The following is a 58574-nucleotide window of genomic DNA, read 5'->3' as shown; positions in this document are numbered from 1 at the left end:
AGATGGACCTGAGTTAAAATCATACCACCAACACAATGCACAATTCAAGGCAAGTGATTTAAATTCTCTGATTGCCCTCAGCAATAATCTAAGACTAAAAATTGCAGAGGGGGTGCCCACCTGCATTGGTAGCAGAAATTGCCTCATTATAAATTCCTTCTATCCATTAAATCAATGGTCCACAAATACATATATATAATATGTATGTGTCTGTATACATATATATGTATATGTAAGTGTGTATATGTACATACACATATTATATATCAAATTGAAGATACAGATAGTGTGTATGTGTCTGTGTGTGTATTCTCCAATCTGATAGCCAGGAGTTAAAATCTCAGTTGATCTAATTTGAATTTCTCTTATTATTAGTTATTAAAAGAGTTTTTCATTCTTCAATTGATAAATGGTCAAAGGATATGAACAGGCAGTTTTCAGAGGAAGAAATTAAAGCTATCTATGTAGTCATATGAAAAAAATGCTCTAAATCACTATTGATTAGAGAGATGCAAATCAAAACAACTCTTGAGATACCACATCACACCTATCAGATTAGCTAACATGACAAAACAGGAAGATAATAAATGTTGGAGATGTGGGAGAGCTGGAACACTAATTCATTGCTGGTGGAGCTGTGAGCTGATCCAACCATTCTGGAGAGCAATTTGGAACTATACCCAAAGGGCTACAAAAATGTACATACCCTTTGACCCAGCAATATCACTTCTAGGACGGTATCCCAAGGAGACGATAAAAATGGGAAAGGGTCCCACATATACAAAAATATTTAAAGCAGCTCTTTTTGTGGTGGCCAAAAACTGGAAATTAAGGGGATGCCCATCAATTGGGGAATGACTGAAAAAATTGTGGTATATGAATATAATGGAATACTATTGTGCTATAAGAAATGATGAACAGGAAGACTTCAGAGAGACCTGAAAAGACTTATATGAACTGATGCTGAGTGAACGGAGCAGAACCAGGAGAACTTTGTACACAGCAACAACCACAGTGTACGAGGAATTTTTCTGGTAGACTTAGTACTTCATCGCAATGCAAGGACTTAAAAAATTCCCAATGGACTCTTGAGGCAAAATGCCTTCCACATCCAGAGAAAGAATTAATGGAATTGGATCTCAGAGTGAAGCAGACCATTTTCTTTTGTATTATGTTTTGTTTTGTTTTGTTTCATGACTTCTCTCATTCATTTTAATTCTATGCAACATGACTAAGGTGAAAATGTATTTAATAGGAATGTATGTGTAGAACCTATATAAAATTGTATGCTTTCTCAGGGGAGGGAAGGCGGAAAGAAGGGGAGGGAAGGGAAAAAAAATCTAAAATATATGGAAATGATTATAAAACACTGAAAACAAATAAAATAATAATAATGTTTTTCATATAGTTGTTGAGAATGGTAACTCTTTTGAAAACTGTTCACATCTTTGATCACTTGATCTATTATGGAATGATATTTGGTCTTAGGTACAACCTCCTCACCTTACAAAGGAAAAAACTGAGTTGAGAGAAAAGAATCAGTTCAGTCAAGGTTACCCAGCTAGTGTCACAGCTAAAATTTGAATCTAGGTCTTCTGCTTAAAAATCTGGCATTTCTATTCTCCGCACAGTCATGCTGACTCCAAATTAGAGCTCAGAGAGATTAAATGACATTCCCGTTGTCACTCATCTGACCTCAGATTCCAATTCTGTCAGACAAGGAGAAGAGGCACTATGCTTCCTTCCAACTCTGGATGGTATGGTTTGCAACCTTTTTGCTATGAATAAATGTTTGCCAAGCCTCAGCCTATTGCCTCTAAATATAATCTCGGAATATCGCTCGTTTCTCCTCAGGAACTGCCTGTACTCTCGAGCATTGTTATTTGTCATTTATGTGTCTATGTGTTGTTTCCAACTACATTCCTTAATGGCAAGGACTGTCTCTGGCATAGGAGCAGAGGAAATGCCTCATGCACAGGACATGCTCAGTGAGGGCCTGTGGAATGAGTAAAGTGTAATGAGTGTGTTGTTTCACATAAATGCTGCTGCTGATAAAGGAATACCTACAAACAAGAGTGGGGACATCTGTTATAATTCCTAAAGGTACTGCGTCTAATCCATCCCCTTCTTTTTTTTACATATGAGGAAACTGAGGCCCAGGTAGGCTAATATGACTTATAGGATCATTATGTAGAGAAGGAAGGTATCTCAGAGAACACCTAGGCCAACCCCCTTAATTTACAGAAAGGAAATGAGGCCCAGGAAGTTCTTATGGTTATAGATCTAGAGTTGGAAAGAAGCTCAAAGATCATCAAATCTAGTTTTACAGTTGAGGAAACTGAGGCAAAGAGAGATTAAGTGATTTACCCAAGATCACAAACACAAGATTGATTTTAGCTGGCCTTTCTCCTTCCACTGACAGTAAACTGAAGAACCTAGAATGAGCCTGGCAAGTTTAAATTACTGAAAATTCTAGGTTAATGGATCTTTCTTGTGTTATTTTTGTTTTTCACAGGAGTGTTCAGTACCTTCTGGGTACCATTTTCATTTCTTTTGCTAAGAAGATGAAGCCATTCCTTCAGAATCATGTATAAGCCAAACAGGTCTACTAGACCTCTCTCCACTGAGAGACAGACCAGGTTCAGTCTTGCAGCCTGCTCCATAATTATATCTGTTGCTCATTCTCCCACTCAGAGTTTCTTCTGGGCATCCAAAATTTGACTTGTTTCTCTAGTGGGAGTGTTTGCCTCCACCATGAGCAAAAGGCTAATTAATGCATTAATTAATGCCTCAAGGATCCATGAGTATGACAAATTCCAGTGTAGAAATTCAATTGTGATCTATATATTTTATAATCTTAGAGACCTAGAGAAATTAAGAATAAAGAGTTTCACCACTATTAAGTGTCAGAAGGAGAATTTCAACCCCATGTTCCCTGTCAAGAAAAATCCCCTCCTCATGGGCCCCAACTACCTTAGAGACCTCTACTTTCTCTAACCAAAAGCAAAGAGAGGAAGGTGACCAGGAAAGTAGGAGGAGTGGAATGAATGCCTTTGGGGAATCAGGTGAAAAAAACTGGGGATTTTTGTCCAAGAGCAGATAAAGCTTAAGGAGAACATGATAGATATCAAATTCATTCTACTTTCATATATTTCTAATTGTCACAAGTTTTCCTTCCATTGAGATAAAATGTGCTTCTCCGCAGACTCCACACACATTTCCTAGCTCTGTCACCTTCTGTGGCCAAGTAGAAAAAATGGAGTTCCTCTTCCAGTGATAGCTCTTCAAATATTTGAAGACAAAATCATGTCCCAGTTATCTTCTCTCCAGGCTAACTACCCAAAGTTCCCTCAACCAATTTTCCTATAACAATCAACCTATTACATGCTGGCTGTATACCAGGCACTGAGGTTACTGGAACCACCTCTAGTCCCCTCACCTATCTGGTCATTCTCTTTCTAGACATGCTTCACCTTGTCTATTCACAGTCACACAGAATCTCAAAATTGGAAGAGACTTCAGGAGCCATCTAGCCAAATCTATATCTAAAGATGGCTCCTCTCTAACACACTACTGACAAGTGGCCATCCAGTCTCTGCTTGAAGACCTCCAAGGATAGGGGATCCACTCCCTTCCAAGGCAGTCATTTCTACTTTTAGATAAACACTTAAGTGTTGGAAAGTGAGTCCTTCCATCAAGCCAAAATCTACTCCTCTCCATCTTCCATTCTTTGTTCCTAGCTCTGCTTTCTGGGGACAAAAATTGTGGTTCTGATCAATCCTTCTGTCCCATGATGCCTTGTGATTGCAATCACGCACCCCTGCTTTCCTCTGCTCTGAGCTAAAATCTCAAGTTCTTCAGCCAGTATTTTTATAGCCTGATCTCTAGTGCCCTGACATTATAGTTGCCCTCCTAAACCCAATACCCTCCAGCTCATCACCTTCTCCTCCACTGCTCACATATTTCTCACCCACAGATCAGATCAGTCCATCACCCAAGGACTCAGCTCCCAATGTGGCCAGAATGCTGTTCTTGGCCCTATGCATGTTATGAAAGGAAAAAAAGAAACTGTCCTTGCCCTGGGGAGGTTTCCTGGTCAACAGGACATGCATGATAGCTGGGGAGGCCAAATGTAGCTGCTGACTGAAGAAAATTTACCAAGTAATATGAAGACGTGCCAATTAACATCTTACAAACAGAGGACATCAATGATAAGAAGGTTCCAAGTGAAGGAAAGTCCACGTAGCATATCACGGCTTTGCCGTTTGCTATCTGAGTGACCTTGGGCAAATCATTTTACACCTTTACTTCTCAGGGCCTCAGTTTCCTAAGCTATAAAATAAGAGAGAAGAAGTAGAAAATATTACAGCTTTGGAGCTATGATCTTATAATCCTATTTGTGTAACCTTTGGCACATCACATGACCTCTCCAAGCCTCAGTTTCCTCACTTGTAAAAATGAGAGGACTGAATAAAATAAAGGTCCTTTCTGGCTCCAAGTTGATGAACCCATGAACCTATGTACATAAGAGGATGGCTGTCTCCCTGCTCTGTTCAGCCTACTAGCCTGCCCCCCAGGGGGACAGTGTGCCTAAACAGAAAGAATGTTTGATGTGGATTCCAGTCCTTCCTTTGGTGCTTAGGAACTGCATGGTCCCTCCAACTCTCTGAGCCTCAGCCTCCCCATCTGTCAAACAAGATCTATGGGCTGGAAGGGCCCTTCAAGGTTATCTAGTTCAAACCCAACCCTCGATTTACAGATAAGGAAACTGAGACCCAGGGAGGCTATGTAGTCACACAGGTAACAAGCTGGGCTTCCCACAGACCACCACCAAAGAGCTGTGAGCATCAGGTGAGATCAGGAAGGCAAGCCCTTTGGAGCTTGAGCAATGGAAGCAGAAATTGTTACTATTATTTCTGTTTTTCCCCCCGAAGCAGTGTTTCAAAGACACTGAACAAGAAGCTACATTTCACAGTGCTCTCCTCCATCCCCCATCCCAGGTGCAGAGGTTCTTTTAGCTCAGCCCCACCCCCTATCTTTTCCCTCCTCCCTCTTCTCTCCTCCTTCCTCCCTCTTCATACCAATGTGGGCACAGCCTGGTTCACACCCACTCACAAATCAACCTCAAAGTAGCCCCAAGTGCAGAAACTGCAATTTGTTTTTTTAAAAGCTCAGGGACTTAGCATAGTGGAGAGAAAATCAAGTCGACAAGCATGTGTTAAGTGCCTACTATGTGCCAGGCACTGTGCTAAGAACTGGGCAATCGAAAACAACAACAAAAAAGCTCTGTCCTCAAGGATCTCACAGTCTGATGGAAGATACAACGTACACACACACACACACCTATACACATACACATACACACACACATATACACACATGTGCACGCACGCACATACACAAACACACACATACATGCACACACATATACACATGCACACATACACGCACATGCACACACACATATACACATTGTTCAAATGACACACAGACAGAAAGAAGTGGAGATAATCAACAAGGAAAGTTATTAAGATTAAGTGGAACCAGAGCAGCTAGGTGGAGATGTGGATAGAGTGCCAGACCTAGAGCCAGGAAGACATCTTCTTAAGTTCAAATCCAGCCTCAGACACTTACTAACTATGTGACCTTCAGCAAGTCATTTAATCCTGTTTGCCTCAGTTTCCTCATTTGTCAAGTGAGCTAAGAAGGAATTGGCAAACCACTCCAGTGTTTCTGCTAAAAAAAAAGGAAGTCCTAAATGAGTGAACAACAATGACAAAAGGCCAGGAAAGACTTTTTGAAGAAGGTAGCACTTTAATGGAGACCTGAAGGAAGCCAAGAGGTGGAAATGAGAAGGAAAGTGTGAGCAAAACCAGTAAAGAAATACCCAGTCAGGAGACAGAGGAAGAGCCAGAAGGCCAGGGGAAGTACAAGACTAGACTAGAAAGGTAGGAAGGGGCCAGGCTTGAAGAGTTAGAGGATTTTGTGTTTTAGAGTTAGCCTCAATAGCCCAGTAAGACCTGAGTTCAAGTCTCTCTTCTCACATGTACTGGTTGTGTGATCCTGGGTTAGCCCTTTAACCTCACTATGCTCTGGACCAGTGGTATCATAGAAATGAGTGCCACTAATCCCAACATAAGGATCCTGAGGGCTGTGTATTCACTAGTTTTTAAATGTAATGTTATCACTGTTTTGTGGTATTTTATTTAGTTTGTTAAATATCCAATTGTATATTAATTTAATTCACCTGCAGATCATGTATTTGACCCTAGACAACTCTCTAAGAATATAAAGTGTAGATAAAGTGCTGAGTTGCATTGGTAGGGGTTTCCTCAGTCAAGAGTGCCCTATAGTTCAGTCCTTATGTTCCTAGAATGTATTCAAGAACATCTACTTTCAAAAGTCTTAATTATTTCTTCATCATCATTATCATTTCCTCCTCCTCCTCCTCCTTCCTTCTCTCTTTTTCTCTATATCTGTGTCCTTGTCTGCCTCTGTCCCAGTCTCTCTTTCTTTGTGTGTGTCTGTGTCTCTTTCTGTCTCTGTTTCTGTCTCTGTCTTTCTGTGTCTCTCTGTCTCACTCTGTCTCTGCGAGTATGTCTTTCTCTGTGTCTCTCTGTCTCTCTAAGTCTCTGTCTCTCTGCCTCTCTCTCCCATTCTACTCTCCTTTGCTCTCCAAATGCATTAGGGGTTGGAAGTTTGAAAAAGAAATAAGGTGTATTGTGCTGGAATGGGGAGAGAAGAAGAGAAAGGAAGCAAATTCCCTTTTCTGCCTCGAATAATGCATTAGAAATGCTATTATTTGTGCAATTTAACACCAAAAAAAAAAAAAAGAATTTTGCCAGAATATTTTTAAGAAAAAGTTGCTGGTTACAAATTAAAAAGGAGGGAGAAATGAATACATTAGCAGTACCAGGGAAGGGTGGGCACTTGCTGTCCACAGAGAAGCCATCTCCCGTAGCTAGAAGCAGTGCCTGGCTGCTGTGCCATTCTCCGAGCTCTCTGGGCTGCCAGGAGCCCAGACAAAGGATTAGCCTGCTATTGGAAAATTTCAATCAAAGCCCAAGATGCAAGCATTGAGTTTGAACACCCCAGAGCATTGAAGACAAATAAATACAAAGTGTAAGGGTAAATAATAATAACCATTTAAGGCCCATCACTCAGCAACCATATAGAGTGAGACTGGTTCAACCCAAGGATAATAGAAAGTTGCTATTGGAAGAGAAGTTGGAATACCATTTGGAAAGTCTTCAGTTGAAGAAGGCTCAGATATCACTTTCTCCTAGGGCTGAGTTTTCTCTAGCTGTATCCATCGTTCCCTGATAAACTCAATGAACTTATGGGGCGGTGAGACCTTATTTGGAATTTTGATCATCAACTGATCAATTGGAGATAGACTGATAGAATTAGATTGGCATTAATAGAAATGAACTGATATATAAAGAAGTATAGTGAAGGACATCAAGACAAATCCATACATGGAATGGCAAAAAGAACTGGAAAACAGAAGACAGCGAGGGTCATGACAACTTTCTTCTAGTATTTGAAAGGTTGGCTTGTGGGAAAGGAATTGGACTTTTCTTTCTTAGCTCTAGAGGGCAGAGCCAAGAGCAAAGGGCAGAGATCACAAGAAGCCACAAACCAGCTTTTTAAAAACTTCCTAACAATTGTAGCTATCAAAAAGTAGAATAGACTGTTGTCTCAACCTGGCCTTGGTTTGGCGACTTGAAGAAGTTTAGGCAGAAAGCAATAAATCTTTATTACACTATAGTTTAACGTACACAAGGGCAGACCCAGGGTCTGAAATGAAACACTCAGGAGCAGGGAAATGAGAGAAGATGGGAATGATAAGAGGGGTTCAGGTCAATGGATACAGCTGGATCTCAGATGCCAAAGGGGAAGACACCAGGGCCTCTGCAGCAGAAGACCTGAGTTCAAATCCATCCTAAGATGGTTGCTTACCTGTGTGGCCCCAGCCAAGTCATCTTACCTTCTTGGGCCCCAATTTCCTCATCTGTGAAATGGGAGAAGGGAGGAGGAGAAAATGATCTGTATGACACCAGGGTGTCATACTTTTCTCCTCCATACCAACCCAAGACTGTGACTCACAGAGATAAAGGTGGGCTCTTGTTGAGATGTGTCTGATTGGTTCCCCAATGTCACAGGGAGATACCTTCTAGGTACTGGCTGAGGAAGCTTGAACATCCTGTTCAAGCATAGGGCATGGAAGCTTCTAGAATGGGGTAAGCACATGATAGGGGCATCAGACCAACAAACTCTGGGGCAAATCCAGAACAAGGGCACCCTTCTGTAAATGAACCTTATGATTTCAAAGGCAAAAACCAAAACCCAAAGAGATCTTTTTGAACTGTCACAACTGCCTTAGTAAATATTTATTTTACCATCAAAGAAAAGTCTTCAAGCAAAGGAGGGATGCTTTGGAAGGTGACCTAAGGCTCTTTCCAACTCTCTATTTCCAGCTCAATAATTCTATGTCCTGTTGGTCAGGACAGTTTTCCTGTAGGAAGACGAAGGTCTGACACAGGGGTAAGAATTAGAGAGGTGCAAGAGGGAGGGGAAGAGAGGAAGCACTTATTAACCACCTACTATGTGCCTGGCAGAGCTAAGTACTTTACAAATATTATCTCATTTGATTCTCCCAAGGGCACTGGGAAGTAGATGCCATTCTTATCCCTCACCTTATAGTCGAGGAAACTGAGGCAGACAGAGGTGATGTGATCTGCCCAGGTTCACGCAGTAAGTATCTGAGGCTGGATTTGAACTCAGATTTTCCTGACTTCAAGTCTAATATTCTACCCTCTGCACCACCTAGCAGGGAGTGGGGAGGGCATTTCAGGTGGGGGATGGCATTAAAAAAGGCAAAGCGGAGAGACTGTATAGAGTCCATTCAAGGTTCCAATAAACAGAAATAACCATACTTAAAGATTTGGGAATAAAAATGGAGTCAGCAAAAGTAACAGAAAAATCAGGTAGAGAGGCAGAAGGAGAAACAGAAGGGAGCAGTCACAAGTAAAGGGGGGGAAGATCAAGCAGGATCAAGGCTGGAAAATGCCACAAGAAGTCAAAGAAAAAAAGGACTGGGGGGAAAAGATCCCTGGACTTGTCAAGTAAAATGTCATCAATGACGTCTGAGAGAGACAAACAGACAGAGAGAGAAACAGACAGAGACAGAGAAAGAAAAGGAAAGAAAAAGTCAGAGAGAGGACACAGAGAATGACAGAGACAGAGAGAGAGAGAGGCATGCTCCAGTCTATGACAGGGGACAGAAGTCATATTACAGAGCATTAATAAGCAGTGAGAAAATAGAGATGCAGGTGTCCATAATCAGATTTCTTCCCCAGTTCAATTTGAAAATTACACATCATGTGGGGAATATGAATGAGGATAAGGAGAAACTGGAGGAAATGTGAAAGGTGATGGGTCTTTAAAGAGAGATCTTTATGTTCATCTGGCATGGCCTCAGTGGATCTGGTGACCTCACTGAGGAAGGTCCTTCCTCCACCCCACACTGGAGGCTGCCCTCTGGATCTCTTGACATCATGTGGGCAGGCAGGCATCACCCAGGCTATGGATCAGTAATCCATCCCTCTTCCTATGTGGCCAGCTTTGATCATCCATCTCTTGGATGCTGCTTCTTGCATACAGTTCATTGTTGGTGACAAGCTGTAGCCTACTCACACCTACCCAGCGTCTCTCCATTATCCTTTAGATGACCTGAAATGCTGATTCCTCAGAGATGGTGGCATTCCATGATTCATTACCATCTAGTAGCATCACCAGGAGAATATTGGTGTCAAAGAGATGGAGAAATATGGGAATATAACACTGCACTAAATGTAGCCTTTAAGGGACCTTGTGTAATGGGGATAATTCAGGGAGAGGCAAATAGAGTATCTACTGATAAGTTGACATATGTGGCAAGTTCACTCTATAAACATCTCCTTAGGACCTTCAGAAGGAAAGGATGGGTGTATCTTTTTATATACACATACATATTACATATATGTGTGTAATATGTATGCATATGTGTGTATGTATTGTGTATATGTGTGTATATTGTATGTGTTGTGGTTGTGTGATTTTCATCCTTCATTCTCAAAGAGGACCATGACATCAGGAAGATGATGACATGGTTTGCAGTTGAATTGGATTTGAGTGAGGGAGGGCTGTGCAAAGTCACCAGCTTCACTTTCTCCTTCAGAGCCATCTGGGTCCAGTGACCAGATATAGATCAGGATGACTGGAGATGGCTCAGGATACAGTGGGAAACCTTGGCCTTTTTAAGCTAAGGTGTTTTCCATTTCTCATTTTGAGTGAGGCAACACCCATTCAGTGAGTAGGCCTCTCTTTAAGAAGTGAATCAAGTGATGGCCCCTTTAATTTAAAAAAATAATAATAATGAAACTGGTGAGGACGAGAAAGTACATTTTCAGAAAGGAAGTATACTTAATGGTCAGGCTCTCTCTGTCTCTGTCTCTGTCTCTCTCTGTGTCTCTGTCTCTCTCCGCCAGGACTCATGAAAACTATGCCATATGGAAGATGGAGATGGATTTGGAGATGCTTGTTTAGCTTGGAGGAGAGAAGGCATAGGTGGGAACATAATAGCTCTCTTTAAGTATATGAAGGGATGTCAAGTGATGGAGGGAGCAGAATGGTTTTGCTTAGCCTCAGAAGGCTGAACTAGAAGCCCAGGGGGAGGGGCCAGAGATCATTGGTTGATTGATTAAATGATTGACTGACTGATTCAAAGTTGTGAAGAAGCAGATTTTAGCTAGATATAAGGAAAACCATCCCAACAATATATTTCCCAAGAGGAAGGAACTGCTTCAGGGAGTATTGGGCTCATCATAACTGGTGATCTTCCCCCAGAAACTAGATGACCATTTATCAGGGAATGATGTAGAAGATTCCTAGAGGTTAGATTATATCATAAGTTCTTGACTTGGGGACTATGGAACTTGGTTCTTTGTTTATTTGTTTTGGATAATTATTTCAATACAGCTGATTTCCGTTGTGACTCTGTTTTATTTTATGCATTTAAAAACATGATTCTTAGGAGTCTGTCCTTTGGCTTCTCCACACTACTGATAGGGTCTGGACACAAAAAAGGGTTAAGAACTCCTGGACTGGGTGATCTTTGAGGTCCTATCCAAATCTGAGCCTCTGTAATTCTATAAATGTCAATAAGAGGCATTTGGGCTGGATGTAGCAGGCAATAGCTCCTTGATATCAGAAAGGTCACTAAGCAAGGCTGTAGAATCATCTTCTGTAGAGTTCTGGAAAAATATAGCCCCTGTCCATCTTGGCTGGCCCAAATGAAGGCGCTTGACAGACAGCAGTGGTACCCAATGGACAAAAGGTCTCTCTAGCCCCTATGCATACATGTGGCTAAGGTCAGTTATTTTCCAGCTTCTTTCACTGACTTTGTGACTGATAAGGATCAGCCCATGGGTGTGGTTAGAAATTGTTCACATCAGACTGGCATAGAGTCCATGTCAAAGGAAAATTTTCCTTTGGGGAAAATCAGAGTAACCCTCACTCCCAAAAGATGAATAATATGAAAATCTACTCCAGTCCTGGATGCCTCTTTCCCTTCTCTAGGGGCCAATGCTGACAAGCAGGAAGCACCCTAAAAGGTGAGAGCCAGGGGAGGAAAGTTCATCCTCCTTTTACTTCAAGCTGATCCGTACTATGCAACATGCTCCATATACATACATAAATATTTGGGCAATTGAGCCCTGGGCATCTGTGTTTTGCAAAATACCTTTGTAGCATGGCGGGGAGCCAACAGAGATTAAATGCTCTCCTTCTAGCGCTTACAATGAGTGGATTACATTGCCAATCGTTCAGGATACAAAACAGCACCCAAAAAGTGGAAAATTCCACCCCCTAGTCAGTTTGGCTTGTTTCATGCCCCACAGGTTATCTTGAGTTCTGCCATCAGATTTGCTTAGCATGAAAACAGCATTGGGCTGCTGCTGGGGAATTGTTTGTTAAAAAAAAAAAACAGTTTTCCAAAATAAAAGGAACTACTTCAGGGAATAGTGAGTTCACCATGGCTAGAGGGTCTCAGTCTTGAGGGAGGGTCCCAGGAGCAAGACTGAAAGCCAGGAAGAGGATCAAACACTCACCAAGTATGAAACTGAAGACCAGGTTTTGGGGAGTGCAGATGCATTGACACAAGTAGTCCAAAGGGATACATAACCTTGATTCGAACTGACAGAGTATCTGAGGAATCACCAAGGTGAGATCAGGAATGAAGGCAGTGGGGTTATACATCTAAGACTAGGGAAGGCAGCAGAAAAGCATCAGGGAAAAGAGCTGCTTCAACAAAGGACTCAGCTCCTCAGAATCATGTTTTTAAATGCACAGAATAAAATACAGAGTCAAAATGGAAATCAGCTATATTGAAATAATTATCCAAAACAAACAAAAAAATAAACGAAAAACCAAGTTCATAGTCCCTAGGTCAAGGCTTGTACACCTTTATTGACAGACAGTTCAGGACCCCCTACTCCACCCTCTACCCCACCTTGCAGACCCACCCTCCAAATCCAGTTTAAACAGACTTTGCTGAGTTCTGGCCAAGGAATCATGGTGGCTCACATTCAAATACTGCCTTAAAGTCTACAGCATGCTTACTTCTCCAACACAGTATAAATAGTACATGTATTTTCATGAAAAAAGACCAAAGTACAGAAATGAAGTAACTCACCCAAGGTCATTTAGCTAGTAAGCAAGGCAGAGCTGAGACATCAGCTTAGGCCTCCTGACTCCAAATCCTGAGTCCTTCTCCCATGTTAGGTTACCTCTCACTGCCTGGGTCAAAACATAGGTTTAAATACTCAGAATCAGGCAGTTTAGAACTCTACAGGGTGTAAGATATGAAATAAGCTGCTTGAGAGTAGGGACTATCTTTTGCCTCTTTTTGTATTCCCAGCCCTTAGTACCCTGGCCTGGCACATAGTAGGTGCTTAATAAGTTTTTATTGATTGAGTCAGTAGCCTAAACTCTGAAGCCAGGGCCTAGAGAGATCTTAATTTCATCAGGGCTATCCTTCTTTACAACCTCAGTAGAGACCCTGGCAGAGGATAGGGCTAAAAACCCTCCCCCCACAACCAGGGCTTTTTAAACTTTTTTCCATTCTCAACCCCTATTTGCACTTCAGCAGCATTCACTGGCACTATGTGGTGTGATGGCATGCCTAGTACAAAGTGTGCATGCTTTGTGTTCAAAACCGAGGCTGCAATGAAGTGGCAACCACTGCCAAAAACACCTTGGATTCATTATTTTTAATTAATTTTTGGTCATCGCACATTCAGAAACTTTTTACTCTTGCCAAATATTTTGTGGGATCACAACTCACAGTTTAAGAAGTGCTGATTCACCTAGAGTTTCTCTTCATTGATCTATATGGTCAAATTTGACAGAGGAAATAATCCCTGAGGAATATTATTAATTAAGCAACTCTTAGAAGACAAATTTGGCCTAGGCACCATTTCCCCTTCCCTCCCCTATACCACTTAGTCTGGCAATAGGGCATTCAGGGTTAACCCAGTTACCTACCTACCCTTGTCACTATCCCTTCAAACACATTGACTCAGATCAAAACCTGAGTATGAGGCCAATATTCCTCCTCCTATCTCTCAGTTCCATTCGTGGCACAGATAGCCATTCACTGGGAGTCCCCATTCTCACCCTGGTGATTTGTGTATGCCACACTGGAACAAAAGTGCTAAGTACTATCTTCTCCACTATTATCAAAATCAATGACTTTCTATCCTTCAGCTTGTCCTCTAAAGGGTAGCACAGATGTGTTGTGTCTTGGCTTCAGATGCCAGGTTTATTATAATAATGAATCAATCAGTAACAATTGTTAAGTAATTTCTATATTCTAGGCACTATACTAGGTGTTAGATATACAAAAATTTAAAACTCTCTGCCTTCAAGTACCTTACATCCTACAAGGGACACAATACGTACATACATAAGTATAGCATCCCACCCTGAGGTCACTTTTCCCCAACTCCTACATACATTCTCAGATTAGAGTTCCCCTATGGGTAGCTACTACTGTGAGTTCTAAGGATAACTCTGTGGGTGGCTAAATTCCTAACACTAGCTCCTTAGCCCCTACCAATGTGCTTCCAATTAATAATTATTCTTGTGTATGTGTATTAAAAATTAAAGTTAATAAACATATAATTTATTAACAAATGAGAGTAATAATACACATAAAGATATGTCACCAGAGTTGCTTAAAACCTTTAAAATATAATTAGTATGTCTTCACTTGTCTAGAAATTCAGAATTACTCTATTCAAAATCTCTCAGTATATTAACTCTCTTCTCTGAAATTGCCTTCAGAAGATAACGTTGAAAACTGCTTCCTTAGGGAAGCAAAAAAAGATCTCTTATCTCTTTCCTCTCTGTGTCTTATTTAGCCTTTCCACAGCAATGACAAGAAACATCTCTTCATCTTCTCTCAAGTTAACTCTTTTAATTGTCTCCACAATTGGTCAAGCAGATTCACATAGACCAAAAAGTCAAAAACATACTCTCTCTCCCTGACTCCTCAGAGAAAGGCAGACATGGTGCAAATTCTTCAAAGATACTCATGGATCACAGATTAACACATCTTCTGCTTAACTTCATAGGAAAAATACTGTATATCAATCTGTTTCCCAAATGATACTTCAAACCATCCTCACAAATTATATTTCTCCCAATATTCTAGCTCTTAAAAACTACAGTAATAATCTCTGAGCTCTTAAAGAAATAGTATCTCTTTGATCACCAAGAGATAGGTATCTGAAAGAAGGGTGTTATGAGTAAACATACACAAAACAAACACAAGGTAACTTGGGTCGGATGGGACAGGAAAGGTTTCTGGCATAAGATGATGCTTGAGCTGAGTTCCAGGTGGCAGACAGGAGGGGGTGTTGTTTTTGTTTAGTTGTGTCTGACTCTATGTGGCCCCATATGGAGTTTTCTTGGCAAAGACACTGCAGTAGTTTGCCATTTCTTTCTCCAGTGGATTAAGGAAACAAATTAAGTGACTTGCCCAGGGTCACACAGCTAGTGAGTGCTTGAGAACAGATTTGAATTTAGGTCTATCCTTACTCCAGGTCCAGAACTCAATTCACTGAGCCACCTAGCTGCCAGAGAGAAGAGGCACATGCATTCCAGTAATGCTGCCCCATTCTGTGCAAAAGCATAGAAGATGGCATATTATGTGTGAGAAACAGTAAGGTCAGCTTCTCCAACCCTCAGCCACCACCACACTGATCAGTCAACAGCCATCAACATGGAGGCAAAATCCTCCACCACAAAAAAGATGATGACTTGAAGGTTAGCATTTTTTTTAGCAAAAGTATTTTTAATTAAGGTATATACATCGTATTTTTAGACACAATACTATATCGCACACTTAATAGACTACAGTATAGTGTAAACATAACTTTTTTATGCACTAGGCAATCAAAAAAAAAAAATCCATGTGACCACTTTCTTGTGATACTGGAACCGAACCCATGATGTCTCTGAGGTATTCCTTCATATGATGTATAAATAAATAAATGTGCATCTATTGGGGGTATATCATCAAATTTTTTAAATTGTATTAGATGCATAGTTTTAAAAGTCCAGAAAACAAGAACTCTCACTATTGCAAGAGCCTCCTACTTGTCTCTCCTGCATTCAGCTGCCAGATTTATATTCCTAAAATACAGGTCTGACTAGGTCACTCCCTTGCTTAAGAAGTTCTAAGGGCTGCTCGTTGCCATTAATATAAAAAATAAAGTCCTCCATTTGTCATTTAAAATCCTTCAAAATCTTACCTTTCCATACTGATTAGACATCACTCCACTATAACCCAAATAAAACATGCCATCTCTGTCCCTTGGCAAAGGCTGTCTGACTCCAATGTTTGGAATTTGGTTCCTCCCTGCCTCCACCCCTAGCTGCCTGCTGGAAGAAACCTTTTATGATTCCCCCAATTGTTCATTCCCCAGCAAGTTATTTGGTATTTATTTTTGTACGTAGTAATGTGGGGGGAGAGGGGAGGAAGAATGATTAGATTAGGGTATTTCAAGCACTTCTGTCTCTTGCCTAACCCTCCTACAGACCCTTTGTTCAGATGGGTTTCCTCATATAAACACCCCTCTCTACTCTGAGAAATAAGGAAATGCAGAATTGTAACCTTGGGGTGGTGGGTGAGGGATAGTTCAGCAACAAGGAATTGGTCCTGACGCTCTCTGCACTCAGTCGGTCCCAAGTAGCCTCCCTCCCATAGTCCTGGTTCCTTTCTTTGTATTGATTATCCCTATGGAAGCCTCTATTCTCCTAGCATCACGTGACTTGTAATTTCCCTTCCTCCAGGTTCCTACCTCTTCTACTTCCTCCCACCAAGAGCTACATTCCTCTTCAAGGCTGTGTCCAGAACTCAAGGCATTTATTACATACTTAAACAAGTTGTGCTAATAGAGATTTGCGGTTTCATTTGCAATCCTCTTCCTCTCTTCGACTTTTTATTTGGAAATGCTCGTTTTATTTGGTATTAAGATCCCTCCTGAAAGATAATTTTTCAAAAAATAAAGATTACCTGGAAGGGCATCCTATCATTCTTAATCATATTTCCTTTGAATTAAAGAGATTCAAAGAAACCTCAAAAAGAGATCACCTGGCTAGATTTATGCCTCCTAATTTGGCCCCTTTGCTGTGATTAGGTTCGTAAAAGACCAGCTACCTTACATGTGCATAATTCATGTTTATTTTTGCATGTATACCCTCCTCCCCAGTAAAACGTCTGCTCTTTGAGGACAGGACAGTTCCATTTTTGGTCTTTGCATTGCCAGTGTCTGGCATGGAGTAGAATGTCTGAACTGAACTAAATGGAAGTAAATTGAAGAGGTCAGAGTGCTGCATCACTATCATGACCCCATTCCTTTCTGGATACTATTAAACCCTTCTTAATATCACATTAGCTTTCCAGCATACAATATCACACTGGAGAGCCATATTGACTTTTCAGTCGTCTAAATTCTGCTAGTATATACCAGGTCAGACCTGGGAGGGATCACAGACCACAGAACAGGAGAGTTGGCAGAGTTCTCAGAAAGCATCTAATCCCACCCAGGCCTGAGCAGGAGTTTCCAGGCACCTGGGTCATCTGGTGTCCACTTGAGCATGATAGCATGGCTAGAGGGCTAAACTTGGAGTCAGGGAGACTTGGTGTCCAGTCCCTACATGCTTGCCAGCTATGGGAGCCTAGCCAAAACACCTTCTCTGAGCCTCAATTTACTCATTTATGAAATGGTGACCATAATAGTACCTACCTCGAGGGTTTGCAACGAAGATGAAATGAACATGCATTAGAAACCTTAGAAGTGCTTCATCAATATCAGCTATTCCAAGATTAGAGGATTATAGGATCAAAGCTGAAAAGAAGTTTCGGGGTCATCTGATTCAACTCATTCATTTCACACATGAGGAAACCAAGGTACAATGAGGTCAAGTGACTTCCTCAATGAGGAAGTGCCCCGGGTGGAATCCAATCTCAGGCCCCCTCCCACCCCAAACCCAACACACCCAACTGTCCCACTCTACTTTACCACCTCTATTATTATGATGAGGCATGGCAAGGTAAATAGAGGTCTGGCCTTAAAATCAGGAAGGCTAAGATTCTAGTCCTGACATCTATTGGCTGTGTGATATGTGGCAAGTCACTTTTCAGTGCTTTAGGCAACTCTTTAAAACTGTAAGCTAAAGAGGTGTCCACCTGGCTTGCTGAATAGGAGAGGAGAGATGGAGAGAAAGAAAGAGAGAAAAAGGAGAGGGAGAGAGAGGAGAGAGACAGAGACAAAGATGGATAGATAGATCTTTATGTGTATATAAATATAATTACATATAGGCAGATATACATAAGTGTATAGATAAATAGACAGATATAGATATATTCAAAGAGATAGAGTCTTAATAGCATAAAACCACATTAAGACTTTAAGGACACCGTGTATTTGAAAATGAAGAGGATGTAAAAACAAAAGAAAGCAATTTTAATTATTTTTTACATTTTAAATTTAAATTTGTGGAATATATTTCCTCACCTGTGCCATTTATGCCAGAAGTTCAGTCCCTGTGCTATCATTATTAATATTAGTATTGTTTCAATGCCAAACTCATTGCAAATCAGGATCATTTTCCTCTGGACTTGTCTCCCTAGCAAGGTACTTGGCCCTGAAAACGACAACTAATGTTATTGAAGATGCTGTTTTATTATTATCTTGAGAGCAAAAAGGGATTTTTTTTTAATTAATAAAATGAATTGTTGCCTTGACAGTGTGTCCTCATTCTGTACTTGAGAAGCTGATGTAGAAAAAGCTCATATTCTGTACCTCTCCTAAGAAAATCCTCATTTTGGGAAATCAGCCGGCAGTTCAGCTGGGACTAGCAAGGGATTCACAGATTCCCACCAGCTGGGATCCCTGATGTGTGTGAATGTGAAGGACTCCCAAAGCCCAAGATGACTTTCCACCAAAGCCCATTCTGAGCTGGAGGCATAATCATGTGGTCTTTGCCGTCCCCTACTGGCAGGCAGGGGGAACTTCAAGCCAACAAGAAATTCTTGAAAATTCTTGAAAAAGGTGAAGCCTTGGGGGAACTCGAGCTGCCTTGGCAAGGTACTGGCTTTAACTAGTCTGTTACATAACAGACACCAACTAATGAGAAGTGGTTCTAGAACATCATTTTTTAAACCATAATAGCCTCCTTGGGGAAAAATAAAAATATTCTCCTTGCAAATGCAAGTGATTACAAAAAAACTCCTGCTCAGGCCTGGATGGGATTAAAAGATTTTTCTTTTCTAGTCTAGTAGAGGGGAAAGTATATTGAATTTGGAATCAGAGGATCTGCCTTCAGATCCAAGAGACGACCCTGAGCATAATTAATCTCGCTACTAGCCTCATTTTCTTCCCCTGTAAAATGAAAGAATCGAATGGGATAAACCTTGCAGGTCTCCCTGACTCTAAGCGGTCAAGTGACTTAAATGCTCTGGGACTCAGCTTCCCTACTTGTAAAAAATATAAATCCCTGTGTTCAGCTTTCAAAGCCCTGTAATACAACCTACCCCCAACCTACTTCATCTGGTTGGCTATCGCTCACCAGCCATTCAGATGTATTGCCCTTTCCTAAACTCATGGACCAACACTCCCATCTTTTATCTCTGTGCTTTTATACTGACTACTTCCTCGGCCAGGTTTGCATTATCTCCTTATATCCTCCAGATAAAAGCTCCCTTCCCTTAAGTGATAGCTAGGTGGTGCAGGGGATAGAGCACCAGTGCAGGAGTCAGGAGAACCCGAGTTCAAACCTCACCTCAGACACTTGACATTCACTAGCTGTGTGATCTTGGGCAAGTCACTTAACCCCAATTGCCTCATCCTAGGTCATCTCCAGTCATCCTGATGAATATCTAGTCACTGGATTCAGATGGAGAAGTGAGGCTGGTGAGCAGCACTGCCTTCCTCACTCAAAACAAAGTTAAGTGCAAGCCATGTCATCATTTCTCTGATGGCAGGGCCTTCTTCGGCAATGAAGGATGGACACAGAGAGACACAGACACACACGGACACACCCTTCCCTTAATATACAAGGCAAAAATCATCTGAATAAAGCCCTTCCCCATTCCAAACCACCTCCCATGGTACCTTGAATTTAACTACTGTGTGTATCTGTGTCTATTAACTTTCTATTTATGCTGTACACACAGCACTGGGCCTGGAGTCAAGAAGCCTTCCTGAGCTCATATTTGACCTCAGATACTCACAAGTTGTGCGGGCAACTCATTTCACCCTGATTATCTCAGTGTCCCCATTACAATGCAAGCTCATTGCAAATAGGGCTCATTTCACTGTGGACTTGTCTCCCTAACACCTAGCAGGACACTCGGCACTTTGGGCTCACATCGGGGAGGAGCAGAGAGAGTGTTACGGGACTAAGAGTTGGAAAAGACCTTAGAGGGGGAAGCCTAGAGAGGTGGAGTACATTGTTCAAGATACATCAACTGTGAAGGGGAACATAAGCACACTAGCCACCTCCTGACAGAGAGGTAATATACTAAAGTTGCAGAATAAGACATAAATTCTCAATTATGGCCAATGTTTGGATTCGTTTTGCTTAACTATCAGTATTTGTTGAAAGAGATAGCTTAAGAACTGAGGGGAAGGGGTTGTTTTTGTGTTTAATTTGGGGGAAGGGATTTGAAAGAGGGTTAGTGATTGTGATGCCAAAAAAAAAAAGTCACTGAAATATTCTTTTAAAATGACTCAGAGAAGAAAAGGAAGTTCAAAGGGAGACACTAGCCAGTAGGATAGCTTTGAAACTTGCCAGGCCTAGAGGACTGTGTGGGCTACCCGAGTCTTCTTACCTCACCTCCGAGGTCTTCGGTTGGCCAAAACCGGATGCTCATATGAGAGAAAGGACATTCCAGAGTCGAACAAGGGTTGAGCTTTATTTCAGGGTCTCGGTTACAAGTGCAGGGTGGTCTTCCTTAGGAGGAAGAGGGGGAGATTTCCTAAGGAGGCTAAGATCTTAAGGGATTGGAAGTAGAAGTACAAGCGGGGAGAGAGGGGGAGGGGAGAGAAGGAGAAGAAGAAAAGCGGAGCCTTGTGTCCTCTTTGGCTCCTCACGTGCTAAGAGAGCTTTCAGGCTTCCTCAATCCTACTCAACCTTCAGCCGCATAGTTTGCATCTGAATACCATGCTGTTAGATAACAATAGTGTGCCCAGATCCGGGACCATCTCGAGGGCGGGGAGATCTCTCTCCCATCACGTTTCTCACGGGAAGAGGCAGAATTACTCGAGATAGCTCGGTTCACCTCGATTCCCTGCCGTTTCCTGGGGGGGTCTCGTGAGAGCTCTAAGATTTAGAAGCTCCCACCTTTACCCGCCCGAGACTGTCCACACGGAATTGAGCTTCCAATCCCAACAGAAACTAATGTGTTCAGTTTCTCATATATTTTTTTAAAAAATTATCAGTTTCCAATACAAGAGAGAGTTCCTCAAATGAAGTCACAAAGCCTCCAATGTAATCACAAGATATTCTTGAACAAATCAATCATCTCATAAGGATTAAGGGGTGGGAAAACTTCAGTCTCAAGGCCACATCTGGCCCTCTAGGTGCTCAAGTGCAGTACTTTGAGAATAGGTCAAATTTGATCAAAGGAATCTGACACAGTTTATACATGTGCAGTCATACAAAACATATTTTCATATTAGTCATGTAAAAGAAAAAGCAAACCAAACAAAAAACAAACAAGAGAAATAAAGTTTTTTAAAAGTATGCTGTGATCTGCATCCAGACTCCATCAGTTTTTTCTCTGAAAGCAGACAGCATTTCTCATCATAAGTCCCTCAGAATTGTCTTGGATCATTGCATGTTGAAAAGGGTTAAGTCATCCATAGTCAATCATCATTCAATATTGCAGTTACTGTGTACAGTGTTCTCCTGGTTCTGCTCATTTCACTTTGCATCAGTTCATCTTAGTCTTTCAAGGTTTTTCTGAGGTTATCCTGCTCATCATTTCTTACAGCAAAATAGTATTCCCTCACAACCACATATCACAATTTGTTCAGTCATTTTCCAATTGATGGGCATCTCCTCAATTTCCAATTCTTTGCCACTACAAAAAGAGCTGCTATAAATATTTTTGTACATATAGGTACTTTTCCTTTTTGTTTTTTCTTTTCAGGATACAGACCTAGTAGTGGTATTACTGGGTCAAAGGTATCATGGTTTTATAGCTTTTTGGGCATAGTTCCAAACTGTCCTCCAGAATGGCTGAATCACTTCACAATTCCAACAATAATGCATGTGTCTAGGTTTTTCCCACATCTTCAACATTTGTCATTTTCCTTTTCTGTCATATTAGCCAATCTGGTAAGTGTCGTATGGTACCTCAGAACTGTTTTAATTTGTATTTCTCTAATCAATAGTAATTTAGAGCATGTTTCATATGATTACCAATAGCTCTGATTACTTCATTTGAAAATTTCCCATTCGTATCCTCTGATCACTTATCAACTGGGGAATGACTTGTATTCTTATAAATTTGACTCAGTTCTCTATATATTTGAGGTCAATAATGCTTTTATCAGAGAAACTTGTCAACATTTTTTTCAGTTACAATTAGTGTATTTTCCTCTACCCTATTTTTTCCCATTTACCTCTCCTTTCACCCTGTCCATCCTTTAAAAATGTTGTTTCTGACTACTGCCTCCTCCCAATCTGCCCTCCCTTCTATAAGCCCCCCTTTCCTTCTCATGCCCTTCCCCTCCTACTTTCCTCTAAGATAGATTTCTATACCCAACTATTATTCCTTCTCTGAGCTGATTTTGATGAAAGTTCAAGCACTGCCCCCCCACCTCCTCCATCTTCCCTTCCACCACAAAAGCTTTATCATGCTTTTTTTTATGAGAAATAATTTACCCAATTCACCTCTCCCTTTCCCCTTCTAATGCATTCCCTTTTTCACTCTTTAATTTTGTTTTTTTAGATATCATCCCATCAGTCAACCCACACCCATGCCCACTCATCTACATATACTCCTTTTAACTGCCTTAATAACGATAAAGTTCTTAGGAGTTACAAATATTTTCCCTTGTAGGAATGCAAACAGTTTAACTTTATTGAATCTCTTATGATTTCTCTTTCCTGTTTACCTTTTTAATGTGTTTCTTGAGTCTTGCATTTAAAAGTCAAATTTTCTTTTCAGCTTTGGTCTTTTCATCAGACATGCTTGAAAGTCCTTTATTTCACTGAATATCCATTTTCTCCCTTAAGGGTTATACTCAGTTTTGCTGAGTATGTGATTCTTGGTTGTAATCTTAGTTCCTTTGCCCTTCAGAATATCATATTCCAAGCCCTCCAATTCTTTAACATAAAAGGTGCTAAATTTTATGCTATCCTATGATGCCTCAATTTTTGAATAGTTTTTTTCTGGCTGCCGTATTTTCTTCTTGACCTGGGAGCTCTGGAATTTGAATATAATATTGCTGGGAGTTTTCATTTTGGGAAGTTTCAGGAGGTGGTGGGTAGATTCTTTCCATTTCTATTTTACCCTCTGGTCCTAGGATATCAGAGCAGTTTTCCTTGATAATTTCTTGAAAGATGATGTCTAGGCTCTTTTTCTTACATCAGGTTTTGATCAGGTTTTCAGGTAGTCCAATAGTTCTTAAATTATCTCTCCTAGACCTGTTTTTCCAGGTCAGTTGTTTTTCCAAGGAGATATTTCACATTTTCTTCTATTTTTTTCATTCTTTTGATTTTTTTATTGTTTCTAGATGTCTTACAAAATCATTAGCTTCCACTTGCCCAATTCTAATTTTTAAGGATTTTTTTTCCAGTGAGTTTTTATACCCCCTTTTTCTTTTGGTTGATTCTGTCTTTTACAGAGTTCTTCTCTTCAGTTCACAGGGGTCTGTAAGTTTTCAGTTCTTCCAAATTGGAATGATCTAAGGAGAGGTATGTTTACTATTCTTCTGGCCTGTACTCTGGTCTGTGGTCAAACACAAGCACTCTTTTCCATCCTGAAACTGACTTGGATATCAGCTCCAAAAGCTCTGGTGTGTCAGTGCTACTTCTTACCCTGGGTCTCTGACCCAGGAGTTCAACAAGGATCTAGTAGATCTCTGAAACCAAATTTGAATTCAGGAAGATGAGTCTTCCTGACTGCAGGCCCACCATCCTACCCACTTTACCACCTAGGTGCCCACATTCTAACATGTATCAATATTAAAAGATACATATGAAACAATAAAAGGTGTTGGGGGGTACAGTGGGGAGTACTTCAGAAGGGCCTCATGTAGAAGATGACTCATGAGTCAAGTTTGAGAAGAAGCTAAGAAGTCTAAGAGGCAGAGAGGAGGCTTTCTCATACTGATGGAATTCTAATAAAGATGCCTCTAGCCCCAATATTCTAAATTCCTTACGGCCCACACTGAACAGCACGTCCACTGCCCCTAGCTAGCCACTGCCCCCAGATCCATTTCACATTATTTGAACAGGTGTGTTCTTGTACTCAACCACAATAAATCTACCTGACTTGGAGTCAGCCTCAGTCTTTGAAATTCTTCGACACATCCCACCTCATCACAACCTGGCCCTCATCAAAACCATTCTGAAAAAAAAAAAAAAAAAACTTAACTAATTAACCTAAGCATCCCATTCGCCCTGGGAGCAGCAAAAACCTGCAATCAAATCACTGACTTCACAGAGACTATATATATAATCCCAGGCCTTTACTGATCAACAGCAACAAGACAGTGACACAAAGGCAGTGCTAGTAAACAGTTTTACTGAGCGACTTCTTTTAAAATATGTGTAAGAGAGACAGGCACCAGGAAGCCATGAACCTAAGCTGGCTCAGAAACAGCCAATTAAAGGGGGTGGGGAATGACAAAAGCAGCTTTCTGATTTTTCAACTTTTATTTAAGAAAAAAAAATCCCCCAGCAGGATCCTCCCCTTCCTCTAATGCCACACAGTGCCCACTCTAGTTTCAGGCAATATTGTGCCAACAAAACCCAAAAGAAAACTGGAGATAAAGGGTTTCTTTCCCTTTTTAAACACAACAGTCTATGAAAATGCAGCAGCTTCCAGGATCCATCCCAACACTGTTTCCCAATGTAAGGTTCCACCTCCCAAACAGGAATGCAGGAATTCAATGGATGGGAAGAAGGCCAAGGGGAGACCCTCCAACCCAGCCCACAAGGCAGGAAAGCATCCCAAAGTTTCAGTCTTCAGCATCATCAAACTGCCCCGTCTCAAACACCATTTTGGAATAGTGGGGAGTCAAGGGGGCAGGGTGGTGCCAGCTTGGGTCATAGATCATGTCTCCTTGCTGGGCCCGAGGTGCCCAGAGACAGAATTCTTGAATGCTGGCACGGTGGATGTCGTCAGCACCTAAAAGAAGTTTCAAAAAATAAAGGAAAAAAGCCCCTGTAATTAATTATAGGCAGCTGGGGGGTCACAGGCCTGCACCCATACATGGGAGGTGCTGGGAAATCAAACACTAGTTTCAGTTCTTCCAGGGCCCAAAGGGAACACCACACCTACCGTACGGATTCCCTTGGTCAGCAATCAGCTCATTGTCCCAATCCTCCTTAACAGGAGGCTCAGCCTTCTGCTCTGTTGGGATAATGCTCTCCATCCCATCTTCCAGCTCCCAGTTCAAGTCTTCCTCAGAGTCCTCATACTCCTGCATCTCATCATCTTCAGGATGGTCACTCTCCCCTTGCATGAGTACATTCTGGGCCCCACAGGCTGCAATGCAGGCAAAGAGAGAAGGAAAAGTTCTATAAATGTTTGATAAACACAAGAATGGCCATCAGGTTGTTCTGAGTTCTTCAAATAAAAGCAAATTCCTAACGGAAAGGATAGCAAATTCCCAATTAACAACAATGACAGAGGAAAGTGATGATTAGGATAACACAAATTTATTTCTATTCGGCTTTGGAAGACAGTCTTATTTTTTTTTCCCAAAAAATAAATCTTATGTGTACACATCTCTATATGTAAGTCACCAACAATGGTTTCCCAACTATAAAAAAAGGGGCTAGACAAAATCAGCAGTTTCTCATTTGCATTAGAGCCTTGAGGGGACAAGGTATCTTGTGAAAGCCCCTCAAAGTAAGATCTAAATCCCTAGCATTGCTCACTATTACATAAGTAAATATGCTTCTGTGTATTAAACAGTGTCTCAAACCTTTAAATATTACTAATTTTTCAAATCTACACAGACGCTGTTTTAGTATCAATTTGTTTAAAAGTATTACTCAATTAATAGGAGACTTTTTATCCTCTAGTTTTCCCAAAGGATCCAAAGAGCATCTAAAGTTCTACTACATTTTTTGATGTCACACTTGAATAAATTGGATACCACTAGATAATTTCTACGCTCCTTAGGGCTAAATCCAATGATTCTCAATGTACACATATGCATGCACAGATAAACATATATGAAAGGCAGCACTGTATCTTGAAGAAAGAACACTCAAGTCTGAGTAGTCTCATCTCATTACTTCTCTGCCCCTCATCTCCCCATTTAGCATGGGGAGAGAGAGCACATTAGGACACAGTTTGGGAACAGGGACCCTCGGAAGATCCTGGCCACAAGAGACATAGGATGGGCAGATGGGAGAAACCATCAGTATTACTTGAATTCAAAAAGGCTTTGTGGTAAAAGCCGGATTTTAGGAGCCATCTAAATGATGAAAGAAAATCTGGGGCAGATAAGAAAGTTCTAGATATCTGATGCAGCTTGGGCAGGCAACTCTGAGGGGAAATAATCCACAAAAGAGGTGGTGTACAGCTCAGAAAAGAAGACAGACTAGACAGGATGTGGAACAAAGAGAAGGCAGGAGATGCCAAGGCACCCACCTCAGGCTGCACAGGTTGAGGATCTCAACCCAGATCCCAAGGCAGGGTGTAGTATCTTTAATTTAGAACTTAACCTAGAATAAGGTGCTCTCAAGGAACCACAAAGTGTTGGAAGGAACCTCCATGGCACTTAGCAGCAACTTTTTAGTCCAACTCTTAATGAAAGGGAAATTTTCACCAAAGCACACCAGACAGGGGTCATCCAGCTACAGCTTGAAAGTTACCAGACAGCAGCCCACTACCCTTCTGGGAAGCTCATGGTTAGCCAGGGTTTCTTGGTAACAAATCTCCATCTGCCTCTTCGTAGCTTTCATCCACTACCCCTGGTTCTGGTCTCTAGGGCCAAGCTGAACCAGCACAGCATAGCACGGGGACTGAGGACACCTCTGTCTCTATCACTTACTCCCACCTTCTGACCCTGAACATCTGCCTAGTAATGGTTACTTGCCTAGTTTTGGTCTCCATCTCATGACCCCATCCTCATCTCCTTCCTTCTTTTGATAGATGTGGTCAGACATAGCCAAGCTGACCTGAACAAAGGAAAAACAATTAGGAACTTTGTTTCTTGGCTGAAAGAAAATAACCATCACTTAACAGTAATATTTTTGTAAAAGTAATTTGGGCAACCAGCATGCTTTCTTCCCACACCATTACCCAACAAGCCCATCTAAATGTTCTCTCCTTCCATTCGAACAGCCCCTCAAAGTCTCAATGCTCCTCAAGATACTGTCTCAAACTGAGAAGTGATAAGCACCCACGTGTCCCAGGCCATCCCTTCCCCTCTCTGGGCCTCATCTGTAAAAGGAGGCATCTGACTAGACACCCCTGGAGATTCCATCCATCTCTTAATGATACAAGCCTCTGCACATGCTTCTCCCTGCCCAGTCTGGCCATGGAATGATGAAAAAAAATCTACTCTACAACAGTCTACTCCCTCCCACCCCTCACTTATCCTTTCTCTACGATAAAGGTTATCAACCTAGGGCTGTGCACTAGTTTTTTAAAAGTTTGATCCCTGAATTTCAATAACTGGTTTCAGTTCTGTATATTTTATTTTAGGCATTTAACAACAATGATTCTGAGGGTCCTTCAGTTTTATCAGTCCAAGAGGTGAAAGGCATAAGAAAGGTAAAGAACCTTTACTCTCCTCATCCTGACAGAACGTGCACAAAACCTGCATGCTGACCACCATCTTGGCTTCTTATCTGGGGAGTTTTTGTCTTCTTGGGGTGAAGTATAGTTTCCACCTATTCACTGATATTTCTCTCACTAGGGCAGAACAGAACGAGTATAGAGGACCTTAGTCCGTTTAAGGAGCCTTTCCAAAGACTTACTAAGCCAGGCACAATGTGGAGTTGTGCATACAAAGCCAAGGTTTGCTATCTGAACATCTGCAGGTAACCAGATAGATGACTAATGTTTCTTAGGGTATTCACGCAGGGTCCCCCTGAGGTCAGGATCTGACCTAGGACTGAATAATTTCCTACCACCAGTACATGCTTTCAAAGACTTTCAAGGAGTGAAATAGAACTCCTGGCATTCCGTGGTGGGCTGCTTGCTTTAAGGGCAGATTCCTCAAAGCAGGAGTTCTTAAATCTTTTTTGCACCCTGGATGCCTTTGGCAACCTGGTGAAACCTATGAACTACTTCTCAGAATCATGCTTTTACATGCATAAAAGAAAATAAGTAGGATTACACAGCAAACCAATTACACTTTAGTAAAGATGTCATTTCTTTCCCCATCAAGTTCACAGACTCCTCAGATCTACCTAAGGACCCGTGGCACAGCAGCCCAGTCCTGTTCCTGGGAGGAATCTCAGCAGAGCAGCGCAGGGAGTGCCGCCGGGCCTGACATCCCTTCACTCCTCACCAGCCTCGGGGAACCCCAAGATAGCGAGCCCCCTCCAGCTGAGCACAGGGCCCGGCACGAGTGGGCACTTAAAAAACCCGAAGTACCTGCCGGTTGGCCGATTCTCCCACAGTAGATGCCACCTGAAGACTGGAGAAGCCTCCTTACCGCCCCCTCCTCTGCCCCCGGGGCACAGGGTCCCCGAAGGCCACTACCTAGTCGGGAGTGGGCTTCACAGGTTGTATTAGAAGCGGGGGGAGAGCGCGGGTAAAGAACAGACCCAGGAGAGATGGGGGGAGAAGGCAAGTGAGGGGCAGGGGAAAAGTTGGGAGAGGCTAAGGAGGAAGGGCAGGAGGAGGTGCCCGCCGGATGGGGGAGGGGCAGGTGGCTAGGGGCCCGTGGATGGGACGGCTCAAGTCTGCGGCCCTCGGCCTCCCGCCCTCCCTCCCAGCTGTGGGCCTCCCGCCCCGGCCCTGAGGGGCCGCGCGGAGGGACCGTGGTGGCCCCGCGCCGCGGCCTCGGTCCCGTCTCGGGTGGGCGCGGGGGGCTCCGGCCTTACCGTCGCTGGGCTGGGCGGCTCCTCCCGCCGCTCCGGCTCCGGCAGTGGCTCGGGCGGCGGCGCCTCCTCCTCTTCCCCAGCCCGCGCGCCCCGCGGCGGCGGCTCTCCCTCCGGGGCTGTCGGCCCCTCACCGCCCCCGGCCCCCGCAGCCAGCGGCTCCATGCCCGCCAGTCCCCGAGGCGCCACGGCCGCCGCCACCGCCCCCACGTGACGACCTCCCCATGCTGCCGGCCGAAAGGCAACAAGGAGCGCCAATCAGGGGCGTGGCTTGGGTCACGTGGTGGACCCGGGGGCGTGGTCTGTCTGACGCGCTCGGCCATTGGCGGAAATCCCCGAGGATGTCCCGGCCGGGTGACCCCTCCCAAGGAGCCGAGATGGGGCTTAGCCTTAGCAGGTGGTTGGCCTTGGCCTAGAGGCCGGGGTCAGGGTGAGCCAGCTTCGTCAATCCCCAAAGAGGACGACCTCTGGCCGGGCTGCTAGGAGCCTCGGGCGCCGTCCAGCCCAGAAGCCTCGAAGACGCGCCGAGGGGGCGGAACACGGCCCGGACCCGCCGGCTGCCGCCAGCCCGGGGCACATGGACCACTCCTCCAGACGCGTGCATCGCCCCTTCCGGCCAGACAGACCTGCACTGGGCACTCGACCCTTTCCAGTCCCGGGGCTGGAGGGCACGCCCTCCTGACCCCTACCTTCAGCCCTCCCATTTCCTTCAAAGCCCCGCTCATCTAGAGGAGCTCCCGTCTCCCCCACTACCTGGCATCTCCGATATAGCAAGCTGTCTCCCACCAAGATCCGCACCCTCGCGACCAGGACTTCGGCAGCCTCCGGCAGCTGGTGCGGGGCAAATTCTGATTGACGGACATTGGCGGAGCCTCGAGCAGAGCCAAACCTAGAAGCTTTGTGCTCTCCTCCAAACGCGTGTCTTCCCTGCCCTTCATCCTCTGCCTAGGTGAGGACTTGGGCAGAAGGGAGAGAATTTGCAAAAGCCTCATTCATCCTAAACCCAGAATGAAAAGAGCCTTTGAAACCATCCAGTCCAGCCCCCTCCTCTTTTTAGGCCTTGGGTCCCACTGGGAATTGCCATGGTCTGTCCTGCAGAAGCAGCAGAACTGGATGACCCACATAACCGACCAGCATCTAAAGCTACATACCAGGCACTATGCTAGGTGCTGGTGACAATGAAGACTCTTACCGAGCTTCCATTCCAGTGGGGGCCACTTCAAATGCAAAGCACATATAAAATACGTAACATACCAAGCAGTTATATGCAGCACTAGGGAAATGGGGGAGGGAGAATGCTGGGCCTCTTGGGGCAGAGGCAAAGGCAGTAACTTCAGGGGCAAAGGTCAATGCTGAGGGGTTCAAATGGCTGATCCAGAGAGGCCCAAGGAGGGTCAGACGCCCAGATGAGCATGGGGCAAGTGGAAGAGGATCATCCAACGGGGCCAAGGGATGATGAGCTTTCAAAGCTACTTGGTGTTTTCTCCTATTTAGTATTTACATTCATTCTGTGCTAGGTGGGCAGGAACCTGTTGTACAATCTTCGAGCTCCAGAGTTAATTGGGTTTAAGGTTTGGTCTTTGGGCAGGAAATCTAGCCAGTTAACCAAAAGGAAAAAAGGTAACTTTTGGTCATGGAAGTGTACTTCCCCCTGGGTAGAGCACCCCAGGCAAGGGCAGAGAAGAGAGGAACTGCTACTCAAAGGTTGTGTTTATCCTTCATTCTCAAAGAGGACCATGACGTCAAGATGATGACATGACTTGCAGTTGACTTTGATTTGAGGGAGGCAGGACTATGCAAGGTCACCAGCCTCTTTCTCCACCAGAACCACCTGGATCCAGGGACCAGATATTCATAAGGACAACTGGAGATTACCCAGGATGCAACGTGGGACCCTGACCATTTTCGGCTAAGGTCTTAGATTCTCATTTTGAGTGACATACACCCATTCAATGAATAGGCTTCTCTAAGTAATTACTTAAGGGATGGCCCCTTTAATAACAACAACAAAAAAATCAAACTGGGAGGGGAAGACCCTCAGCGTTCCTGGGTAAAAGAGAAACAGTTACTATTTAATCCTCTCCTCTCCTCTCTGACGTTCCCCGGGGTGCTCTACCCAGAAAAAAGTAACTGCCAGAAGCTGCCTTTTTTCCTTTGGGTTTACTGGCTAGATTTCTTGCTCAAAGACCAAGCCTTGAGCCCAATTCACTCTGGAGCTCAAAGACTGGACAACAGGTCCCTGCCTACCTAGCACAGAGTATATGTAAATAGTAACCGTGTCTTTTACCCAGGAACCCTGAGAATCTTCCCCTCCCAGTTTGATTTTGTAACTATTTAGAGAAGCCCATTCATTGAATGGGTGTATCTCACTCAAAGTGAGAATGTGATAAAACCTTAGCCTAAAATGGCCAGGGTCTCACATTGCATTCTGATGAATATCTGGTCACTGGACCCAGATGGTTCTGGAGGAGAAAGTGAAGCTGGTGACCTTGCACAGCCCTCCCTCATTCAAATCAAAGTCAAGTGCAAGTCATGTCATCATCCTGATGTCATGGTCCTCTTTGAGAATGAAGGACAAACACGTTTTCTCCTAGAAGCAGCAGGAAGGGGTGTGACAATCAGATGTGCTTTTACCTAGTGCCTCTAAAGGGAAGGAACTGGAGGCAAGGAGCCCTGTAGCTTCCAAAAATTGTAATATTTCTGTATGATCCCATAATTATACTCTGTATTCACCTCTGATAATTAATTCCTCCAGAAGTCTCATTAGGACCTTCTTCAGGAGTTCACCAACCCCTTTCCTCCTTAACCCCATACCTTCCCCACTAACCCTGTATCCTACAGCGTAGGCTGGGTAGCCCAACCAATAAAAATCATCAGAGGATGTTCCTCCCTGTGCTCTACTTCCCATTCTGACCTGGCCTATAAACTGTGATCTTCAGCTGCTACTAGACCCACAAGATGGGGGCTAAGTGATAGGAATCACCCCATACAGTACAGTTCAGACCCAATTCTCTCAGATGGAGTATTGAAGTCCTTTGCACCAGACATGAGGGGCTTGTGCTTTTAGTTAACTGTGACTCATCTCACCTTTCCACACTGCCATCCACTACCACAGCATTATCACCTGTGTCCATGATTTCCAAATCTATGTATTGAACCCAAATCTCTCCCTGGAGTTTGAATCTTGTATTTGCAAATGTCTACCTGAGTATCTCACAGACTTTTTTAAGATTCCCAAAATGTCCCCTTCCTCACAACTTCCCCATTTCAGAATCAGAGTTGGACTTTTAAATGTAATCTAGTATAACTCTCAACTTGAAGCAAAAATTACCTCTCCAACATTTCTAACAACTGGTTACCTAATTGGGACTGAAGACCCATGATAAAGGAGAGCTCACTACTTCCTGTCCATGCCAAGATTACACAGCCCTAGAATCTCTAAGAAAATTTTCTTTAAGAGTCAAAATCTGCCTTCTCTAACTTCCAAACATAACTTAGTTCTGCCCTCTGAGGCCAGGCAGAACAAGTCTGATATATCTTCCCCAGGATGGCCTCCCAAATACTTGAAGACTGTTATCACATTTCATCCCCCTCACTACTCCTCCAAGCCTTCTCTTCTCCATGGTAAATGTCCCTCCCACCACCATCTTCCCAGTTATGGGCTCTAAACCTCAGGCTCCCCTCTTTAAGCCCAGCTCCAAACTTCAACATCACCACTTTTTCCCATCCTACAATTCCAAAATTTTTTGCAACATTCCATGTGTACAATTTGTCCTTGATAACAAATTGTATCCTATTTATGCCCATAAAGTATTCTTTGCTGTTCTTTAAGTAATTTCCAATCTTGATTCTTCAGGACTGGCATTTCATTGGCTTGTGACTATGTAACACAAGTGGTTAATATAATGCAGTTTGCTAAGCATGAGGACCCCCTGCCCTAAAACTGTCTTCTTCTAGGTCTGTAATATTTTGTTAAGTATTTTCAAAAGATAGGACTGCCAAGAGTGTGTCTTCTCCCTCTATTAAACTTCATGAGCTCAAATACACTTTGGGAGTTTTTCAGAAAAGAAATGTTCTTGTTGCCTTTCAAAATATAAACAAACAAAACCCAGAAGGGACAGGACCAAGAAGACGAGGACAAAAACTTATTCCCTCCACTCAGGAAAGAAGAATGATTGATGTTCAGGTTTTGTCAGTTCTGGAAAAGGTCAATGGGAGAGTAGACGTTTGTTTCTGTTCTGGATGGACAACAGTCTTTCACTAAATTCTCTCCTCCAGATAAAGCCGTCAAATGGAAATCCAAGAAGGAGCAAGTCTCTTAGTTAGGAGTCAGAGAGCAGAGTTCAGTATTTACTGGGAATCAAAGGCAAAAATCTCTGTACAAATGGTAGATCCACCCGCAATGTCGATCTACCACAAGGGTTTATAAAAAGAGTTCACAAGTCCAGCTGTTTACTCTTCCTACAACTGGCCAATCTGCAGTAAAGTGTATTTGGCCACAAACTCCTCCACCAGCTCTCCCTTCAGCATCTTCATGGCTCTCCAATGGATCTGCCCACAGTTCTCTGGTTTGCCAGAAGGGTGGTTCAACTCTTCCTTGATGTAATCCAACCACAGGTCTTAAAAGAAGAAAAATCAGTCACACCAGTGTATGCACCCCACCCCCCAGGCATGCTGTCCCAGCAAAGAGCAGGCCACTGGCCTTCACCAGACCCAAGAGTTCTGGAGGCCAGAAGAGCTCAGGTCACTCAAAAAATGATGCTCTTAGGTTAAGGGTCTTCATTTTTATATATGTGTATTCTGAAGATAAAGCTTTAACCCAATTCACTCTGGAGCTCATAGACTGGACAAGTCCACACCCACCTAGCACAGAGTCAACGTAATTACTAAGTAGTAATTGTTTCTCTTTTACCCTGGAACCCTGAGGGTCTTCCCCTCCCAGTTTGATTTTTTTTTTTCATTAAAGGGGCCATCCCTGGAGTAACTACCTAAAGAAGCCTATTTGTTGAATGGGTGTATCTCACTCAAAGTCAGAATGTGATAAGACCTTCACCTGAAAGGGCCAGGGTCTCACCTTGCATCCTGGGCCATCTCCAGCCGTCCTGATGAATATCAGGCCACTAGACCCAGATGGCTCAGAAGAAAGTGAAGTTGGTGACCTTGCACAGCCCTCCCTCACTCAAATCAAAGTCAACTGCAAATCATGTCATCATCTTGATGTCATGGTCCTCTTTGAGAATGAAGGACAAACACAACACAATGTGTACTCTGGTAACAGCACTTTGTTATAATCAGTTTCCTTTAAAAAGTCCTTATGTAGTTTAGGGATTTTTTTAAAAATGTGACTGAGAAGGGGCTCAGAGGCTTCACTAGACTGATGGCCCAAGGGACCCAGGATACAGAAAAAATTAAGTACAAATTTACCCCTCTCCACAGATAAGACCCAGACTCTAAAAATATGTTTACAAGAGAGTCAGTCACCCCACCTCCATCTCCACACACACACTTCCAACAAAGAAAAGGTTCCTTACCGGAATTCACAGAACCAAACTCTCTCAAGGCTCTCTCATAGTATTCTCTTAAGTTCAACATCTTGCAGGTTTCCTAACAAAACAAGTAGACAGGAGAGCTCATGAAACAGAACAATCCTCCAGCAGGGGCCTGACTCAGCATCAGAAAAGAAGCTCATTCTTTTGGCCAAATCTCCTAAATCCCAATTACTTCATCTTCAACTTGTTTCCTTCCGTCATATTCTCAAGAGAAGCTGATCCATATCATTACCTATGCCTTCATATAACAGAATCCTGTCCTTCGCTCTCTCAGCTCCAGGGTTGTTTTCCATGTGCAGGTAGAAAGAGGCTGCTTTCCCAGCAGCGATCCTAATAACACCTTGGTGCTTTTGCATGCAAATCCAATTACATTTTAAATTCACCTGGGAAATGTCTATAATGTAAACGGAGGTCACTTAATTTATAGACATTTTTTCATAGATGTTGTTCTCCTAAAGCCAGATCCTGACTCCCGTATTTTTCTCCTATGTATTTTAGCTTCTGATTCTTCTCTTTTGCTGGTCACACCTACTAAATGGTCAGCACTATAGAGGGGCAAGGCCAGGGGACTCCAGGGACCCACATTTGTTAAGCCTCTTTCTCACTCTTACTCTCCCTCTCCCTCTTCCCCACCCCCAATTAGCTGGAGGCTTCTCAAAAAAACTAGGACACAGTGACAATGCCCCCACACTCACATACCTGCTCCTTTTCAATCTGGATCATCCTCCTGAAGAACTGAACTGAAAATGGGCGGTTTTCACGTAAACTACAGAAAAGAAATGTTTATTTCTCCCACGTGCCCATCACTGTGGAAGAACCTATAGTGAACACAGCCCATGCACCCGGGTAGCAGCCAGGATGTCTAGATAAGTTCAGGGCTCAGGCCCAGTCAGCACCAGCACTGACCACCAGTGTTTTAAATGACTGATAACTCCATTTCCCCACCCCCAGCCCATCTTTCTTGTATCCCTCATTTCTGTTTCAAGAACCAATTTTCAAATTACTCATTTTGGACCTAGAGTTGTTGTTTTGGGGTTTCTGTTATTTAAGCAGAATTTTACATAAAGTCTAGTCTCTCACTCACAACTGCATGTATCTGTCTGTACCAAAGACTGCATAATGAGGCCCAAAAGGTCACAAGTCATCTCTTTCAAGAGCAGATGTGATAGAGAATTGCAAAGTTCGGCCAAGAGGAGAAAGGCCAAGAGAGTGACAGGACAGGCCACATGGGACACCTGCAGGGAGAGTTGTCAAACCTCATAAAGACTCTTTTTGCCTTCTTGTGGCCACCAGTCCGATAAGCCCAATCAAGGTATTTCTCTTTCATGATCACGGAATCAGCAGGGACAGTAGCAAGGAGAGATTTCTGGCATGTGGAAGAAACCAGAAACAATCTACATAAGGAAAATTTCACAGAAATATCACCCCAAAGCCAACCCAGTGGAGAGCTAGAGGCTTCAGACCATTGAGGGACTGAACTGGCAGACACAGAAAAAACCTGTTTGCCAGTGACTGAATGAAAGAATAAAAAAATAGTCCATCAAGCACTTACCAGGTGCCATGCACTATTCTAAGCACTGGGGAGATAGAGAAAAAGTCAAATAGTCCCTACTTTCAAGGAGGTCACCCTTGAATTGGGATTAGAGGACACATGGGCAGGTTCAACTGCAGACCCATGGGAAGGCCCAGGAGACCTGCTAGCAGGAATAGGGTGGCCTCAGAGAGCCCAGTCCAGAGAACTGCCTGGGGCAGTAGCTCTGCACCACCCTTGATGGCCAAAGAATGAAAGCAACTGGCACATCTATTGAGCAGTCAGAAACTAGCTGACGTCATTACTAACGTACATTCATGTACAAATGGACTGTGGTGGTTTCTCAAAAAACAAATGTGGCCAACACCAGGAAATGTGGAGGCTCATTGTACAGTGTGAGGCAAAGCCAGTTAACAAAACCTGAATCATCCTGACTACAACTATACCTGCACACGCTCTACACATATACATATACACACATGCATGTGTGCACCACATACATATGGGCACATACATACACATATACACATACATAAACATGCACATGCATACATATACATGTACACACACACACACTCACACCTCTTCCTCCTCCCTTGCTTCAAGTTCACTTGGCTGGTTCAGCTTCACTAAGTGTGAAGGGTTTTACGCTAACTCTTAAGCCAAAGAAGACCTCAGAAGAGGGTAAGCAAGGTCCAGGAGAGTACAAATGGCTAGTCAGCCAGGGAATTAAGGTTCAGAGGTGGGACCAGAACCCAGGCCAACGCTCTCTCCTCTTTCCCATTCTGCCTTATTCTTAGTCTCTGCTGATGATCACTAAGCTTATGACAAGTGCAGAAGCAGGAGAAAGAGAGGAGCTGGCTGGGTGCCATCAGTGACCTCCCCAAAGCCCACACCTGGAAAAGGGCTTCAGTATCTGCTTCACTGTTGGCCCCTTCGCTCCATTCCATCCACAAACTCCACAGCGGCAAACAATCCTGCAAACAAAAAACAAACTGAGAAGAGTAGGACTCATGGCTGTGAGCTGCAAACTACAGGCACTCCAGGATCAGGAATGAGCCAATCAATAAACATCTGGTAAGTAAGTACCAGGCAAACAGCTCCAGAACTGAGGGAGCAGATCATTTGCCACCTCTGAGCCTGGTGAGGTCACCCCGGGGGGCAGTCAGTTTTCTAGGGAAGAGACAACTTTAAGGAACCCCATCCCACCTCACGAACATGGAAGCCAGCTTTCATCAACCATATGTGTGCAGAGGGCAGGCCCCAGGACCCTCAGGGCAACAGTACTCACAGACCTTGGCTTTCAGGTGCCGAATGGCTTCCTCAAAACGCTCCTGGACCTTGCTGCTCTCTATCCGGATCAGCAACTGCAGCTGCAGCTGCCACCTGGTGGCCGAATCAGGGCAGCAGTCCGTCATAGACAAGGCTGCTCCCAGAGCGACCTCCCTGAGGCCTAGGCCCAGCAACAAGTCAAACTACACAAAATAAAAGGATACTGGAGCTGTAATCACAGCCAGCTCCTCAGTGTCCACAGTAAAGGGAGGGGTAAGGTTCAAAACCTCCCCCAGCCCCCATGAAACTTCAACTGGAGTGCCCACCACCACACACAGAAGTCAAGTGGGAGGGTCTCCTTTTCTCTCAGCTCTTGTCTATTTGTGGGAACTGAATGAACATAACCAAAAAATGAGAGAGATGGCGAGAAAGAACAGGAGACCAGAAAGTCATGATAACTCAGAATGGGAAGATGGCTTGCTGAGGAATAGATGATACTAGAACCATGGACCCCTCTCCCCTCCAAAAAAAAAATAGATAAGCCTGAGAAGCAGTTTAGCAGAGGTAACACAGTGCTGGGCCTGAGAAGATAGAAGACCAGGAGCCTGGCTTGACAGGGGCCTGGGAGACCAGAGGGATGAGAACACCAGCAGCAGCCCCGCCCAGTTCACCCCCCACCCTGGGCTGCAAGGAGAGGACCCAGGTAAAGCATCTTGCAAATGTGGGAGGGCCAGACCTGGCAGGGCTGGGCAGGGGACAGAGTGCTCAGGCTGGAGACAAAAATTCTGATCCAGCTCTGCCACTCACTGTCGGACCTTGGGTGAATACCTTCATCTCTCTGGGCCTAACACTCCTGGGGCTGTAAAACTCGGGGGCAGCTCAGTTGGTATCCAAGGCTCCACCATCTCAGTCTCCAGCAATGCCAGGAGCCTGGTCAGTTAGAATACCTCTACTCTGTCCAATGTAAACCTTACCAGTGTCTTACTAATACTGTACACACACTACTGCTTCTAAACAGAGATATATACACATCAATGAATCAAGACTGCCCCAGAGAGGGTAGGGAAGCAGATCCCTGTGTGACAGGACCTCAGAAGCTGACCTCTGAGAAGTGCAGTGGTTCCCCAGGCCTCGGATCTCACACAAAGAGATCACGCCAAGGCAAAGGACTCAAGCACACAAAAGTATTCACAGCATTTGTCTTCTGCAGTGGCAGCAGAGGAATGGAAATGAAGAGAGTTTCATCTTTTGGGAAGCAGCTGAATAAACAATGGTGTATGCACGCCACAATGCTGTAAGAAATGACAGAAGGGCCAGGTGCACAACAGCCTGCTAGGACTCATGTGAACTAAGGCAAAATGAAGGGGAGAAAACCAGAGCAATAACCCCAAACAACAGAAGACTTAGGACCTCTCACTGATGCCTCATCCACAAGACCCAGGGGACCAACACAGAGGAAGCCTGGCTGCCCACCTCCTGTCAGAGCTGAGAGACTCAGAAGAATCGAACATGGATACTGGCACTGCCTTGTCTGACTGTGCATGCTTGTTACAAAGGGAGGGAGACAAAGTATGTTTGTTAAGTGAAAAAATGTAATAAAAATCTACTTAAGAGTGGAAAGTGCTGTGGCCCAAATAGTCCTCATCGTGCTGTGCTGCTGTAAGGAGTCTCTGATGAAGGCGAGAAATCAAGGGAAGTCTGCCAGCCTTCCATGGGCCCTCCTCCCAAATCCCCCAAGGAGAACTTCCAAGAGCCCATGAGAAAGCAGCTACAAAGAGCTCTGATAGAACTCACCACCCAAGGGAACACCATTAGCCCACCTCCTTACCCACTGCTGGTACAGGTTCTCAGACAGCAGCCTGGCTTCATGGGCCCTCCTGAACACATCCATGGCCCGCTCCTGCCTCTGAAATCACCAAGGTCTCAGAGTTATCATGCAATCGTAGTGGAAGGCCCTGGGACTTCGAACAAGAGCATTTTGAAATATTCCTGACAATTCAGAAAGGAAAGCTACTGCTCCCCAATGGTGAAACTGCAGTGGAAACAGGGGGAATATAACATGGATGGATGGATGGATGGACAGACAGATATTTATTAAGCCCTTACTATGTACCAGGCACTTTGCTAAGCACTGGGAATAAAATAAAAAGGAGCAATAAAATTCCACCAAGCCTCAAGACATTAACATTCTAATGGGAAAAGGCCACATATAAAAGGGAGCTGGAAAGCAGGGGGAGGACATGTGCTGGTGGGGCATGACAGAGGCCTAGAACTCTTGATGCAAAATGCTATCTACATCCAGAGAAAAAACTAGAGTCCAAATGCAGAAAGAAGCAGACTATCTTCTCTTGTGTTATGTTTCATTTTGGTTTTTCTCACGATTTCTCTCATTCGTTTTAAATCTTCTATGCAACGTGACTAATGTGAAAATGTGTTTAATAAGAATGCATGCATAGATCCTATGTAAGACTGCATGCCATCACGGGGAGGAAGGGGGAGGAAAACTTAAAAAAAAATTTAAAAATTTATGGAAGTGATTGCTGAAAACTGAAAATAAATAATATTAAAGAAAAACTATTTAAAAAAAAAAAGAGGCCTAGAAATGTGGCAGGAGCCCAGGACCAGATTAAGACAAAGTGAAAGCTGGCCTGTAAGAGCCCAGAGAGACTCCAGGGGTATAGTCCCAGGATTCAGTGGGGAGGAGGCAGAGATAAGGACAGGGTCCTAGGATCCAAAATCACAAAAGGGAACAACCAGGGCCAGAGCTGCAGGGGACCTCAGCAACACCTTCTGCCAAGCCTCTCATTTTAGAGAAGAAAACCAGGTTCAGAAAAACTGGATGATTTGCCCAGGATAGGAAGTGGCAGAGGCATCCTGGAAAACAATTTGAAACTGCACCCCAAACACTAATCTTCTTAATTCACACGCATACCTTGACCAAGCCATGCCACTCTGAGGCCTCTTCCCCATAGAGAACAAAGAGAAGAAAAGGAGACATGTATATATGACTATCTAAAGCAGCTGTATTTGTGACACCAAGAACCCAGAAATAAAAATAAGAGGCTGCCTGTCAACTGGCAAATGGTTGAACAAATGATGGCCTATGAATATGATGGAATTATTATTGTCCTGTAAGAAATAGAGGAAATGATTTCAGAAAAACCTAGTTAAGATTTTATGAACTGATGCAAAGTGAAGTAAGCAGAAGCAGAACAATAACAACAACACTGTAAAAACAAACAACTCTGAAAGACTTAAGAACTCTGACCCACACAATGGTCAGCCCCCAGGTCAAAGGACCCAGGATGCACAACTAACCACTTCCCTACAGAGAGGGTGGGTTCAAGGTGCAGACTTGGACATATACTATTGGACATGGTCAACACTGGAATGTTTGGTCTGACTGTGCATGCTGATCATAGGTGTTTTTCCTTTTTTTCTCCTAATGGAAAAGGTGAGAAGGAAAGAAAATTGATTTTTAATTGAAAAAAAATTATTTTTTTTAAATAAAGACTAAGTGAATCCTAAAAAAAAAATTTAAAGTGATTGATCTGTCTCAAACAATAAGGGTTTTTAAATTACATTCATATGCAGAAAATCAAATCATATGTAATGCTCTAAGAAAAGGGTTATTATGAGTCAAGGGATATGAACAGGCAGTTTTCAAAGAAAGGAATTAAAGCTGCCTATAGTCATAAGAAAAAATGCTCTAAATTACTACTGATTAGAGATGCAAATCAAAACTCTGAGATACCACATCACACCTATCAGATTCGCTAACATGACAAAACAGGAAGATGACAAACATTAGAGAAAATGTAGGAGAGTTGGAACACTAATTCATCATTGGTGGAGCTGTGAGCTCATCCAACCATTCTGGAGAGCCATTTGGAACTACGCCTAAAGTGCTACAAAAACATGCATACCCTTTAACCCAGCAATACTACTTCTAGGGTTGTATCCCAAAGAGATCATAAAAATGGGAAAAGGTCCCACATGTACAAAAATATTTATAGCAGCTCTCTTTATGTATCTTGTTTGTTTTTGTGGTTGGTCATATCAACAGGAAATGTGCTGCTGGCTTTGTTTGTTCATTTGTTTTAAAAGATAAAACAGACCAGTTATCAGTGAGACCAGATCCTCCATTCCAACTACAGCTGCTGCTTCTTGGCAGAGGAAAACATAAACTCTCACCACCTCAAAAGACCTGGGAATCGAGGGGATTCCCACCAATTGGGGAATGGCTGAACAAGTTGTGGTATATGAATGTAATGGAATACCATTTGTACTATAAGAATTTATGAACAGGAAGACTTCAGAGAGGCCTGGAAGGACTTATATGAACTGATGCTGAGTGAAAGGAGAAGAACCAGGAGAACTTTGTATTCAGGAAAAACCACAGCATGCAAGGAATTTTTCTAGTAGACTTAGCCCTTCACAGCAATGCAAGGACCTAAAACATTCCCAATGGACTCTTGAGGCTAAATGCCTTCCACATTCAGAGAAAGAACTATGGAACTAGATCACAGAACGAAATAGACTATTTTGTCTTGTGTTATGTTTTGTTTTGGTTTTTTTCATGGTTTCTCCCATTCATTTTAATTCTTCTATGCAACATGACTAAAGTGAAAATGTATTTAGTATGAACGTATGTGTAGAACCCATATAAAATTACACAATGTCTTGGGAAAGTAGGGGGGAAGGAGGGGGAGGAAATCTAAGATTTATGGAAATGACTGTAGAAACTGAAAACAAATAAATTTTTTTTAAAAAAAGGGTTAAGAAAGAGGTGACCAATTCTCAGAGGCGGGTGGTTTTGCCTGGGTATCCATGGGTCCACAAGCTGCCTCCTGACCAAGTGATTTGATTTGTGTCTTACCTTCTCTCTCAGCTCCTTGTTATTTGTTTTTCTATTAAATCGCTCCAGGCAGAAGGTGACATAACACTTCCACATGGTCTCTATGAAGTCAGAAAGAACACCACACATTGACTACAATTTTTTTTTTAACAAAAATAGGTCAAAGTTGGCAGAACTTCTAACTGACCCATAACGGGACACAAGTCAAAAGCATCTTCTGTGCTGGTTTGTTAACTAATTTATTTCTGTCTGAAGCCCTGGGCTTCAGGGTTGAGATTTTAACCCAGAATCTTGTTTGTTTTTGTGGTTGGTCATATCAACAGGAAATGTGCTGCTGGCTTTGTTTGTTCATTTGTTTTAAAAGATAAAACAGACCAGTTATCAGTGAGACCAGATCCTCCATTCCAACTACAGCTGCTGCTTCTTGGCAGAGGAAAACATAAACTCTCACCACCTCAAAGCAGTCCGTCACCCCAGATTCAGGGGCTAGAAAACAAAACATCCCAGTAACTGCAGTCAAGTCAGACTGGGCCAATACCACAGGTAAGAAATGCAATTCAATATGTAGCACACAACATTATCAAAAAGCAAGGATAAAGGAAAGATCTTTTCCAACGTATTCTAAAATAAAATAACTATGGTAAAAAGGAGCACCTGACCCACAATCCCTTCCCAAACAAAGCAATCATCATTACTACCATCAACATTACTCTACGAGCAAAATTTCCACAGCTACACCAGAGTCACTGAGGACAGCCTGAGTGGGGAGGAAGGGAGAAGGGGAGACGTGAGGAGAGGAAAATGGCAGGAGAGGGGAGGGGAGACTAAAAAGAAGGGAGGGGAGGAAAAAGGACAGAACCAGAACAGCTTGTTCGCTGCTTGTTAATTCATCTGGTTCCTTCTGCTTTGTTAAATGCTGTGTTTTATATAAGATTTTACCCCTTACTGTATTGTATGCTTTTGATTATTTTTGTTGAAATATTTGTTCCTTTTAAAATATGCTCTAGGAGAGGTTTAGTGGATAGAGACCAGAATGACCTGGGGTCATGTCCTGCCTTGATACCCACTGGCAGAGAGACCCTGGGCAAGTCACCAAACCTCAGTAACTGGGACAGGAGTCACAGGGCTGAAGCGATGAAAGGAGATTCTGCACTGAGAGGTCCTGTGAAAATGGAGTATCACAGGTGTCTAGACCTGGGTGGGCAATTCCAAATGTAACACCTATCCTTAGCTTGGGAGCCACACAAAAGCAGACAGTAGGCTGCAGGCCAAAGGTTGCTGCCATATGCTGTGCATCATGCTCACCAATGAGGGACATGGAGTAATAATGGAAAATGTTTAAAACCTCTCAGCCTTAGCATGATAGATCTGGAGCCACAGAGTTTCAAGATCATCCAGTCCAGCACATTTATTTGACAAATGGGGAAACGAAGGCCCATTGCGGGGAAGTGACTTGCCCAGGATGACCCAGACAGTGAGCAAGTGGCAGATCAGGATTCACACCCAAGTCCTTGGACTCCAAACCCAATCCTCTCATCGCCAAACCACCCACCTCCACCAAGAAACCTATGACTGAACAGCTCTTGGCAGAGAACACAGTTAGCAGCACTCACTGTGGGAGGTCAAACCCATTTCAGGCACAGACAGCAGGGTTTATTTCTTGACCACAGACAAAAAAAGACAAACCTGTAGCCAGAGAGCTCACAGCCTCCTCATAGACAGCACAACAGCGCTCCTCCCTGCGGGCCACCTCTGCAGCTTTCCCTTGTTTGGACGCGAGTTCTCCAGGCAGCTGGGACTCAAGCTCCAGCTCTCGCCGCGCCACGAAGTCCCAGGTAAGGGGGTCCCCGGCATGCAGAACCTGCAGGCTGGAACAAAGAGATTCCTCTCACTCCTCTCACCTGTCCTGTCCTAAGAGAAGATGGGGAGGTGCCTAACAATGCAGAGACTCACAGCCAACCCAACTGTGGGCCAGCACCCCAATAGACCTTTAACAACCTCAGCACCATCACTACAGGCAGAAACCAAGGGACCCCAGGAAAGAACATTCAAGCCATGGTGCCAATTCAGCCTTGTAGAATGAACTACATTAATGGCCCTGGGCAGATGAAGGGAATAAACATTTATGTAGCACTAAGCGCTTCACGAGTGCCATCTCACTGGATCCTCCCAACAACCCATGAGATAGATGCTGGTATGATCCCCATTTTATAGTTGAGGAAACTGAGGCAAACAGAGGGTAAGCAACTTGTCCTAGGTCTTACAGCTAGTTCCTGACTCCAGGCCCAGGGCTTTATCTGCTATGTACTGGAGTCAGACAACCTGGGTTCAAATCCCAGCTCTGGTCTTTAGTAAATATATAATTTAGGGCAAGCAACATAACTTCTGTGCCTCAGTTTCCTTCTCTGTAAAATGAAGGGACTGGATCTGACGTCTCAACTTCCTTCTGGCTTTGAATCTAGGATGCCATGGACATTAATTGAGGGCCTGCTATTTAAAAAGGTGATGCTGCTGGCTTTGCAATCATGGAATTGGTCCGAGTGGAGGAGAGCCTCCACTGGACTCTGCGACAGGAACAGTAAGCTTCTGTTGGCACTGCTCTGCCCTGACTGGAGAGAGCTCCTCTTGTCTAGGCTGCCCACGAATCCCCCCCCCCCCCCCCCCCCGCAACACAGACCACTTCCAAGGAAGGAGCCACCACTCCTCCTCCTCTCCATAATCAATGTATGCTGGCGTCTTTGTCTTTACATCCCCATCAGTGCCCACACTAACCTCCCACACTTCGCATTTCAGGGACACTCACTAGAACAGCCAGAGGATGACCATGTCCAAGCTCTGCCTTGTCTGAGGGTGGGCTGGGCCATGTCTGTAGCACCAGAGGGTCAGAACTGGATGGGAGGTCAGAAGCGGCTTTCTCCCAGGCTCCTCTCTAGAGACAGCTGGGACATGACACTTTCACAGCGCTCAGTTCCCCCTGTTTTGTTGCTGTCTCTGTTTACACTGTTGTGGTCACTGCTTTTACTGACTAGACAGTGCTAGAGTACAGGACTTGATGTCAGGAAGACCCGAGTGTGAATCCTGCCTCAGACAGTTTTTGGCATCATAACCCTGGGCAATCCACTTAAACTTTGTATGCCTCAGTATTTTCATCTGTAAAATGGAGATGATCAGCCACCTCTCGGGATTAATGAGGATCAAATGAAATGAAACGAAGCACTGAATTGTGAACCGTAAAGCTCCACACCAATGCAGTGATGATGATGATGATATTTGCTTCCTCTAATTCCATACACCCCCCCATCATAAACCTGCTTTGGAGGAGTTCAGCACACCCTAGAAACAGAAACCCACGACATGGCCCCCTCCTCCTCCTCCACTTACTGGTCATAGATCTCTTTCTGAAGATCTTGTGCAAAAGTGAATAACTTTGCAATTGAGAGCAACGAGAGATGAAATTCAGCCCCTAAAAATAAAGACAACAGAAAAAGAATCAATGTTAGCAAGTCTGCAGGACAAGGAATGTCCTCTTCTCTGGTAGGCTTTGGACTCTGTTGACTTTCAACTTGTCTTCGGTCCTTCGGGGGCATCCCACCCCAAGCCTCCACTTCATCTAAGTCCCCCAGAAGATGGTGCCTGGCACGGTGCTAGGCACTTGGCACTCACTAAATACCAGGTGAATGTTCAAGTGGGTGCCAATGGAGTTAAGCATTTTCTGAGCATGAAAAGCTGTCTGAGGAGACCCGAGTTCCAAGTGTAAGCTTCCACGCTGGCTCCTGGGCTGTATGTCATAACCACCCAGGAGTCTCTGCTCCCTACTACAGTAGGAGGCATACCTTTGATCTTATTCACAGCTTCTTTATAAACAATCCGTGCCAAGCTGCCATTCAAGATCTCCTCTGGATAATCCAGTTCATCCTAAAGAGAGTGTCAGAAACCCAAACTGCATGAGTAGCAAAGCACACCAGGAGAAACCTCAACAGCAAGTCAGAGACCTGGTTTCTAAATAGCCAGGGAAACCTAGGGAGGTCAAAACTTCTCTGACCTCAGTTTCCTCAGTGTAACACAAGATAGCCCCTAAAACTGTTCTTTAAAATGGTTCCTGTCTCTGATCTGTTCATCGGGAGAAACAGTGAAAGCTTAACAGAGTGCATTTTAACCCATCTCATCTCATCCCTTCAACTTTTTAAAAACAGGTTTGGGAATAGCACTTTAGTCAGTCTTTTCTGAGTGATTTTATTTTTTGTTTGGGCTTTTCTAAAAAGTCCTTGATAAATTTTACCTTCTCTTTCAGTTCTATTTTTCAATCACCTCTTAATACAGTCTCCCCCACACCCCTGCACCCAACTCCTTAGTCCTCTTTTCAGAAAACTTCAGTGATTTCTGCTGGGTTGCTGAGGGCTTTCCTATCACAGCCACTGTTAAAACCAACTGTGCTGATGGCTCTCTTCTCTGTCTGTAACTTTCTAAGTCTATTAACAATCTCAGCTCTGCATGACAAGTAGAACAGGGGACCCCCCCCTCCCCCACAGGGACACTTCCAACTCTCAAATAGGAACAAAGGTTGCACAGATTCAGGATCTTACCAAATCCATTTTTGCTTGCTCAAATTCCTGCTTCTCTTTCCTCTGCTTCTCAGCATGCATTAACTCCATCCTAAAATACTAAAAATGGGGCAAAAAATAACTTGGGGTAAAAAAAAAACCTACCTTTTCCCTTCCCCCTGAAAACTGGGCAAATACAGCACCCCATCCCCCCACCCCTGTGATGACCAAGATGGCAAATAAATAAACAGAAAATCAAAGCAACTAGTTTCCTCAAGGCAGCACAGACCAAGTGCTAGATCTGATCTGAACTATCAGTAGTTAGTGTGACCCTGATTTCTCCGTCACTTACTTCTTATTCTTAGACTCAGTCATCTAAAATGAAGGTGACAGTGATTATACAATCTCCCTCACAGGGTGCTTGGGGTGATCTGATGAGATGAGGTGCACAAAGCATACTGCAACCTTTAGTCAGTCATTGTATCAACACCGTATTATGTGATAACCATAGGGTTAAAGCTATGCTTTATTTCAACTGTAAAATAAGGCGGCAATATTTCTCTCATGCTTTGCTTTCAAAGACAATACTACAGTTTAACATGACTAACAATTACCTACAGAATTACTATTTTTTAAAAGCACAACAAAAACAAAGCCAGATGTGGACCTCAGACAGGCCTAGGAGGGGACAAAGAACAAAAGCTCAGGGTTTTTTCTTTTCTTGTTAATCATCAGCTATTTATTCAATACTAAAGGGTCTGTGTGGCAGTTATTCCACATTTATAGGCCTACTTGACTATTTGGTTTCGTTCAGAGTTAAGTGTAATAATTAAAATGTGTCAATAATAATAAACAAAAGAATTACCAAATTATGTTCAAAGACCTCAAGGAAAAGTGGTTCTGATGTCATTATAACTATATGGCACACTAACTACCATACAGCTGTGATGGTTATGAGGCCCTTAAGACAGAGACCAAAAAACTCCCTCCTCTTTGAGGCAGAGTGGTCCGAAAAGTCATTGATGAACTCAGCCTCGCTGGCTAGATCACACACTGAGCCTCCAGAACAGCCTCCTCAATTCCTGTTCTAGTTGGCCTAACACCCCAGCACAGGGAGAAATTCCCCAACAAACCCTGGCATTCATTTATCAAGTGAGCACCTGGCTGTCCACAACCTATGGACCCTGAAAGAGGAAGTCATAAGCAAAGCAGCATGTGGTTCCAAGAGAAAGAAAAAGGAAAAGAGGGAACAGCTCAAGAAGGAGGAAACGAGCAGAGAGGAGGAAATAGGAGATGAAATGACTGGGCACCAAGCTCTCCTGCTAGGAAGAGGCAAGCCCAAGCTTCCAGGCCCTCTCAGCTGTCCAGTAGGACTGCTCTCACCTCTGCCCTAACCTGGGGTCAGTATCCACCCTTCAGTCCCCCATTCAGCCCTGATTTGGGCTCTCAGCACCACTACCAGGGCTCTCCTGAGATCTTTTTGTTTTTAACTCACTAGACTGCAAAAAAAAAAGCAGAGGCCTTTAACCTAGGGATCAGGAATGTGATTTTTGTTTTTTTAAATATTTTAATCAACTGACCTCCTTTGTAATGCTATGTAACATCCTGCTACACATTGGGGTTACTTTTTTTTTTTTTTTAAGAAAAGGCTCCATTTTAAGGATGTGGCTATATCCATCTAATTAACAGGCAACATTAAAACACAGGGACTCTGTCAGTGTCCAATCCTCACCCGAAGCATACTCACTTCTTGATAAAGTTTTGGAGAATCTGGATGGAACCGCAGTGCCCGCAAAAAGAGATGCCTGGCACTTTCTGAAGAGAGGCAATCCTCCATCTCCCATTTGGCTGCCATGATCCACAAAGCTGTCCAGGAGTGGGAAAAAAAGCAAACCATTCTACTGCTGAAAATCAGCAGCATCTCCCCAACCCAGCAAGAACTCCTTTGAAATCCTGCCATAGTTAAGAGTGACTATCTTAGCAGAGTTCAATACTAATTAAACCAGCCAGAAAGTTGAAAAACAAATCCTCAGCCTAAAACAAAATCCTGTTCTTTAAAATCTAGGTCAGTCATTTTCCCTGCCCTTTAACCCCCCACTAGACTGCCTCAAGAAGAAACTGAGGGTCCAATAGAGAGTCCAAAATCCAGTCACCTTACATTTGCCTATCATTGTTAAAGTAAGGTCCTTGGAAGTAGCCAAGGCAGGCCAGGCTCCTTTCTACCCTATCCAAAATGGGCCACAGAGCTCCATCAGACCCCCCCAGCCCACCATCGCTTCTAAATGTATTCCTAAAATGGCTAAGCCGTTATAAACCAGCTTGTAAAAAGAGCCCTAATTCACCATACCTGGTTTGTTTGGATGAATGGCCAACAAGGAGGAGAATATTTTACTAATTTGGGTTTTGCTATTCTGTAAGAGATGATAAAAACAATTCTGCTGTAAGCGCAAAGAATTATTACTCCTCCCAATCTTGGCCTGATCAGCCCCCCACTTACTGAGGCCCGAAGACACAAGAGACACTCACAATAAGGCCTCAGCCCTTCTGCTGGACTTCTGGGGACCAGGATCCCAGAAGCCATAGTGAAACTATAAGGATTATCCAAACACATCAACTCCAACAACAAAACAAGGTCATAAAAAATAACGGACATTTACACAGCCCGAGTATGCAAAGCGCTTGCACATACAGGGGATCCCCAAAGTCTTACTGCCATTTTAAAACTATCAAAACTTTTAAATTGCACTAAGATTTTTGGGACAGCCTATCTTATTTCATGTCCTCCAAACAACCCTAAGAGATAAGTGCTATTATTACCTCCATTTTATAGACAGGGAAACTGAGGCCGACAGAATAAATAACTTGTCACAAAGAAAGTAGGTGTCTAAGGTGGACCTATATTGTCCCCATGTTCCTATCATCCTAAAGCAAATCAAAGCTATATTCAAATTTTCTGACCTTCATTTGTACCACAGTGTTCTTAACCTTTTTTTCCACATGGATTCCTTTGGCAACAATCTCGGGAAGCCTATATACCCCTTTCTCAGAGACATGTTTTAAATGCTTAAAATAAAATGCATAGAATTACAAATGGAACCAATGATATTGAAATACTGTGATCAAAACATTTTTAAAACCCAATCTCACAAACTCCAAGGTAAAAATCCCAATTTATTAAAAAATATATTTATTTTTATGACTCACTTGAAAATCCATTCACTAAAAAGAATTAGGGCTTGAATTTAAAATGGCAGGAGATAGGTTCTACGTTAGGTTTTTTCTCTTCTTTAAATCTATTCCCAAATTCTATGTCCACCTTTTATTTGAGGGGGGAAGGAGGTTGCTGTATGGGGCACAGCAAAGAGCAGCAAACTTAGTGGTCTAGTCTCTGCTTTGGTATTACCCATCCATAGGAGGTTGGACAAGTCAATTACCCTCTCTCCTCACAGACACTTTCTCCTCTGTAAAACGGGATAATTTTACTTCCTATTACTCACTTCACAAGGCCACAGGGAAGAAAAGGACTTTTATCAACGCTAGAGTACTGTATCAAGGTAAGCCATGAAACCTCAACAAATACTGCATCCCACAGAGCTGTTTGGCCCATATCCCCCCCATGCTCTAGGAGCAGAACTCTGCTCACAAAATGTGCTTTATGTTTCTTGAACTAAGTGACAGTAATTTCTTCCCAAACTTCAATGAAAATCATGGGACTCTGCAATCACATATATCACCTGCGAGTAGGGGAGACACTGAATAAAAGGAATGAAACACTGGGAAATAAAGGAGAGGAAATGAGGGAGGGGAAAGAAACCCCTCATACTCACCCATTTCTTACAAAAGGCTATGTGAGAAAGCCAGAGCTGAATATCTTCCTATGGAGAACACATAAGAGAAACCATATTCTTTACCTATTTCATAGAGTCACAGGAAAGAAATTTAAACATCTTAATCTTTTGTTTTTACATCACCTTCATTTCCAAATATATTCCTCCCCTTGCCCTAATCGAGCCAATCCTCAAAGACAGAAAGACATCTGTTCCCTTCTTTTGCATCATTTTGATAAGGAGAGGACATGGGTATGACTACTCATTACCTACAAATCCCTCGGACATGAGCATGACGCTCACTTTTTTTTCACCTGAGCAGAAGGTAACATAGTACAGTAGAGAAAGCTCTAAATTCGGGGTCAGAGGACATGGGTTCCAATCCTGCCCCTGCCCCTAACTAATTGGGGCAAGTCCCTGGGGAAATCCCTTCCCCTAAAGGTAAAGGCAAGGCTATCTCCTACCCACCAAAATAAGCTACAATTGATTCTGAACAGATTTTAGGAAGACTGAGGCTGGAAGAGGCCTCAGAGACCAAATAACTCAACCCCCTCATCTTACAGAGGAGAGAGCACAAGCCCAGGGAGGGCAAGGAACTTGCCCAAGGTCACACAGAGGGTAAATGGCAGAGGCACAGCCCAAGCAGTTCCCTAGGAAGGCCTCAAGGTGGTTTCCCCAAACTTCAGACCTGGAAAGAGCTGAGGGATCAATCAGTCCAACCCCTTACTTCACAGAGGACACCTAGGGCTAGGGCCCTAGAGGATCTGCCAAGGTCGCACAAAGGTCATGGCAGAGGAGATTGAAATTCAGCTCTTCTGACTGCCAGACAGACCACTGACCCTGCTTGCCAGCCTTCCCCCACGGACTATGTGGGTTTCTCACACAATAGCTGGCACATTAAAGCCATTCACTGTCCCACTTTTGAAAATCTGCATGGGAGAAGTCAAGGTCTGTCTTCCCCCTCTTCCATACCCCCCCTCAGCAGATGACAAATAAAAAGAGAATAAAATTTAGTCGGTCTCTTTTCAGAAAACACCAAGAATGTATCTGGATATGAGAAGGAATCACCCCCAAAGGGACTCACGCAGAAGCATGCTTACCAGGCAGCCGGGGCACAAATCCTGACACTTGGGTGGGTTTTTAAAACTCAGCTGATCCCTTTACAAGCAGCACCACCTCCCACTATCCACACAGCCCCAAACCTGCTGACCTTCCACTTCGACGTGGCTCGACGGAAGAGGTTCTGGATTCTGTGCACAATCGAAAATTCGATCTCCTCCTTCTTAAATACGTATCCAGTGCGCTGAGGACCAAAGGGCAAAGCCTCAACCTCCAAGAGGACCCCACAGCCCCACTGTCAGCCCAAACAGCAGCTTGGAAGAGGATGCTACTGCCCCCTAATCTCCCAAACTTATCCCCTTCTTGGAGCTCACACTGCTCTTCCTCCCCCAGCCCTGCCCACTCCAGGCTTCACACCCTCTTTCAACTACTGGGATTACCAGCCTCCCCTGATTAGGCACAGGTCCAACCATGTCGCTCCCCTCACCAACATCTTCATTCCCTACAGTCTCTAGGTCTACAGTTCTTAACCTTTTGAGTACCATGGACCCTTGAGCAGTCTGTGAAAGCCCATGGAACCTTTTTTTCAGAATGTTTTTACATGCATAAAATAAAATACACAGAACTACAAAGGAAACCAATTCTATTGAAACATACTTGTCAATATGTTAAAAAAAAAAGTTCCACAGATCCAGCTTTAGAACTCCTTCCTCTCACCCCCATTCTATGGCAAAGTCCTTGGCCTGGCATCAAGGCTCCCACCTAATTTTCTAGCCTTATCCCTAAGTTACCCTTTTAAGACATCAATATTCCAAACAAACTGCACTCACGAGTCCTTCTCTGGGCCAGAAATGCCCTCCTTCCTTGTCTTCCTTCAATATTAAGCTCAGATGGCACCTTCCCTGGGAGATTCCTTGCCTCCCTGCCCCACCTTCAACGCACACGCGTGTGTGTATGTGCATGAGTGTGGGTGTGCATGCTCGCCTGCACGTGCTCACACACATAAACTCCTTGCAAGTAGGGCTTGTTTTCTCTGTGGTTCTGTATCCCCGGTCCTAGCACAGGGTCTTGCACACAGTAAGCCCTTAATATTTGTTGAATTGAGTGAACAGAATTAAAAATAAACATTTGTGGGTTTAAAAGACTTCCCAATATCTGGTCCCATTACACCCAAACCAGAAAGAGCTTGTTCCACCTGGCAGGGCAGCCCCTGCCCCACCACAGAGAGACAATTTTCCATTTGAACAGATCACGTTTGCTGCTCCACAAATGTCAAGCGGATTGAAGCAAAGTGATAGGTTTCCTTTCTATGTGGCCCATTTAGTAAACTGAGCCTCCTGTCTGTAGCTAGCTGAATGCCTGACACCAGCTCGGGCTTGGCTACCCAGAGGCCAAGGGAGGGCACCTCACCCACATCTGCCTTGATTCAATACCACAAACACTTAAATGTCAAGAGGAATATTGGAATGCACCCATGGTGGGTAGGATTAAAATCATTAGCATCACTCTTATAGTATTTACAGTCTAAAAGCACCCAAACCAAACACTCCTGGGTGCCCAGGGAAGGCTCAGGCAGCACAGCCAGGAGCCAGCCCCTCCCAAGTTCGAGCTGCCTGACAGTGTGCTACATTTTGTTGCTGTTTCCCTCCTCCCCTTCCCCAATCCTGGAAATTCATTCACTTACTGCTCTTCTTTTCTTGATCAGTTCCAAAAGATTGATTTCATACTACAGGGAAGAAACAACATGGCATGTCAGAATATACACGGAGAGAAGTGAAGCAACAGAAGAATTATGAACTTACAAAATATAAAGAAGCAAAGCTAGCCAAAGAGCCAAAAGCTGTGGGCAAGGTCTAATAGCTACAAAGATCAAAGCATATGGTAATCAAGAATCATTCACTGTCAAGATGCACAATTTATAGCAATAATAATTCTCAGAAAGACCAGGAATTCAGCAGACTACACCTGGTGCTAAATATATGTCTAGAGAACTAAATCAAACAGATCAGCAGGCTCCCTCCACAACTGGCCCATGTAGTCAGCACTTCTAATGTCAAGGAAGCTGGTTCTAATCAAAACCATGACTAAGAATCAGAAGATACCTCAAAGGGAGGTAGCACAGTCTTCCCAACCCATTCCCAAACCCCAACTTCTGACTGTGCCTAGAGGCTTGAGATCCCTCCCCAAGGAGCCTATTTTATCAAAAGGGAGTTCATGGGGGAGAAACTTCATGAAGATCAAGAACCTGCCTCCAGGTCACCTCCAGATGCTGATTCTAGGTCTGCCACAGAGAAGAAACTGAGGCCAGGGAACATGAAGAGCTTTGTAAGGTCACAGACGTAGGGAGTGTAGGAGGCAGGATCTGAACTCATATGTTCTGATGTCAGAATCAGTGTTCATTCATTCTGGCAGCCCACAGTGTTTCCCCCCCAAGTTTTCTTCTTTCCAAGGCTGTACATCTCCTGAACCCTCAATAACATTTCATAGTCTCTACATCTTTAATCCTTTCATTCCTCTGGATCTGTTTCACATGGCTGCTGTCCCTTTTATAATATGCAGCCTTGGATTAAATTTTATTAAATACCTTACTGAAAGAAGAGATACTGAATCTGTATTCCCCTGATCAACCCTTCTTGTAAATTTTAGGTGGACATGACTTATTCTCAATGAAAGCATATGCCAGTTATTGGCTATCAATGTTTCCTTTTCTAAATTTATTAGTCAATTTAAAAAAGGAATAAAATTTCAGGGAAGAAGTAATCATCAAACAACTCACTTGGATATAATTGATAAAGTCTTCCTTAAAAAGAGCTCTTCTCTGTACTTTATACTCTAGTGCTGAGGCCTTCTTAACGACAGCCCTGGGAAAGTAAAACAGCTTAAAACAGACCCTTTGAAAAAGGCAGAGACAACACAAGCAGTTATGCTTTTTAATACCCAAGTCACATTTTAAAATGTTTTAAAATCACAATACAGCAACCATTAAACCATCCAACTATCCAAGGCTTCTCAGGCAACATAAGGCAAAAAAGGAATATGGGTTTTGTGCACCCTCTAGCCCATCTTTCATTTGCTGCCAGTATCTTCCTAAAACTCAGGTCTAATCACATATTATCTCCTTACTCAAAAAACTGCAATGGCCCCCTATTACCTCCAGGATGAATATAAAATCCTGTTAAGCTGTTAAAGCCTCTTCCTACCTTTCCAGTCTTCTTACTCTCTTCCACTTACTGTACCACACAGCAACTCAGGCATTCCTGCAGTCCTCACACGACACTTCAATGCCCAACAACATGCCTTTTACTGGCTGTTCCCCATGCCTGAAATGCTCTCCTACCTCCTGACCTGCAATGCTTAACTCAGGGACTGACAGACACACAATAGGTGCTAAACAAACTTCTTTACTGACTGACCTCCACCAGAGCTACCCCGTTTTTCCCCACCCTGCTTTTTTCTGGTACTCCTTTCCACTTGGCCAGTACCTTCCCTCCAAAATCGCCTCCCACTTACACTGTACTATTTGGATGTTGTCTCCTACATTAGAATATAAGTTCCTTAAGATCAGAGGCCGTTTATGTCTTTCTCTGCATCTATTCTCAGTCCTGAGCAGGGTGCCTGGTACAAATACATTTAATAAAATGCTTTATATCTAACATTTTTATATGCGATTTGTACATACGTATCTGCATACTGTCTCCTCCATTACATCTTAAGCTCCTCGAAGAGCAGAGACTGCTTCTATCTTTCTTTGTATCTATTCCCACTGCTTAGGACAATGCCTGGCATACAGCAGGCGCTTAATAAATGTTTTATGTAATTCGTATACATCTCATTTGTAAAGGGCTGTCCGCATACTGTCCTAATGGATTGTAAGATCCCTGACAGTCTTTCTTTTTAATCTATTACCACTGCTTAGTACAATGCCTGGAATGCAGTTGGAGCTTAATACGTGCTTGCTGATTTTGAGGATGAAGATGACCAGGATATGCAGCATCCTCCAGGTACCACGAGTATGTCCACCCCTCCCTCCTGACGGGGGAAGCAATGCTCCCTTACCACCAGTAGGTGGAGCCAGGCGGCTCACTCTCTAAGCACTCACTCAGACCCTGAGCCTTACTGCCAGCGGCAAAACAGGCCTCCCCGCCACTAGGGAGCGCCGTCACACCAGGGAAGCGACAAGCCGGGTCCTCCAGCAGCAGGAGGCGCGCGGCGGGACACCTCGGGGCACGCGAGCAGGGCGCCTGGGGCGCCCACCGCCCCTGAGACAGGTAGTGCCCGCGCGCGGAGCTTCCACGAGGCAAGGACCGCCGCCCACGCCATCTCCCGCCGCCAGAAGCAAACGTGACATCGGTTGCCGCACGTGGTCCGCCTCCCGCGCCCGCCGCTCCCTCCAGGACACCTCCCCCGCCCAAAGCCGGGGCGAACTCACTTAATCTCCTTCCGAGTGAAGAGCCCGACCCGCTCCAGCTGTAACAGCTCCGGAAGTCGATCCTCGAGGTGCTGCTCGATGATCTCCGCCATGGTTTCGGCTCCAGGTGGAGCGGAGGAAAGTGGAAGCCGCACCGGCACCACCGCGCATGCGCAGAGCCTCTTCCGGAAGGGTTTTCCAACTTTTGCCCTCCGACCTGCCTAGTGAGCACGTGGTTTGTCGCTTCCCCGCCCCCCGCAGGCGGTCCTGGGCTCTCTAGCTGTAGCATAGATTGTTTTTGCCGCTGCAGCTTGGCGGAAGTCCTTGGCGCGGGGGCGGGGCGCTCTGCGAAGGGGGCGGGACTTGTGAGACTCGGGCGCAAGCGCAAAGGAAAGAAAAAAAGGCGTGCAGCTGGAGAAACAAAGTTTAAAAGTCCCCTTGAACGCTCACGGACCAATCAATCTACGAACGGTTTTTTAAAAACTTTCTTAAATGAACTTTTATTTTTAATTTAACAAGCACTTTCAAATTCATTTGCTTCAATTAAAAGAATTTTTAAGTGTATTTTTTAAGAGCATCAACTTTTAAATTTCTTTCACTTAAGCGTTTTCTATAGTTCTATTTTTCCAACTAAACCTTTTTAAACTTTTTCAATTAACAAGATTTAATTTTAACTTTTTTCAGTTGATGAGCATTTTAACTTTTATTTCAACTAAAAAGCATTTATTTTCAAACTTATTTTTTATTAATAAGCATTTTAAACCAATTTTTAAAATTAAATATTTTTAGTTTATTTCATTTTAAAAGCATTCTTAAACTTTTTCAGGTAACAAAGATTTTAAACTTTTCAACTAACAAACATTTTAAATTTAATTTTTAAACTTATTTTTCAGTTAACAAACTTTTTGAACTTTTACTTCAATTAGAGTTTTAAAACCAAGGATTTTTAAGATTTTTTAATTAACTTTTTTAAAACTTTTTTTCAGTTAAGCATTGTTGTCTTCCAACCCTCAAAATGGAAAGAAAAAAAAACCCATAACTAAAATGGTTAGGCGTATTTTCTTTCTCATGTTTTTTCCCTTTTCTGATTCTTTCACAACATGACTAATGTGGAAATGTTTGATATGATTGTACATGTACAGTCTATATCAGTTTGCACACTGTCTTAAGGATGGGGAGAAAGAGGGGGAAAACCAAAAACTAATTAATTTTTTAAAAATCAAATTTTCCCCAGTTCCTGAGGTGTGGATTTGAGCAGCAGTGACTTGTCAAAAGTAAACTTTTTCGCACTTAGAGGCAAGGTCCTAGCTCTCACGAATAGCGTCTTTGTGGCACCCAAGTTCTCCCAGTCACAGATTAAACAAATATTACTGATGGGGTGCTTGGGTACATGTGCTTAGACCTCAATTCTAAAATCACATTTCTCTTTAAAAATCATATTTCTCCCTAGCCTCAAAACACTATCCCAGGCAGCTTCTCCCCAGCCCAGGATACAGCCTGCCTCAGCAACAACCATTATCTCCCTTCCTGATACAGTAGCCAGCTGAACCTATAGAATTTATTAGTCAGAGCCAGCTGTGTGCTGACTGAGCTGGCTGTGTACTAGGTCATAAAGACACTTACTACTCACTGACCAATTGTATGTATCCTAGACTTAGACATACGCATACTCCCTTACATTTATCTTGTCTAATAAGTCATTGATGAGAGCAGCCTGGTATTCCTTAGTCCTGATTGCTAGTTAACTTAGGCCTTTTCAGGCCTAAAACCACACTTCCATGCATCCCCCGCCCCTTGGAGTACAATACCTGCACAGTAGATACCAAAAGTGCATGTTCCTTTAAGAACTAACCACTCCCTAATCCTCCCTGAATCATCTAGTTAGCATATTTGGCATATGTTTTACTATAGAATATCCTTAATAAACTTTACCTGTACCCTCTAACGTGGCAGGTTCCCTAAGAACTCTTTCCCACTGAAAAACGTAATAAATCTTTATCATGACCCCAACAATGCTTGAGTCTGTAAATTCTTTCCCAGATGGCCCATGCAGGGAACTCCAGTCTTGGAGTTCCTGTACCTCTGTCTCTCCAGCCCTCATCAGTACTAGTAATTTTCCAAGGAAGTCAGACAAGAAGGACCTTGGTTTAAATGTCTCAAATTTTTGTCTTAAATCTGGCTCCTAGGCAATAGTAGTAGTAATTGTAGTAGTAGTAGTATTCATCATTGTAGTAGTAATAGCTGGGATTTATATAATGTTTTCAGGTTTACAAAGCTCTCATTTGATCCTTACATCAACTCTTAGTGGTGGGTGCTATGATTATCCCCATTTTATAGATGAAACTGAGGCAGGCAGAGGTTGTGACTTGGCAAGGTTACAGAGCTCTAATAAGTGTCTCAGGCTGGATTTGAACTAGGCTCTTCTTGACTCTAGGTCCAACAATCTACTCACAGCACTGCCTGGCTGCCTTCCCAAAGAGTCAGGATACCATGAAAGCCAATGGACAATAAACATGGCTAATAAAGAAAACAAATGAACAACAAAATGTTTAAACAGGACAGAAAGGAACAATGAACATGTTATTAAAGTCTATTTAGATAGCAGGGATCTTGTTCCATCATCCTGGGTTGAGTTGTCTGTTGCATGAAGTCATCTGCTTCTGGGAAGC

The 58574-nt window shown here is 43.5% G+C and overlaps 2 protein-coding genes across 2 annotated transcripts; both read right to left on the bottom strand.

The window, feature by feature from the left end:
• Positions 1 to 24485: 24485 nt before the first annotated feature.
• COPRS (coordinator of PRMT5 and differentiation stimulator) lies at positions 24486 to 29118 on the bottom strand. Its single transcript, XM_072644995.1, has 4 exons — positions 28864 to 29118; positions 26904 to 26985; positions 25133 to 25339; positions 24486 to 24979 (listed from the first exon to the last, which is right to left on the bottom strand). Exons 1-4 carry the CDS (start codon positions 29023 to 29025, stop codon positions 24810 to 24812), a joined length of 621 nt encoding a protein of 206 aa, XP_072501096.1. The 5' UTR covers positions 29026 to 29118; the 3' UTR covers positions 24486 to 24809.
• A 3747-nt stretch (positions 29119 to 32865) lies between these two features.
• On the bottom strand, positions 32866 to 56236 carry UTP6 (UTP6 small subunit processome component). The gene is made up of 19 exons (XM_072644994.1): positions 55927 to 56236; positions 54274 to 54358; positions 53182 to 53223; positions 51649 to 51741; positions 50439 to 50486; positions 48959 to 49022; positions 48359 to 48477; positions 46654 to 46731; positions 45904 to 45985; positions 45452 to 45533; positions 43757 to 43938; positions 42092 to 42171; positions 39041 to 39118; positions 37236 to 37415; positions 36837 to 36917; positions 35666 to 35775; positions 35109 to 35175; positions 34392 to 34464; positions 32866 to 33479 (listed from the first exon to the last, which is right to left on the bottom strand). The coding sequence occupies exons 1-19, from the start codon at positions 56016 to 56018 to the stop codon at positions 33322 to 33324; spliced, it is 1794 nt and encodes a 597-aa protein (XP_072501095.1). The 5' UTR covers positions 56019 to 56236; the 3' UTR covers positions 32866 to 33321.
• Between the last annotated feature and the right edge of the window lie 2338 nt (positions 56237 to 58574).

This window comes from Notamacropus eugenii, chromosome 2, assembly GCF_028372415.1.
Source record: "Notamacropus eugenii isolate mMacEug1 chromosome 2, mMacEug1.pri_v2, whole genome shotgun sequence".
Lineage (NCBI taxonomy): Eukaryota > Metazoa > Chordata > Mammalia > Diprotodontia > Macropodidae > Notamacropus > Notamacropus eugenii.
The sequence above is the reverse complement of the archived record's forward strand: the minus strand, read 5'-3'. Positions and strand labels throughout refer to the sequence as shown.

Excerpts from the sequence above, each read along its gene's own strand:
- COPRS (XM_072644995.1), bottom strand. The coding sequence starts at position 29,025 with ATGGAGCCGCTGGCTGCGGGGGCCGGGGGCGGTGAGGGGCCGACAGCC. Across the intron at positions 25,340-26,903 it reads GAGATGGAGACCAAAACTAG|CCTGTGGGGCCCAGAATGTA; the intron begins GCAAGTAACCAT and ends CCTGCATTGCAG. Across the intron at positions 24,980-25,132 it reads TGACCAAGGGAATCCGTACG|GTGCTGACGACATCCACCGT; the intron begins GTAGGTGTGGTG and ends AACTTCTTTTAG.
- UTP6 (XM_072644994.1), bottom strand. The coding sequence starts at position 56,018 with ATGGCGGAGATCATCGAGCAGCACCTCGAGGATCGACTTCCGGAGCTG. Across the intron at positions 43,939-45,451 it reads CAGAAAGAGATCTATGACCA|CCTGCAGGTTCTGCATGCCG; the intron begins GTAAGTGGAGGA and ends TCTTTGTTCCAG. Across the intron at positions 33,480-34,391 it reads GTTTGGTTCTGTGAATTCCG|ACCTGTGGTTGGATTACATC; the intron begins GTAAGGAACCTT and ends TCTTCTTTTAAG.